Source organism: Centruroides vittatus, unplaced genomic scaffold (assembly GCF_030686945.1).
Source record: "Centruroides vittatus isolate TY-2023 unplaced genomic scaffold, ASM3068694v2 contig_248, whole genome shotgun sequence".
Taxonomy (NCBI): domain Eukaryota; kingdom Metazoa; phylum Arthropoda; class Arachnida; order Scorpiones; family Buthidae; genus Centruroides; species Centruroides vittatus.
Window position 1 is genome coordinate 963 of NW_027121567.1, and position 72,089 is coordinate 73,051.

Genomic DNA, 72,089 nt, shown 5'->3' on the forward strand with positions numbered 1-72,089 from the left:
ATTTGTTTTTCTGATATTTCAAACATTCTCTCCCTAGAAATAAGAACAAAAAAAGTTATAATAAAAATTATTACAATAAAATGATTACATTTTTTTTCATTACAATAATTAAAAAAATAGCTACATATACGAAAATAAGGATTACAATAATACAAAAATGATTACATTTTTTCATTTTTAAAATAGAAATTATATGAATAATATTAAAAAGACAATAGAAAAGTAATCTAAATACCTAAGAAGAAATCGAATAATGTCCGTAGGATAGCATGTCTATTCCGTTACTTAAAATATATTTTTTATCATAAAAAGCTGGATCTATGAACATCTATAAAAGCCAGTTTATAAATTATCCATCCACTACCTAACGTAACGGCGATTGATATATCGCTTAGAATTTTTTCTATCGCGTTATCGATATTTTTCCAAGCCAAAAACGGGGATAAAACTCGTTCAGCATAGCTTGTAAAAAAAAATCTTTAAAATCATATCGATGTCCTGTTTCTACGCATTTATACATTATTACTTTAAGACTAATAACAAATCGAATTCTATAGTCGTTTCCAAAATTCGTAATTACATTAAATAATTCGGATTTTATATCTCTAAAAAATATGACCGGATCAACATACTCGAGATTAGATTTTCGATAACATTGTAAAAAATTTTGAAAAGCGGATTCTATTAGCAAAAACATTTTTTCTTTACCTGATGTAATTTAGGTCGAGCTTTTTTTCCCTCGTTGTTCGAACAATATTCTTTGAAGGGAGAGAATTGTTTTTCTGATAAAAAAACATTCAATTAATTTACATAATTTTTTTTAAAAAACGTTATAAAATTGGAAAAAATTTTTTTACTTACTTTTATTTACATGTACTCCTCCAAAAATTTTTCTACGGCTGCGAAAGCTTTTTGGAAAAAAGGGAATTCCTTGATAGGAATATTAAATCTGTTTTGAATCTCTGCATTAGAGTTTGATTTTGCTAAGCAGATGTAAAATTGCTGGCGAAATTCCTTAATTTCTAAATTATAACCATGAGAAATATATACAGAATATGGTGGAATCGACTTATAAGTTGTTTCGTCTTTTGAAATAATTAAATCGTATTTTTTCTTTTTATCGGCTGGCGCATCATCATTTTTTGTAGCTTTTCGCTTCTTAGAAGTAAAAGGATGATCGATTACAAATAAGGATTGAGAATCTAAAAAAAATGTCTATCTATGAAAATTATTAATAATTTAATTTTCTTATTTTTTAAAAATAACAAAAAAATCTAGATAATTACCTTCCATTTTTTTCTTTTCCTTGTGAGATTAAAAGCGTATGTGTTTAGAGAAAAACTCGCTAACGAATTAACCGAAGAAAGTAAACCTCCCGTCTTTATATCGTTGGGGGGAGTTGATTTGACCTCGTTTTGTAAAAGAGCGAACGAACCGGATGTGAGGCCAACACCGAGAGAGGAGAATACATTATAACCGATTCGTGTTAAGTAAGTAAAAAAAATACAACAGAAATATTCAATTCATTTCATTTTTTTTATTGAAATAAAAAACATTTACATCAATTAAGAAGTAAGTATACAAAATACATGTATAAATGTATTAATTATATTTAAAAAAATTAAAGTCTTTCACATATTTTTGCCAAAACACGAATTAGAGCAAATTGATAATTATCAGTTATAAATTTGGCCGATAATTGTTTCTGATTACTGATGAGACTACACCAATCCAATTTATGTTTAAAATCTTTCATAAATTTTTCGGATAAATCTTGATATTCTGAAATAATCTCCCAATCCACATGGTTTTCAAGTTCTTTAATAGTTTCTTCGCTCAATCGCTGATATTTACAAACAAGCGCCATATTGAGTGAATCTTTAAAACTTGTAATGAATTGTGGACTCAATTTTTGATATTGAGATACGAGATCCCAGTTTAGATAATCAGAATATTCACTCAAAAATGTTTCTGTTAACTGCTGATAACGACAAACATCATCCCAATTAATTCGATGATTATACTTGTTTAAAAAAATAGGAGAGTAATGTCTGTTTTTCCATATTTTATTCCAGTTTAATTTATCTTGGAATTCTTCAATAAATTCAGAAAATGCGTTTAAAACATCCGTCCAGTTGTATCGTCGTGGGCCCGTCTCAATCTGGAAAAACGTCTTTAGTTCGGAAAATGCTACACGAAAATATCTACGAAAAACGATTAAATCGCATTTTATGGTGTTACTCGATGTATCAACCTTGGTTCGTGGAAGAGAAAAATATTCATTTTAAATGCGGTATTCCCGAAAGTATCGACGAAAATGTAGATTTAATAATTATAGACGATTTAATGCATTCTATAACCGAAAAAATTGCGGAATTATTTACCGTTCAATCGCATCATAAAAATATAAGCGTTATATTGATAATGCAGAATTTATTTCCTCGTAATAAAGTAATGAGAGATATTAGTTTAAATACTCATTATTTGATTTTATTTAAGAATAATAGAGATGAAAGCCAAATCAACTGTCTCGCTCGTCAAGCGTTTATAGGCAAAATGCCCTACTTCAAAGACGCATATTTAAGCGCGACATCCAAACCGTACGGTTATTTGTTTATCGATTTCCATCCATCGACCGATAAAGAATTGTGTTTACGAGATTCGTGTTTTCCCGACAATCAAGGCGTGTATTGGGTTTATATTCCACAAAAATGAAGAATATCAGAAAAAATTATCATTTGTTAAATGTGCTGGCAAAGGCAACACCCGCTCAGAGAAAAGCTTTGTTAAAAGAAGCATCGCCCGATCAGATAAAAGTCATATGCGAAATTTGCGATAATACGCTGCAAGGCCGAGTACCGGTAAACATTAATAAATTAAAAAAATATAAAAAATGTATTCGAAAACTCGCAAATAAAAAAATAGGTCTCCAAGCAAAAAAGAAGATTTTGATAAATCAATCGGGAGGATTTTTAGGCGCGATTTTAGATCCAATAATATCATTAGCTAAAAGAATTTTTGGATTATAAAAAAATGGCTCAACGAATGGCGTTAGTACCTCCCGAATTAGTACCTAAATATCAACTGCAAAAACCGGAAATACGATTGCACGATAATATCCAAGATTTATTAGAAGAAAGTACTTTATCGGATGATTTGAAAGTTAAATTATTAAGTCAACTAATTTCGAGATTTAAACAAACTATTCACGCGCCGAAAGAACCGATTCGAGTCTCGATGGTATCAGAACCGATCGAAGAATCGCAACCATCGTTAGAACCGACAAAACCGACGACTATCGAAGATCAGATATCAGTTTCTGTCCCGCTGGGATATCAAAAATATGTTCCGCATATCATTCAATTACTAAAGCAATATCAATACGATTGGAACGAAAAAGGAGAATTTCTGGTAAATAATGAGCCGATAATTAACTCCCATATCGCGGATCTGATGTCGCATTTAATGCGCAATCGAAAATCTTCTATAGTGCCCGTTGGATTTAACGAATTTTATCAAGCGATTATTAAATCTAATATTCCTAGAGAATGGATAGGAAATAAGGCGCTATCGAGTCGATTACGAATAGAAGAATCGCCCATACTTCGTTTTCGAACGCCTTCGATTCCACCGCCACCAATACGATCAATTACTAGCGGAAGGAAAAAAAGAGTTTCGTCTACGAAAATTCCTAAACGGATTGGCTCGTCTAAAAGAAAACATATTTCATGGAAAGATTATTAAGCTCTATTTATTATAATCCATCTCATCCGGCATCGTTTGGCGGCGTAACGAGACTAATAAAAGCGACAAAGTTGCCTAGAAAAACCGTCGAACAATGGCTATCGACTCAAGATACGTATACGTTGCATAAACCCGTACGAAAAAATTATAGTCGCCGTAAAACTAAAGCGCTATATCAAGGAGAACTACTCCAGTCGGATCTTATGGATGTTCGACAATTTTCGAAAGATAATAATGGAATAAAATATTTATTAGCAACTATCGACGTGTTTTCTAAATATGCGTATGTAATTCCGGTAAAAGACAAAAAACCCGAAACGATAAAAAAAGCATTTCAAAAAATATTTAGAAAAGTATTACCCAGGATGATACATACCGATAAAGGGAAAGAGTTTATGAATTCTGTAATTAAGGATTTATTTAAAAAACATCAAATAAATCATTATTATACTCATTCCGAAACGAAAGCGTCGGTCGTAGAACGGTTTAATAAAACTTTAAAAAATAAAATTTATCGTCTTATTACCTATCGAAATTCTAATAAATATATCGATAAATTAAACGATTTGGTGAAGGCATATAATTATAGTAAACATCGAACTATAGGAATGCCTCCGGCCGAGGTGAAACCTAAACACCATTTACAAATTTTTAATCGACTTTACGGTAAAACGAAAACGAAAATAAAATATAAATATAAAATTAATGATAAAGTTAGAATTTCTAAGAAACGTAAAACGTTTTCTAGAGGATATTTGGCAGGATGGAGTAAAGAGGTTTTCTATATAAAAAACCGATTTCCGACGACCCCGGTCACTTATGTGTTAAAAGATTACAACAACCAGACGATTACGGGTCGATTTTATAACGAAGAACTGCAGAAAGTCAAAAATGGATAGGTTTTATGTTACGCTTATCAGTACGGCGAGTATGGACTATTTTCCAAAAAATACTCAATCGTCCTTCACATCGAAAATTAATCCACCGATAAATTTAAGCGGGTCGTGGGAAGCGGCATTGTCCCAGATAATAATACCTCGTTCGTGGTTTAATATAACTAGCGAAAATAATACTTACAACATAATTTCTAAAGAGACGAAGTTGATTAAAGTAAAAACTGATGATTTGACTACACTAATTCCGTTATATCCTATAGGAGAGAACAAATCAAGTAATATATTCGAGACTATTACGAATAATTTAAAAGAATTAGGAAAGGATGGTCTTATTAAATTTTCTTATAACAAAGAAGACAGCTTTGTGACGATTCAGATCGCTCAAGATTGCGAATTACGCATAAATCAAGATGCTCCTACATTTCTTTCGGCTCTAAATCTAGAGTATTTAAAACAATATATTGTAAGAGGAAAAGATGAAAAGATTCAATATAATTCATCTTTTACCGATTTTAAAGAAGAATTTATTACATTAATCGAAAAAAATAGATATATAGATAAAGTAAAAATCGAAAACGTCGAAAATACGATGCGTATACCGATTGGATTATACGGACAAAGAGAATTTCTTAAATCATTTCAGACAATCAGTTTTAAATCGCTTCCCGATAAAAAGTTATTATTGAAAGTTCCACGAGAAACTACCGTAAAATTTAATAGTCAATTAAAAGATATATTAGGATTCGATCGATTAGAATATTCCGAAGGAGAATTTACGGGAACTTATCCCTTAGAATTAAACGCCGGAATAACAGAAATATTTGTATATTCTAATTTAATAGAATCGCATCACGTAGGCGATACTTCGGCTCCACTATTCCGAGTAATTCCAGTTATGGGAGTAAAAGATCAACAAATCGTTAAAATTTATAATACTCCGTTATTTTTCCCTCTTCGATCGAATTATATCGAGACTATAACCGTAGACATATGCACATCAACGGGTGAAAACGTCATATTTACTTCGGGAAAAACGCTTTTGGTATTATGTTTTCGCCGAAAAAGTATATAAAACCGGATTCATTAAAGAATCGGTTATTTGATAAAATGAAGCTTAAACCGGAGGACTGTATTAGTTATTATCGTTCGCAGACGGGAGGATATCCCGATTCTATATTTCCTCACACCCCTTATGTTACTCCTCAATGGGGAAGAGGACCGTATTTTAAAAGTCGCCCGATTCAACGAGGATATGGATTTTTCGGTTCAATTTTTCGCGAAGCAATACCAATTTTAAAACACGCAAGTCGATATATTGGAAAAAAAGCGTTAAATATAGCGAAAGATATCGGGTCGGATATACTCACGGGAAAATCGTTAAAAAACTCGGCTCTATCGAGAATTAATCAGGCGGGTCGAGAAATAAAAGATGACGTCATTAAAAAAATTCAAAGCGGGTCGGGTAAAAAACGAAAACGTCTAAGAAAAAGCGTAAAACGAAAGAATACTAAGAAGAGGAAAGTAGTAGATATTTTCTCCTAAAAAATGGATCCTTTCTCCTGCCCGTGTTTAAAATCGGAACTAGATTTTTTTAAAACTATTCCGACCCAGTTGGCGATTTTAAATACTACCGAGGCTATTCTACATCCCATCGCTTCGATAACCGATCAGAAATCTCCTATAGAATTTCTAATCCCCGGCTCCGGAGAAAACTTAATAGATTTGAGCAGTATTTCGATTAATGCGCAAGTTACTGTTACTAAACAAAATGGAACTTCTACTCTCGATATCGATTTAGTAACACCCGTGAATAATTTTTTGCATTCGATGTTCTCTCAATGTACTACGATATTTAACGATAAAACTATATCTACGCACGTCTATTACCCATACCGGGCGATAATAGAAAATCTATTATTTTCCTCCGAAGAAGCGCAAAAAACCTATTTAACCAGCTCTTTCTTCTACAAAGACACCGCCGGATTTTTAAACGAAACCAACCCGATTAAAGACCCCAAGAATGAAGGATTAGTCACCAGGTTTAAGAAAAGCAGCAGAAGCCAAGTATTAGATTTATACGGACGACTTCATTTCGATTTTATTAATCAACCTAAATTATTGATAAACGGCGTAGACGTTCGAATAAAATTGGAACGTTCGAAAGACGCTTTCGCTCTAATGGCGACGGCCGATAATTATCAGATTCGATTAAAGAATATTACGTTAAAAGTAAATAGAATAGAAGTAAGTCCTAGCATCTTAATTGGAATGGAAAAAACATTAGAAAATTCTGTAATTAAAATGCCTTATCGACGAGTTAATATTAAAGTATTTACATTAAGTAAAGGGATTTTAAGTTCAAATATATCGAATGCGATAATCGGTCAAATCCCGAAAAGAATTATAATCGGATTGGTGCGAAATAACGCTTTTAATGGACAGTTCGATTTAAATCCTTTCAATTTTGAAAATTTCGACTTAAACTATATTTCTGTTATAAAAGATTCGATTTTAATCCCACCGAACCCGTTCTGTCCAGACTTTGACGCAAAATCTTACGCTCGAAGTTACGCAACATTATTCGAAGAAATAGGGGGAATTCCCTACGGAAAATTCGCTAATATATCGTATTCCGACTACGCTCAAGGATACATGTTCCACGTATTCGACCTAACTCCCGACCGCGCAGCCTCCGAAAACCATACCTCTGTGTTGACCTATGGAAATGTTAGTTTCGATTTAAAGTTCAAAAGACCTTTGCCAGAAACAGTTAACGTCATATGCTTCTTAGAATATCGTAATACAATAGAAATCGATCGATCGCGAAACATTTACGTCGACTACTAAACAACTAATGGATACGATTATGCTCTGGAAACTGGCGTTAGGTGATTCCGAAATTAGCAAGACATTCGGCGGCGTTTATCCCTCGGATTTATTACCTCAAACAATCGGAAAGAAGAGAAGCTTTATCGTTAATACGGAGAACAGCAAAAATCCCGGACGACACTGGATAGCTCTTTTTTTCCGAAATTCGACTTGTTATTATTTTGACTCATACGGACTACCGCCAAAAATCCCAAACATTATAAAGTTCATAAGACAAAATTCCAAGGAGTTGCGCTGGAATCGAAAAACGCTCCAAGGTCCGTATAGCTCTACGTGCGGATACTTTTGCTTATTTTTTCTCTACAAAATATCGAGAAACCAAGACTTAAAAATTCTTCAGCCTAATACTAAATATTTTAATGATAACTATGTATTCGCTTTTGTACGCAATAATTTTCGTTTTGGTAAAATACCACCAAATATATTCATTAAATGTAACCAATGTAGCGTTAGTTTACTCAAATAAAATTTTTTTTAAAACTTAAAAAATGCGTTTTTTAATTGAAACTATAAAACATTAGTCGCTTTGTGTGGGAATCGGGTCACCTCGAATTCTTGACTTTGAATTAGGAGGCCTATCTTTGACCTAGAATGTAAAAAAGATAGAGAGGGACAGATAAGACGCGAGTTTTGATGCCGTAGGCTAAGATGGGGGACTAGCGAAAGTGAACGCGCATATTAATAAACCTAGAGTATAAACACTTTCGCTTTTTATCCGATTTTTTTTAACCCTCTTCGAATTCTTGACATTGAATTAGGAGGCCTATCTTTGACCTAGAATGTAAAAAAGATAGAGAGGGACAGATAAGGCGCGACTTTGATGCCGTAGGCTAAGATGAGGACTAGCGAAAGTGAACGCATATATTAATAAACCTAGAGTATAAATACTTTCGCTTTTATCCGATTTTTTAACCCTCTCCAAGATGAGATCTCTGCCGAATGCGACGATTTTAGAAACAAAATATTTTACTAAATATAGTCTAAACTTTGAAGAGCGCACTTACACTGGCAATCATATTGCAAATGAAAGATGGGATTCAGTTCAAATATTACAAAATTTCGACGAAGAAAATCAAATATGTTTCTTCAACAAAGGAGCATGGAGAATTTTGGACAGAAATGGTAATTATCTTTTTTTATATTTTAGTAAAAATTTTTTTTACTTGTATTTTTTTTAAAAAGTATTTTTGCTAATTTTCAGAAACAACAATATTGGACCATAATATTTATTTTGTTAAACCTATAATTAGTATCCCCTTAAATATCTCATCAGAAATAATAATAACCGTGCATAAAAAAGAAACTATTTATTATAAGGGAAAAACATATTCAAAAATAACCAACTTAAACACAACCTTTAAAAAAAACGTAGTTATTTTCCAAGAATCCTATAAAAAAATAATAATAAAAATGGGCTGCCAAAAAATAATTTTATTTGAAGACAACGAATAAAAGGTAAGTTTTTTTTCAAAAAACTTTATATAAATTTTAAATAATAGATGTAAGAATATTCTGCAAGATTTTTTCGAGCCAAACAAAAGATAAATGTCTAGACATTAGGTCAATTTAAATTCTTTTAGTTTTTTAATATTTGAAATAAATTTAAGCTTTCTACGACTAACTTTTTTTATAACTTTTTAATACGCTTTTTTTTATAATTTCAATCTTAAACTTCTTACCTTCGCGGTTGTTGGCAATACATCGGTTAATCCTATCGATCGTCTCTTATATTTAAAAAACAATTGTAAGTCTAAAAGCAACAGTTGCATTTTAGACACAATGACTAGACATCTTTCTTTGTTTGACAATCTTCTTTGTTTCGAAAAAGAAGAACGACTAACGCCCTCTGCTTTTTTTTTTCTTGCAGATTTTCCTTACAATCTACTTTTAATTTTTAATTTAAACTATTTATAATAAAATTTTTTTTAAAAATAAATATACAACATAATATTTATTGTTTTTTTTTAGACGCATTCGGCGGAGATCTCAACAATTTTTTTTATGTAACTTTTTTTTGTATATATTTTGTTTTTTTAATATAGCTTAAACTTTTTTGTATATTATTATCATTTTTTTTATTTTAACTTTTTTTTATTATAACTTTTTTGGTTTTATTTATAATAAAAAGAACAAGAAAGAGAAAATTGTGTCGTTTATTTAATCGTCGTCGCGACACATATTTGTCGACAGATGGCGCCCAACCAAAACAAAAACTTACAAAAATAAAAAAATATATAAAAAATAAAAAAATAAAAATATAAAAATAAATAAAAGAAAGTTCTCTTATATAAAAAATAAAAAAATATATAAAAATAAAAAAATAAAAGTATAAAAATAAATAAAAGAAAGAGGAGGAAAAAAATATATATATCGTAAAAGTATCGATAAAAACCAAATAGCAAACGGCGCGATCCGATTAGCGACGGACGGTTCGCGCTGTTTGTTATTTTTTTAATCGGTTTCGAAATTTCGAAAGAAAAAAATAATTTAAAAAGAAAATGAAGTTTAATATTTTGCCAACAGATGGCACCTTCGAGACTTAACAATTTAATATTTTGCCAACAGACGGCATTGGCTTAACGAAAAGAAAAATATATTAAAGTTATATATATAATAATATTAATTTTCTTAAATAAAGAAAAAAATATTGATTCTCTTAAGAGAGAGAGATCGTAAAGAGAGAAAACATCTTTTCTCTCGTCGTATTGTAAAAAAAAATCTCTTAATAAAAATATCGTTTCAGACTCGGCGTATTCTAAAAACGCTCGCTCAAATTTCGCGGTGAAGTATATCCGAAGGGGCAACAAAAATGGGCGTGGTTTTAATGTCTACGAGAGCTTTTGGAATGCTAATATCGTAGAAACGCTCGAACGATTCAACGGTTTTTGCCATTTTTAGCCCCTGGTGGATGTCTTTCCCTCCGGAGGTTGAGCGATACTACAATAAAAGTTATAAAATCTTAAAAGTTTAACAAATTATCTCAGAGTCTCTCTCCCTAATACTACTATTAATAGAAATACAGTCAAACCTGTTTTTGTGCGGTCTTTTCCTGTGCGATTTTTATATGTGCGATTTTTTTTGTGCGGTATATAAAAATTTCAATCAAATTGGAACATAATTGACTCCTGTGATATTTTTAAAAACTCTATTGGTCGTTTTCTATGACATCAGCAGGTTTTTTCATTTTTTATTTAGTAAAATTTTTTTCTCATACGTTTATTTCGGTCTTATCTTATTTTAATAGCATAAAAACCATAAATATTATGTTATATTTGAACAGATGCAATATGTTAGCTCCCCTCCAGCTTTAGACTGCGGGTGTGAAATTTCACGCCTTGTTAAATGAAATAACACTTCCTGCAGCTATATTTATCAAATAAAATCATTATTTAACGATTATTTTTAACTTTTTAATGTTAGATTCGTATTTAAATGAAAATAATTAATTAATATAAAAATTAAAATTCTTAGAGGATTTTTCCCCATTAGGTATTGCAGAAAAAGGCCCAAGGAGTTAAAAAAGCAATTCCTAGTTATTTCGTACGGTTGCGAGTTATTTTCTACCTGAGACTTTTTTATGCGGTCCCTATTCACCGCATAAAAAAATATTTTTTTAATTGTGTTTCGAAAACTATTTTTTACAGCCACTCGTAAAGTTTCGCGCGATTTTTTTTATGCATTTTCTTTTATGCGGTCCCTATCCCCCGCATAAAAACAGGTTTGACTGTATATTCAATTAGAAGTTATTATCAATCATGCATAATTCCATTTCTCTATATAGTTTAGAATTAAATCGTTTTCAAATTATGCACTTCACGTATCCTTTATTCTACTACTCTTCTTAATTATTATATGCTACTGGGCATTAACATCATCGTGAATCCGAAACAGCCACATTGGTAGCTTGCAGTTTGGAAGGAGTTGGTTTAATATACTGTTTATATAACATACGAAAACCGATTCTATAAATTTTGTCGATTTATTAATTATCTGCATCGGTTTGGCAAACAGGACTGTAACCAATGTACAAATACAATGTACATTTTGTAAAAATGTAATTCAAGACTTCATTTTTCTTGATGTGATTTTCAAATGCATTTAAAAAAATCTCTTTGCAGATTTTTTTTATACAACTGAAGCCACACAACTGTCCTTAGGATTATTTTTCGAAACTGCGAGGTGATAAGAAGGCGAGATGACTAAATTGCTGTGAATATAATTGAAACACGATAAACAAACAAACAGCAAACAAGATGTGTCATATAATTAATATTTTGATGGAAACTGATGAGTGTAGGAAATTACGTTAAAGTGTACCGAATAATAGAAAGACCATGTTATTAGGAACCGACTTAGCAAGAGTGTCATGTACTTTTTAACTCGTTACAAAAACTAACAACTAGAATAGTGGTGAATTACGTGTTATTTGCAACACGTCATCTCGACAAAATTCTTATGCTTACATGGACGCGAATATTTGTTATACAACAAGATTATGCATATCCAAAGTCAGGCCGCGATGTGATTGGTAGAAAAAATCCGATATCATTGAAATATTTACAATGATACACGAGTTTTTTTTTTACAAATTCTTATACTTAGTAAGTCTGGGTGAGAGGAAAATCAGTTGGGAGACGATAATACTAGTAATTATTAACAAAAATTTATATGAACATGAGTATTATCCTTATTTGGTTTAGGAAATACAGCGTCCGAAAGTTACTCATATACGTACAATGATACTGAAAAATACATATGTTAATATCAAATACTCAAAAGTATGGTAAGCTACAACCAGAGAAACGACACGAATGCAAAATAGTAGATAATAATACCCAACGTTTTTGTTCTGAATGACCCATAATATCGTACCCAAACTGATTATCCATTCCTTTTGACTCAACCTGCCTAAATATCATATATATTTTGTTTTAATTAACACAAATTTTACAAAATTTTAAATGATTACAATTAGAAACAATTGCAGGCTTCAGACATACAAATTTCCATAAATTCAATATTATTTTTAAATCAATGCATATACAACTGACAATACAAAGCTAAGTCAATTATATAATATTCAATATATTTATATGTATACAGGAATTAAATTTTCATAAATAAATACATCTTACATACATATATAATTTAGTCAAATATGTAAATAATATTGGAGAATATTGTGTTTATATGAATTATTAAATACACATTCATACATTACGAATTTATGCAATAAATTTACAATCCATTTTTCGTAAGTGTATAATTTAATACTTTAATTTAACTTTCTCAATAATTTTAATTACTGCAGGTATGAAACTAGTTGAGAGTCATTCCTTATTAACGCTTTTCCGCCTGTCACCCTCTGCCAACCCTCACTACTACTACTAAAGTAAGAGATGGGCTGCACTCGATGGTAATTGTAAGTAAAAAGGAAAGGGAGATAGATGATAGGGGGAAGGTAAGGGTGGGGGTAGAGTTGGAAAGAAGTTGAGGTAAAGAAGAAGGGAAAGTGAGAGAGATTGCCAATCTTCTCTGCTCACTCGAGTTTAAAAGTGAATTTAATGCCAAGTAAACAATGTCACAAAGAATTGAGTATGAAAACAGAAAAACAGGCGCTTGATACTCATGCACCAGACTATATTATAGGATATGAAGTAAGAAAGCATTGAACACTTGTTCACTGCTTCTTTTGCATTGTGAAATCTATCGGTTTGTTTATGAAAAATCGCAGTAAACAAATTTATCTATTATACATCTAAGTATTCATCTATCTACCTATATTATACATTTATCTATATTAAGACATCTACGTGGTTGACCCACACTAAAATTAATGGCTAAATCCTCAGGGTTGAAGACAAAAAATGTTAATTTTCTGGCAACATTCCTAAAATCCTAAACTCTATATGCAATGAGTTGCTTACTTTATCTAACGATTCTTCATTTTTGAAACTCTTCTCTACTCTTCTGATAAGGTGCTTCAGCTAAACGTTCTTGAACATAAAAAGAACAGCATATTTATTACATACAATTTCTATGACAAAATAATCACAAAACATTAAGTTATGTGTAAATCAATTATTTTCTAAACAGGTAAACGTAAATTTCTACTTTTTTCACTTATATTAATATATAAGTATTGTATTTTCTTCACGTGTCCAACACCTGAATAGATGCCAGTTTCTCATAAAAAGTTCTTTCGATTAACAAATCTTTTTGGCAGATCGCCCATGTTAGTCTTATTCTATCAATCGTACAATTCTTAAGAATGCATGATTAAATCTCGTCTAACTTAACTCCGAATATCTCGTTGCAGTCCACTTTAGTACCATTCATGATATCGTGAATTCCCTTTAAACTGTTAAATGTCTTATACAAACCACGGATCATCTGCAAATAGAAAAAAGAATCAATCTCTATTATGTATAAACTACTACCATGCTAAATTTCGATTCTTAATCATTACCCCTGAGATAATCAGAAGGAAGATATACGATTTTACACATCACTAGAAATGCGGCTTTACAGCCTATTATAAATCATTCTAAACGAATGTTTCTTTAATCATTTGTGTGTTATTTATCTTTAACTTGAGAAGAGTATGTGTTTTTCTTTTCAACTGGTATTTGGAAAAGACAAGTTATCTTTATCTTTAACTTGTCTTTTCCAACTTCGAGTTCAAAAGAAAACACACTCTCTTTTCCTCACAATATGGCGGTTTGTTCTACAGTGAAGTTACATCAGGCTTCAAGTACACCGCTAGTAGCAACAAAGCACTGCCGCTCCGTATGTAATTAATATATATATATATAATAAAATTTATATCTTAATAAAGCAGACTCTGTTAATTTGAACTAAACTGTGGCTCATTTCGTTTAATCGAATTAATTATTGTTGTTCTGTAGGACTCCAGAAATGGACTCGTTTTCATATTAAATGTTTAAAGCCGTCACTCTGAGTTCGAGTTAACGAAAATGTACTGTATTTAAAACAATGGAGGGGTTTTTGATCTTAATTATGTAGAAATATATTAGATAAAAAAATACCTTGATTGGAATATCTTTAGTTACAATTAACATATCTCCGCAATTGAATCCGATGGCATTTTCACGAAAGAATTTCATGAAACAAATCAGCTAAATTGAAAAAATTTTTTTGAATATTCTGCTATAAATAAACATACAAAAAAAATACAAGAAGCATCAAACATACCTTAATTTTATGCGTTATCCGTGAAGAGTTCATATTCAATTTTCGGATTTCTTGAAAGTTATCGAAAATCTGAAATATTTAAAGTAATGTTAGATTCAAAATAATGACAATCTCATTAAGTAAATAAATTAAATGACTTACGGAACTAATACCCTTTGAAATCACAAACATACCATAGAGCGCGATGAGAATGAAGCTGATTGTTCCTACATCAAATACCCATTGCGCTTTCAGATTCAGAGTTTTAAAAACGTTGTTATAAACGAAGGATCCAAGTAAGAGGCCAGAAAAACCATAACAGAGAGCAAACATATCTTTCCAAGTATCGTTAACTTCATCAACAAAACGACAAATTTCAGCATGTTCAGACATGATGTAATTGATCTGATATTCGTTACTATTAATATTTGTTAAATATAATCGCTCGGAAAGATTTTCGAATACATTCTTCGCAGAAACAGTCATGATAAATATCATCATTGATACAGACATCAACAGAGCTAACTCGTACATGAAGCTAATATTTAAAATTACGGCGCATACAATACCCCTGAGTGTTGTAGAAGCAGCTTCGATACCTTTGGCAACGAAAATTGATAAAAACATTGTAGACACGGCCATTAGTACCAGAAAGTATAGAGCAGAGAAAGCAAGCATATAATTTTGTAATTTTTGCAATTTTTTTTCTTCCTTATCTAATATTTTGATAGGTATTTTTTGGAATTTTCTTGTTTTGAGTACAAAATACGCAACATTTGCGCAAAAAGAAAAAATAAAAAGCATGATTTGAACAAAGAGGGCATTGTTACTCTTACCTATTCTGTTTTTGAGAACGCATCGAAAGAAATTTACATTGTAATTAGGGAGTCGAGTTAGGTTATTATCAATTATAATACAGAAATGGACGATAAATAATAATTGAATGAATACTGAATAAACGAACAAAACTCTTCGCTTACGTTTGCTTACCGAAATGCATTTACAAGGATGAACTGCGATTTCGCCTAACATGTCTGCTAAGGCAAATGTTGGCCTAAAAAAGCAATAGAAGCATTTAGATTGCATTTCCTTTCTGACTTACAATACCATTTTTTTCTTTTTAGCCCAGTAATGGCCGGTTGGATAATGGTCGCGGGTTAGTGCCTGACCAACGGGCTAACCACGTTTAGCTTGCCGAATGCTATTTACGTTTTTAACATTCGATTACGAGGTAGATTTTCATGGTGTGTCTACCAGTAAGACACTATTTACTGCCCCTCATGTATGAAGCACAACGAATGTTTATCTATCGAATCAGATTAGAATATATACATTTATAACAACGTACAGTACATACAACATAACAATTAATATTTACTTTATCGATATGATATATCTTTAAAATTGTAATTCTTAGTTACCATAACATATATATTACTCAGACAATAGAATTTTGGTAAACAGCAGTTCTCATTATTTATTTATAGTTTAAAATTAAATCGTATTTAAATTACATACTACACGTATCCTGTATCAACCTACTTTTGTTAACTACAAATATATGTACTGTACCTGTGGGTACTAACAGCGTCAATTTTAATCGTATCCATTGCTTCGACGGCAAAAGTGCCGTTTTTTTGCCGTTCTGTCGACGGTTTCCGTTATCCGTTGCCGCATGTGAGTACCAGGCTTTAGATTGATGACCGACACGACGCTATTGTTAAAGAAAAAATATCACGTACAGGGGTAAGCCACTACTAATTTGAGGTGGAAAGCATATGTTTTAAATTAAATGATTTACAAATATAATTAAAAATTGTAGCCTGGTATTGTCATAATTATATATTTTTGTGAATACAAACTCGAAACTAAGTATTAGTGTTCACTAATTTTACCAACTCGGGAAATAGTGTGAACTTGGAAATTAAAAATGTCAAATGTAGGAATTGAGAAGCAGTTTAGAAAACTTCTCTAAATTTCATCTGGTCTGTGGATGCGAAAAAGCAATAGTCCTAAGAGAAAGTTTCGATTTAAATATTTTAAATGAGTGCTCCTCGGAAAAAGAAATGTATATGTTTTTTCATGTGGCTAAGTTAAAATCTATTTATAACTTGTATAATTTCGTTAAAAAATTTGTAACTATATAACTGTTTATTTAATGAATGTTGATCATAACTCCCCTTTAACAGGCCAAGGCCTATTACAAATAAAGATGAATTGAATTGAAAAAAATATTGAAAAAAATTGATTGAGAGGCAACATCCTGTCTGGCAAATAAGTCTGCTTCCATTGCATCGCCAGCAATTTTCTCATCTTTCAGAGAATAACTTTATTGCAGAGAAGCAGTTCAGTGAGAAGCAAACAGCAGTCCTAAAAAATGCTGAAATGAGTTAACAAGACTAAAGTGCTTTCAACGCAGTTTAAATTCAAGAAACAATTTCCATACCTGTATTAAGAGGACATCTAGTAAAATAGTAGAAAAACTAACCAAGAACTTGAAACGCAATAGGGAACTTGCCGAGTGAGGTAAACAAATTCATGAAATATAACGTCTTTGTTTATTTTGCTCCTCAGCAAACAAAAAAATCAGTGGAATATATCAGAATATGCCGATTATTACAGTTGAATTTATAAAACGCACACCATCACCCATTCTAAGTAATCAGCAGGAGGAAATCGAGGACTTTCAAAATTCATAGACATGGCCACCAGCCTATGAAAGACATGCAGTACGCTGCAAACTTTGCAACTTTATCTGATAATTTGCCTCCACCGTAGTCTACCAAATAATTCGGGAGTACAGATTATGTACAGTACATCTTTTCTCCAAAACAATGTAGAGACAAGAGGAAGGTTGCACTTTATTTTTCATCTTATAAATCAGGTTGTATTCGTATTTAAAGTAATTAAAAACTAAAACTATGATATTTTAATCTTACAATGATTATGAGTGGTCAAACTGCGGCTGGCAAGCTACACGTGACTTTTCAACAACCTTACTGTGGCTCCCGTATACTTATAACATGTATATATATATATATATAAAACTGCTTGTCCTGACTGACTGACTGACTCTGATTGATTCATTATCGCCAGAGCAAACCGCTGAACCTAAAGTGTTGAAATTTAATACACAGTTTGGTTACCTCATGGAAACGCAAACTAAAAGAAATTTTTCGAATTCCCCCCGGTGGGGGGTAGAGAGAGAGAGCATTAAGTCTTAATGTTCGAATTTGCTCGACTAATAGATAACTTATCAAACCTAATGTATTTTTGAAAATTCCATCTTTAAACACCAAACATTCAAATAAAATGTTATTTAGCTCGAGTTACTTTTGAAGGTTGCTTTTTGAACAGGAGAAAAGCAACGGTAAACACTCGTAATACTGATGTCAATATATTACAAGTCTGTTGTTCATCTTGCTTGGAATCAACTCAAAAAGGGAAATTATCTTTCCCTTTTGAGTCTAGACGGTGCTCTAAAAATTCGGTGCATTAAAGATACAAATTACATAGCTACAGCACTGAAAATTTTATACATCGCAGATTGTAGAGCGAAATAGTTATTATATCGAAGTCAGTATCAAATGTCTTTCAAACTATCTATTATAAGTGTTCGAAAATAAACAAAAAAAAGTATTTTTAAGCAGGAGACATCGCATTGTAGTGTTGTGACTATCAATTTTTATATTTTTTTGTACATGTAACAAAATGGATTCATAGAGTTTATTTTTTTTTAAATTACAGTAGAAACCAACCACAGATTAAATGCGGAACTACACGTGGAAATCGTTTTTTAAAGCTATTAAGATTCACAATTTCAAACATTTTTCAAAATTCTAGTAAATTTAGTTGTATGGCTATAGAAATTTCGACTGCAAATGTCGCTGTTATACGAAAATAATTTTTATTATGCTTTATCACAAATAATAAAATTTTTGTTTTTTGTTAATATTGCTTTGCGCTTAATTCACCTAGTTGACCTAATGAAGACTCGAAGTGCACATAACTTTTACTTTATATTTTATATAAACTTTTTCTATTTACTTTTCTATAATTAATCTTTCATGAACTTTGTAAAAATATTTTTAAAGTTTAGCACATGAAATGAATTACATTACAAGATATCTCTGGAGTGGAAAGAACATAATTTTGTGTTTAAAACATTGCAAAATTTTATTGTGACTTTTGTGAAGAGTTTACTAAATTTTTTTTTGTTTACTGATTTTCAGCTCAAAGATCTGAGGAGTTATCCAGATAACTCCAACGCCTGTACACAAATCAGTATTTTTATCACAAAATGCAATGGTTTACTCCGCAGAACTTTCAGAACCAGTTGTGGAGTCGTAAGTACTATTATTTATATTTCATATTTAATCAGCTCACACTGTAGTCTCTTTCTGTTGTTACTTATATGTGTGAACGAATAAATGTTTTCAACAAAATGTGTGTAAATGTGTGTACAAATATGTGTAAATTTTGCAAATATTTTTATTTCGTATTTATATAGTTGGATAATTTCATTAATTTATGCCCATTATGTATTTCAAATCGTATTTAAACACAATTTTATTGCTTAATTTGATAATAAATATAACGAAATATCATAACACACGTTATTCAAATATTCCACCTTTCGAAAGGTGTTAGATGGCACATTTTTATTGTTAAAGTAAAAATATAATGCACTGTACAGGGTCAAGACAATACTACTGTAATTTGAGGTGCGGAGCATATATTATGATTAAAAATTGCACATTAATATTTAGTTATTTATTTTTAATTACATGCTTGCAGTTCATTTTTTTTGTTTAGAGTTGGTAATTATTAATAGATTTACATAACAATTTTATTGTTATTAATTAAAATACTTTTCTGTTTCCCGCTATAATTCGTTCCACTTTGGTGTGAATTTTATAATATTTTTACAGTTTAATAACATTATTTTTTAATTTTTTGAACTTTGCTTTATTTGCTTTTATTTCATCTGGCGATAATTTCTAGTATTTCAGTTTTTTTCAAATTTTACGTTGAAAAACTCTCATTCTATGGGCTGTCAAAGTTATAAAAGTTTAGTGAAATATTTATTGCATTCGATTTTCACAGTTACTTTTTCTTATTGTGCTAATTCCATTTGAGTCCAGCGAACATTTCTTTGATGTTCTCCTTGTTTTTAGCAGTTATAATTAATTGTTCCATGTTAATACCAGTCCATGCCTTGATGTTCTCTAGCCAAGTCAATCTCGCTATTAGCGAGATTGACATTCTATTAACATGGACTGGATAAGAAATAATAAAGACTGAGAGATATAAAATTCGACAAATTATCGATATCTATTAACGTGTTTCTAATATAATGCATATATATATATACGTACTGTACTTCTGTAGTGCCGCAAATTGACATTTGAGTAATTGCATAATAAATTTCATGACTCACAATATGTAGTTAGTCATAAAATTTATGAATAACTAGATATTGTTATTAAACAAAATACACGATTATATTAATTTATGTAAAGTGCATGGAGTTAATTTTCTTAACTTCCGCAAGTTTTATTGTATTGTGCTTACGAAGTTTATTTTCGTCACCAAAATATAATATATTTCTTCAGTGACTGTGAAACGTTTACCTATATTCCGCTAACAGGGTAACGGAAGAAAAATAATCAGATACGTGAGTATAAATTCAAAACCCTCGTTCAACTTTTATCCGAAAGTGGAAAACTCGGGCGAAGGCTATGCTATGTGTTGGACTAAGACCTCAAAAAGAATACGTTCTCGAAGTTAACTTTTCTACCACTAAAGCTGGAATTTCTTTACGTATCTCTAAATAATTTCTAAAAAGTAAAGGCAAATACGTACAAAACACTATATTTTTATATTAATACATATTTAAATATTCGATTTATAAATAAAATACAAAACTGAAATATGTAGGAAAATCATGTATACGAATTAAATATTTTCTAAATATATTTCCAGTGTTGCATCCTTAATGATTTTCATTTATTTATGGTAAAGATTTCTTTTTAAAACAACTTACATCAGTTTAATGCTTCTAATTTGTTTGGATTTTTAATATATATATATTATATATTATACACAAAAAGCATAAATCATTGATCTCAATTATTAAAGTAAACTCCTCATGAAAAAAATACGTTCATTTAGTTAATAACTGTTTAAACAGGAATAATTTACGAGGACTTTTAATATCATACTCGTAATGTTGATTATTATATTAAAATAAATTTACAGTTACAAAAATACATTATCATGAAATTACTTATCACAATTACGATTTTTTTATATTTGTAATACAGCAAATTTCAGGACGAGCAGCCTCTTCTCTAGCCCCTCTTTGTGGTGCCTCTGCAATGATCCATTGTTCCTTCACAGTTTATTACAATTATAGGCCCTCTCTTTTTATTCTCGAATGCCCTATTATATGATTGTATAAAAATTTATCTTCAAGTGCCATCGTTTTGTTGACCACACAGTTGAGAAATTGCCTTATTTCCAGGTAGTTTATAAAGGTTTTAGTCGTTATTACCATTTAAAATTTTTTTAAAATAAAACTTATGTCTACCCTGAAAATTAAGTTCTGTGCCATTCTATAAGATAAAAAGTTTGCAAAATAAAATCTCGTAACAGATGGCACCACACACAATTTTAACTTTTCCGGAAATGTTACGCAACTCATTGCTGGATTTGTTGTTCTTTGTCTTGAAAGCTTTATTTTTAGACTGATTTCTCTATTTATGGTTCAAATGAGGAATAACTACGTTTTTTTTTTTTTTTTAAACCTTAAATTCGTTTTTATTCAAAACTAGCTAATATGTCCGGCGATGCCCGGGCAAAATTTAAGAATGTATAAATGAAAATTGTACTATTTTAGCCTATTATTGTCATGTTTATCGCAATTCTCGGGTTTTACGGAATGGTGGAATCTAATTGGTCAGGAAGACAGGCTACGTGCTACCCTTTCCAGTAATGATATTTTCTTGGTAAGGCAACTTTTAATTTCTACATTACACGATATATATATATTTATTCTAATATATAAAAGCAAGAAAATAAATATTAAAGAATTTAATAAACTACTTACGGTGTATGTGTCGTTTACACTATGAATTTAACCATTACACCAGAAACTTCGTTATGCTGAGTACAGTAAGTTTATGTATGACATGTAATTCAGAGGGTCTTTCTAAACTTCCGTTAATACATTCGAATGCTGAACAAGTTGCCAAAATAAACAAAAGGCTGAAGTTAGAATTGAAAGTATAAAAAGCCTACATATCGATTAGACAACTATCGCAGTCTTCAATGTTAAAGCGACTTGTTTTGAACCGTTTAATGCCAGCACGCTATGCGAAAAAGTGTTTTTAAGTTTAGTGCTAAGGAGCCACTCCTTATCTTCCTACTTCCATGTAGATATCAGAAAATACCGTAAATGTATTCCGATGCTAATTGTGACGTCAGAACACTGAATATATTAGGAAGTACCCCAACTACGGAGGGCGTTGAATAGAAAAATATACAGCTGTTCCGGAACCGTTATGGCTGCTGAAAACAGCCATTGCTTCGTTATTATTATTATTTTTTTCTCAAACGACTTCATTATCGATTGAGAAAAAATTTGTTAAGTAGCATTACTCTTTTTCACTTCTATGAAAATATTCGTAGAGAAACGATCGTGACCTCAATAATTCATCTTTCGTCAAATCGAGAACCAGAATCTAATCAATTGTACCAGGTGGATGACCAAGCATCTTTGGAGCGATCCAGATGAGAATTTCTGAGGGATGTTTTATCCGAATTTTTGGTGATGTCACTTTTAAATGAAACCACTCAGCATTCTTGACACAAAAGTTAATCAGCAATCGAGTTGTATGTCTTTCTCCTTGGCAATTTATGACACAAGCTTTTTACTTCGTGTTATTTATTTTAAAACAGTTATGTTACGTGTTATTTCTTGAATACGCAAAATATCATTTAAAGTACTTGTACAGTTTAAAGTTTTAATTCCTGAAATATTACACAGTAATTGACTAGACTATGGTTCATTTCTGAAATCGCGCTGCTATCAACGTCTGCACACCATAGAGGTAAAAAACGTTTTACTTAGTTTATATGTATACATTTATGTATAAATTAAAACATGTGGTATATTAAACACATTTCTTTATTACATTTGAATCAGTTACATTATGTAATTTATTTAAATACGTTTTACATTGTATTTCATTTTCAACAGTTTCAAAAACCTTGATTACCCTTCAGATTATCTTGGAGCCAGACAGCGAACAATATGGTATGTGACCTGCAATACTGTACATAAAATTGAAACTATTTCTATGATATGACTAATATTTTCATGGAAACGAAAGGATATAGAAGATCACACTGACGTATACTGGAAAATTTACAAGCCGAATTACCAAGAATGTACTCTATAAATTAAACCCCACAAAAAAAAAACAACTGAAATAGTGAGACAGTAAATTACGTGTTAGCTGCAACGGCGTCCACTCGATAAAATTAATTGTATTTCGTGGATAAATTTTTTTTTACATATTACTGTATACATAAGCACCTTTAGGCAGTGATGTGATTTCGTCAAAACAAATTCGATATCGTTGAAATGTTTACAGTTTTTTAAATACGATTTTATAGAAAAAGGTATCATAAATTACATGGATTTTATAATTTAATTAAGAAAAGTTTAATAGAATTTTAAATATTTAAAATTAAAAACAATTGCACGCTTAATAATATAGAAATATCCATAAAGTAAAATTTATTTTCACAACTATGCAAATAAAAGTGAGAAAACAAGACTATGTCACTCATGTAATATTCAATACATTTATATAAATACAGGAAAATGACACTCATGAATAAGTATGTCTTAGGTACAATTATTCTACATTTGTCAAAACTTTTCAAATATTATTCGCAAAGTTTATAATTTTTACGAAATATATAACTAATCGCATATTAATGAACGTTTTCTATGAATTATTAATATACATTTTCATATTTTGTAAACATACTTTCTACCTTTACAATCTATCTAGCTGAAGAACAACATTCGAATCATTTTACCAATTAATAAGATTATTTAAAATTATAGATGATCGCTTTTTAATATATTAGGATGCAAGGATGTATCCACACAGATAAGTTTTTCCACCTTATTCTTTTCCGCTGTCACTCTCTGGAGGCTTTTATTTTTTCCCCTATGCTACGTAAACGGTCATAAGGCAAGAACATAAAATTTCGAGCTTCTACACGTTTACCATGTTTTATTGAGCATTGTCATATGTTGTCATATGTATCCATTGTTAGTAGGTGGTTTGCCTAAGAAATCAACATTGCAAGTAATATCATATATTATAATAAACTACTTATCTATACAAAGTGTACAACTAGTTATCTGTAATATATCTATCTAAAGAAAGTCTAATACATTCATTTGTGTGTCCCATACTTAAACTTCAATTTACTCGCTAAAATTTTGAAAGAAATATACTTTTCCCGTAGAAAGTCCTGCAGAATGACAAATACTCTTGGCAGATCGTCCCTGTGTTGTGCTGCCTTACCCTATCGACTATTCAAGCCTAAGTCGCGTTTAAAATAAACGCCAAGTGTCTCGTTGCAGTTGACATTAGTGCCATTCATAATACTGTGAATTCCCTATAAATCATTAAATGTATTATAGAGACCACGGACAATCTGCAAAATAGAAATGACGAAGCAAAGATCTGTATTGAACATAAAATTCAATTTGAAAGTTAAGACAATTTACAAAAATTAAAACATTTTTCAGTGTTTTCTTATCCTTTCACACAACGATACAAGTAACAGTTAAATGGTTTTAAAAAAACTTCATTAAATTTACAAATAGTAGATACCGAAAGTAAAACTCACAGAAAGTTTAAAATTAATATCAAACGTCAGACTTTTATTAGAGGATTCGACGTATCTTACATTAACACGAGATCGGGCAACAACATATTTCTAGGCCTAAATATATAAAAACTTACTATTGGGTGGGTTATCCAGTGGCCACTAGATAACCCAATAAGATAACAACATTCTATTGTATCGTTTGTTTAAACATATCAACTTTGTTCTCGTACATACAGTACATACAGCGCAACAATTGATATTTAGTTTTTTACATTTTACAATAAATTAATTTGTATAATTCTTATTTACTGTAAAATGTACATTACAGTATAGAATAGGATATTGATAAACACAGTTCTTATTAGTTATGTGTTGCAGCATTTCTGAAAACATGGGTCGTGTTAAAATTTTAATAAAATTTTCAATATTTCTGACTCCACTCGAAATACGACACAAGACCTCCTTTATCTTCCCACCCCGTCTGCCTTTAACCACCAAAATTTAATAACGTCGATGCTTTTATTACCCAAACCTTCTGCAAAATTTCAGAAATGTTTCGACGAATCTTACAGGAGTTATTAAGCTTCGAAGAGAGTGAACAAAATCGTGTCTACACACGCATACTTACAGAAATATCCCCCGAATTTTATTGCATTTCTCGACGTATCAAAAAGTCCAAAAATGTAAAAATCTTTTAGACGAATTGCCAGGCTTTTTCTCTGTCATATATAATTGCCGGAAAGTAAACCCAAAATTGAAATAAGTTATTATTTACAAATTTGAAATTGGCCTTTACTCTTTATATTAATAGAAATACAGTCAAACCTGTTTTTGTGCGGTCTTTTCCTGTGCGATTTTTATATGTGCGATTTTTTTTTGTGCGGTATATAAAAATTTCAATCAAATTGGAACATAATTGACTCCTGTAATATTTTTAAAAACTCTATTGGTTGTTTTCTATGACATCAGCAGGTTTTTTCATTTTTTATTTAGTAAAATTTTTTTCTCATACGTTTATTTCGGTCTTCTCTTATTTTAATAGCATAAAAACCATAAATATTATGTTATATTTGAACAGATGCAATATGTTAGCTCCCCTCCAGCTTTAGACTGCAGGTGTGAAATTTCACGCCTTGTTAAATGAAATAACACTTCCTGCAGCTATATTTATCAAATAAAATCATTATTTAACGATTATTTTTAACTTTTTAATGTTAGATTCGTATTTAAATAGAAATAATTAATTAATATAAAAATTAAAATTCTTAGAGGATTTTTTCCCCATTAGGTGTTGCAGAAAAAGGCCCAAGGAGTTAAAAAAGCAATTCCTAGTTATTTCGTACGGTTTCGAGTTATTTTCTACGTGAGACTTTTTTATGCGGTCCCTATTCACCGCATAAAAAAATATTTTTTTAATTGTGTTGCGAAAACTATTTTTTATAGCCACTCGTGAAGTTTCGCGCGATTTTTTTTATGCATTTTCTTTTATGCGGTCCCTATCCCCCGCATAAAAACAGGTTTGACTGTATATTCAATTAGAAGTTATTATCAATCATGCATAATTCCATTTCTCTATATAGTTTAGAATTAAATCGTTTTCAAATTATGCACTTCACGTATCCTTTATTCTACTACTCTTCTTAATTATTATATGCTACTGGGCATTAACATCATCGTGAATCCGAAACAGCCACATTGGTAGCTTGCAGTTTGGAAGGAGTTGGTTTAATATACTGTTTATATAACATACGAAAACCGATTCTATAAATTTTGTCGATTTATTAATTATCTGCATCGGTTTGGCAAACAGGACTGTAACCAATGTACAAATACAATGTACATTTTGTAAAAATGTAATTCAAGACTTCATTTTTCTTGATGTGATTTTCAAATGCATTTAAAAAAATCTCTTTGCAGATTTTTTTTATACAACTGAAGCCACACAACTGTCCTTAGGATTATTTTTCGAAACTGCGAGGTGATAAGAAGGCGAGATGACTAAATTGCTGTGAATATAATTGAAACACGAATAAACAAACAAACAGCAAACAAGATGTGTCATATAATTAATATTTTGATGGAAACTGATGAGTGTAGGAAATTACGTTAAAGTGTACCGAATAATGGAAAGACCATGTTATTAGGAACCGACTTAGCAAGAGTGTCATGTACTTTTTAACTCGTTACAAAAACTAACAACTAGAATAGTGGTGAATCACGTGTTATTTGCAACACGTCATCTCGACAAAATTCTTATGCTTACATGGACGCGAATATTTGTTATACAACAAGATTATGCATATCCAAAGTCAGGCCGCGATGTGATTGGTAGAAAAAATCCGATATCATTGAAATATTTACAATGATACACGAGTTTTTTTTTTACAAATTCTTATACTTAGTAAGTCTGGATGAGAGGAAAATCAGTTGGGAGACGATAATACTAGTAATTATTAACAAAAATTTATATGAACATGAGTATTATCCTTATTTGGTTTAGGAAATACAGCGTCCGAAAGTTACTCATATACGTACAATGATACTGAAAAATACATATGTTAATATCAAATACTCAAAAGTATGGTAAGCTACAACCAGAGAAACGACACGAATGCAAAATAGTAGATAATAATACCCAACGTTTTTGTTCTGAATGACCCATAATATCGTACCCAAACTGATTATCCATTCCTTTTGACTCGACCTGCATAAATATCATATATATTTTGTTTTAATTAACACAAATTTTACAAAATTTTAAATGATTACACTTAGAAACAATTGCAGGCTTCAGACATACAAATTTCCATAAATTCAATATTATTTTTAAATCAATGCATATACAACTGACAATACAAAGCTAAGTCAATTATATAATATTCAATATATTTATATGTATACAGGAATTAAATTTTCATAAATAAATACATCTTACATACATATATAATTTAGTCAAATATGTAAATAATATTGGAGAATATTGTGTTTATATGAATTATTAAATACACATTCATACATTACGAATTTATGCAATAAATTTACAATCCATTTTTCGTAAGTGTATAATTTAATACTTTAATTTAACTTTCTCAATAATTTTAATTACTGCAGGTATGAAACTAGTTGAGAGTCATTCCTTATTAACGCTTTTCCGCCTGTCACCCTCTGCCAACCCTCACTACTACTACTAAAGTAAGAGATGGGCTGCACTCGATGGTAATTGTAAGTAAAAAGGAAAGGGAGATAGATGATAGGGGGAAGGTAGAGGTGGGGGTGGAGTTAGGGAGAAGTTGAAATAGAAAAAGAGGGAAAATGAAAGAGATTGCCAATCCCCTCTGCTCACTCGAGTTTAAAAGTGAATTTAATGCCAAGTAAACAATGTCACAAAGAATTGAGTATGAAAACAGAAAAACAGGCGCTTGATACTCATGCACCAGACTATATTATAGGATATGAAGTAAGAAAGCATTGAACACTTGTTCACTGCTTCTTTTGCATTGTGAAATCTATCGGTTTGTTTATGAAAAATCGCAGTAAACAAATTTATCTATTATACATCTAAGTATTCATCTATCTACCTATATTATACATTTATCTATATTAAGACATCTACGTGGTTGACCCACACTAAAATTAATGGCTAAATCCTCAGGGTTGAAGACAAAAAATGTTAATTTTCTGGCAACATTCCTAAAATCCTAAACTCTATATGCAATGAGTTGCTTACTTTATCTAACGATTCTTCATTTTTGAAACTCTTCTCTACTCTTCTGATAAGGTGCTTCAGCTAAACGTTCTTGAACATAAAAAGAACAGCATATTTATTACATACAATTTCTATGACAAAATAATCACAAAACATTAAGTTATGTGTAAATCAATTATTTTCTAAACAGGTAAACGTAAATTTCTACTTTTTTCACTTATATTAATATATAAGTATTGTATTTTCTTCACGTGTCCAACACCTGAATAGATGCCAGTTTCTCATAAAAAGTTCTTTCGATTAACAAATCTTTTTGGCAGATCACCCATGTTAGTCTTATTCTATCAATCGTACAATTCTTAAGAATGCATGATTAAATCTTGTCTAACTTAACTCCGAATATCTCGTTGCAGTCCACTTTAGTACCATTCATGATATCGTGAATTCCCTTTAAACTATTAAATGTCTTATACAAACCACGGATCATCTGCAAATAGAAAAAAGAATCAACCTCTATTATGTATAAACTACTACCATGCTAAATTTCGATTCTTAATCATTACCCCTGAGATAATCAGAAGGAAGATATACGATTTTACACATCACTAGAAATGCGGCTTTACAGCCTATTATAAATCATTCTAAACGAATGTTTCTTTAATCATTTGTGTGTTATTTATCTTTAACTTGAGAAGAGTATGTGTTTTTCTTTTCAACTGGTATTTGGAAAAGACAAGTTATCTTTATCTTTAACTTGTCTTTTCCAAATTCGAGTTCAAAAGAAAACACACTCTCTTCCACTCACAATATGGCGGTTTGTTCTACAGTGAAGTTACATCAAGCTTCAAGTACACCACTAGTAGCAACAAAGCACTGCCGCTCCGTATGTAATTAATATATATATATATAATAAAATTTATTTCTTAATAAAGCAGACTCTGTTAATTTGAACTAAACTGTGGCTCATTTCGTTTAATCGAATTAATTATTGTTGTTCTGTAGGACTCCAGAAATGGACTCGTTTTCATATTAAATGTTTAAAGCCGTCACTCTGAGTTCGAGTTAACGAAAATGTACTGTATTTAAAACAATGGAGAGGTTTTTGATCTTAATTATGTAGAAATATATTAGATAAAAAAATACCTTGATTGGAATATCTTTAGTTACAATTAACATATCTCCGCAATTGAATCCGATGGCATTTTCACGAAAGAATTTCATGAAACAAATCAGCTAAATTGAAAAAAATTTTTTGAATATTCTGCTATAAATAAACATACAAAAAAAATACAAGAAGCATCAAACATACCTTAATTTTATGCGTTATCCGTGAAGAGTTCATATTTAATTTTCGGATTTCTTGAAAGTTATCGAAAATCTGAAATATTTAAAGTAATGTTAGATTCAAAATAATGACAATCTCATTAATTAAATAAATTAAATGACTTACGGAACTAATACCCTTTGAAATCACAAACATACCATAGAGCGCGAATAGAATGAAGATGATTGTTTCTACATCAAATACCCATTGCGCTTTCAGATTAAGAGTTTTAAAAACGTTGTTATAAACGAAGGATCCAAGTAAGAGGCCAGAAAAACCATAACAGAGAGCAAACATATCTTTCCAAGTATCGTTAACTTCATCAACAAAACGACAAATTTTAGCATGTTCAGACATGATGTAATTGATCTGATATTCGTTACTATTAATATTTGTTAAATATAATCGCTCGGAAAGATTATCGAATACATTCTTCGCAGAAACAGTCATGATAAATATCATCATTGATACAGACATCAACAGAGCTAACTCGTACATGAAGCTAATATTTAAAATTACGGCGCATACAATACCCCTGAGTGTTGTAGAAGCAGCTTCGATACCTTTGGCAACGAAAATTGATGAAAACATTGTAGACCCGACCATTAGTACCAGAAAGTATAAGAGCAGAGAAAGCAAGCATATAATTTTGTAATTTTTGCAATCTTTTTTCTTCCTTACCTAATATTTTGATAGGTATTTTTTGGAATTTTCTTGTTTTGAGTACAAAATACGCAACATTTGCGCAAAAAGAAAAAATAAAATGCATGATGTGAACAAAGAATGCATTGTTACTCTTACCTATTCTGTTTTTGAGAACGCATCGAAAGAAATTTACATTGTAATTAGGGAGTCGAGACAGGTTACTATCAATTACAATACAGAAATGGACAAAAAATAATAATTGAATAAATACTGAATAAACGAACAAAACTCTTTGCTTACGTTTGCTTACCGAAATGCATTTACAAGGATGAACTGCGATCCCACCTAACATGTCTGCTAAGGCAAATGTTGGCTTAAAAAAGCAATAGAAGCATTTAGATTCCATTTTTTTTTGACTTATCATACCATTTTTTTTAATAGTCCATTAATGGCCGGTTGGATAATGGTCGCGGGTTAGTGCCTGAGCAACGGGCTAACCACGTTTAGCTTGCCGAATGCTATTTACGTTTCTAACATTTGATTACGAGGTAGATTTGCATGGTGTGTCTTACCAGGAAGACACTATTTACTACCCCTCATTTATGAAGCACAACGAATGTTTATCTATCGAATCAGATTAGAATATATGCATTTAAAACAACGTACAGTACATACAACATATCAATTAATATTTACTTTATCGATATGATATATCTTTAATTGTGTAATTCTATAGTTACCATAAAATATACATTACTCAGACAATAGAATCTTGGTAAACAGCAGTTCTCATTATTTATTTATAGTTTAAAATTAAATCGTATTTAAATTACATACTACACGTATCCTGTATCAAACTACTTTTGTTAACAACAAATATATGTAGTGTACCTGTGGGTACTAACAGCGTCAATTTTAACCGTATCCATTGCGGTAATAAAGGAGATTGTTTAATATACCGTTTATAACTTGGACGGTCTTAATAAACTGGATAATAACGAAATTAATAAACTCTGATACTACAAACATACTATAAAGCGCGATGAGAAGAGAGTTGATTGTTTCTACATCAAATATTTATTGCGCTTTCAGATTCAACGTTTTAAAAACGCTGTTATAAACGAAGGATTCAAGTAAGTGGCCACTAAAACCACAACAGACAGCAAACATGTCGTTCCAAGTATCATTAATTTCATCAAAAAGTTGACAAATTTCGGCATGTTCTGACATGATATAATCGATCTGATATTCGCTACTATTAATATTTTCCAAACAGTCGTTCGGAAAGACTATCAAGTACTTTATTCATAGAAACAGTAGTAATAACTGCGATCATTGCTTCCGAAATAAACAGAGCTAATTCGTACATGAAGCTAGTATTTAAAATAACGGCACATACAATACCTCTGAGAGTTGTTAAATTAGCTTCGATACCTTTGGCAACAAAAGTTGAAAACATTGTTGATACGATCATCAGTACCAGAAAGTACAGACCAGAAAAAGCCAGCATAGAATTTTGAAAGCGTCGTAATATTTCCTCTCCATTATTTAATATATTCATATGTATTTTGTGGAATTTACTTTTTTAGAGTACAAAATACCCGACATTTGCGCAAGAAGACACGATAAAATACATGATGTGAACAAAGAGGGCATTGTTATTCTTACCTATTCTGTTTTTAGACATTGCATCGAAAGAAATTTACATTGTAATTAGGGAATCGAGAGAGGTTACTTCCAATCACGATACAAAAATGGGCGAATAATGTTAACTGAATAAATATTGAATAAACGAACAAAATCCTTCGCTTACGTTTGCTTACTGGAATGCATTTACAAGGCTGAACCAAGATCTTTCCTAACATGTCTGCTACGGCAAATTTTGGTTTAAAAAAGCAATAGAAGCATTTAACGTCCATTTTTGAAGGAAATAAAATGGACTTATCATACAATCATTAAAAATTGCCGGGACGATTTTATATTTAAAAAAGAAAAATATATTTCTTACTAGACTATACAATAAATGAGTCCATTTCGATCGGTCCCTTCACACGCTTTCGTAGAGGTATTAACAAGTCTACGGCGGAACCGTCCTTTTATTTGAGGCTACTGTCCGCCAACAAATGTAAAAAAGTTAAAAGTCCTCTAGCGGTGGCTTACATATCACTCATATATTGTATAGCCATTTATTGTATAGTCTAGTAAGAAATATTTTTTTCTTTTCTAAATATGAAATCGTCCCGGCAATTTTTAATGTAATAATTTATTTTTAAAAATTATGTAAGCCACCGCTAGAGGACTTTTAACTTTTTTACATTTGTTGGCGGACAGTAGCCTCAAATAAAAAGACGGTTCCGCTGTAGACTTGTTAATACCTCTACGAAAGCGTGTGAAGGGACCGATCGAAATGGACTCATTTATTGTATAGTCTAGTAAGAAATATATTTTTTCTTTTCTAATTATCATACGATCTTTCGATATTTATTCAATCGGTAACGGAATGTATAATATTCGCTGGTTCGTATGAGTCTATCGTTCTGGCCACGTGTGGTTTTCACGGTTTTCTTTACATTTTTAACATCTAAACACAAATTAGCTTCTTATAGAAAGTTCTGCTGGAAGACACTATTTACCAATCATTTTTTACGACGCATAACCAATATTTATTTATCGAATTAAATTAGCATATACTGTATATATTTAGAATGTACTGTACAGTACATACAACTTAGCAATTGATATTGGTTTTATTGATTTATTGATTGAAAATAATGTTTTTCGTTATTAAATATTAATGTTAGGCCTAAACAGAAAGTTTAGGCCTATAGCTAAAAGTTTAGGCCTATAGCTCTTAGTTACCATAAAATATGCAGTACACAGTATTATACAATCTGGAAAAACAACTGTTCTTTTTAGTTACTAAAAATTAGAAATAAATCGTATTTAAATCAACTTCAACGTTTATTCTTTTTTCACACACTATATATATATGTCTGCCTTGTAGATAGTAACAATGCGTTTCTAATCGTACGCATCGTGTGTTTCACAAGGCGAAAACAGGCGATAGTGTGACTCCACATACTGGGCATAATCTGACCGCTGTGTTCCTCATAAAAAATTCGCGGGAAGCTGTTGTTTGCCTCAGCTCTCTGGTCTTCTATATTCATATTTATTATGAAAAGTTCATTTTTATTTAGGTGTTCTACCCGTAAAGTAAATATGATAAACTATGTGCAGTAAGTCGATCGATGAGGCTTGAACCAAACTAGTAATGTTCAGTAATGTATTACTTGGCCACTTCTCGGTCATAGCAAATATATATAAATTCATGCAGTCATAGAAAAGGTTCATACTAGCAGCCGAGTGGAAGTCTACCGTTCATGACATTAGAGAGTTTGCGGCAGACGCTTTCATCGCGAAAACGTGTTGGTCGGACGATCAACGCCGCTTTCCTGTAAGCCTAGAAGTTTGACAATGGCGTTTGGAACGTCGAGCATGATTCCACTGACGTTTCAAACGCTATTGTCAAACTTCTAGGCTTACAGCAAGGCGGCGTCCTACGTCCGACGTACACGTTTTCCGATAAAAACGTCTGCCGCAACTTCCCTTTTAGTTTTTTATACAAGGCACATTTAACGGAAAAGGGAAAAATTTCCATTAAATTTGGGAGTTTGCGTAACAACGTATTATTTTTGAAACACGATACTTCGAAGACAAGCAATAGTGTATTGGTTTGGCAACAGCAGCGCCGGATTAAGCCTCTAGCGGACCCTAGACAAAATTTAAATTGGGGCCCCATTTAAATAAGTTGCTTCTAAAGAAACCTTATATAATGTGACATTAGAGTAGCTAGCACGGGTGACACCCGGTGCGTATATCGTGGTTTCACCCCAAGTCACATTGTAGTGTCACCCTTTTTAACTCTTATAAAACACTATTGAATTGTAATATCTTCGCACTCGAGCAACTTGAACCCTATATCGAATATGCGATGTCGCGACGTATAAGTTTAGATTTAGAAAATAAATCATAACCATACATCAGTACTACCACGAGAGGCGGCCCTAGGAATATTTCTAGATGGTGCGAGAGATCTCGTAGCGTACATTACTTCTGACGCACGGGTGGCTGTTGACCTTTTTTTTCGTTTTTTTTTTTTTTAGGTAATGGCTAGTCGAGCGGAGCTTAGTAGGAATTGTCAAATACAGCCTTTTCTGTCCTATCAAATTTTTTACATAATTTTTAACTCGTTTTGAAACGGAGAAATCTTTTGCACTGAAGCTGGGCCCTTCCGAATTACGGGCCCCAGACATTTGTCTACTTTGCCTATTCGATAATCCGGCCCTGGGCAACAGTGTTCATGCGCGAGAATGTAAGGCATTTGATATAAAACGGTGGCATCTATCCAACACGTATATAGTAAGGAAACGATATTCATACAGAACTACATTTGCATGAGTAAAGTTCTCGTGTTTCAAAAACAGCAACAGTTTTATGGAAGTTTTTGTTTTGCATCTTCTGCAGTCCCGTAGTCATATTCTCGCGTATTAACAGTGCTGCCAATCGCAGTTAATATTTCCTCTGGTTTTGCTGTTCCAAAATTGTTATGCTAATGCTCGTATTACTTACATTTAATGGCAATTTTCTGGTTAACTATTGAACGTGCCTTGTATTTAATGCTAATAATTTCTTTAAATATTAAACTGTAATAAATTGTTTAGATTTCATTAAAAGAAATCTTGATAAATCATTTTTTAAACAAGTTTCTAAATTTATCTGCGACTTATGAAATTGTAAATAAGTTTTAATTTGTATTTCTTCTTGATCATTAAGATATCCTTTGAAGGCACTTCCTATCGTCATACCTGATTTATTACATTAGCACTTAACTTATTTCTATGATAAATCTGATGGCATTCGAAGTATGTGATTTTATGGTTCATTTCGGTGTTTTTGCCTTTTACGGGACTGCCGAAATATAGCAGGGAAAACCATCCAGAATGTGAGTTAAAACGGGCTGAAAATGTAAATAAGCTTTGTTATACCTGGAATACAAAGGCCGGTATTATGAATAGGGTTAGTATAAATTATTTTCCAGGATTACAAGAGTTAGTATAATGAATGGGATTAATATAAATTTTTTACCAGGAACACAAGAATAAGTATTATGAACAGGGTTAGTAGAAATTCTTTACCAGGAATACAATTATAATATTATGAATTATAAAACCGTGTCGCTCACTTACCTCTTATTAAATAAGTTACATGATTTTATAATTTATTATATATTAACAGCAATAAAAAGTTATTTGTTATTGATTAATGTGACTTGTGACTTATACAAAGACTATCACCGCTATATTTAATATATCATTGCAAAAAATACAGTATTACGTCTTTAAAATCAACTTAGAAAAGGTAACACTTTTGAGTGTTATAACAAATTTTATACATTCTGCTACATGATCAGTCAATTTTTGCCTTTACTTACCATTAATAATTTATTCTCTTTGAAGCTCAGAAGTAAAAACTGACCTACAAAGTAACGAAATATATGATGACGTTTATTTCGTTTGGTGGGAGATCTCCAAAATAACACCTTCATGTAGAATTTTATGTGAAGATAATCCCTATTTAAGATATGGACATCTGAAGTATTTTCGAAATTCGTGTGCCTACATGGACTCGAATGTTATTTTTCCGGCTCTGTTATATATAACAGGAAAAGTATGGCCTCTCAGAATTTTTTAGACTCAGATCTTAAAACATCAAGCGATACAAAAAAATTCTCGGTTTTTTCTCTATATATAGATGTTGCTGCTTGTTTACACAGTTTTGTTCATCCTTTTTGAAGCTTAATAACTCCTGTGGTTCTTGTCGATAATTTCTGAAGGAAAGTTTGCGTATTAAAGGAATTGATCCTATTAAATTTTCATGATTAATGGTAGAAGGGTGGAGAGATAAAGGGAGATCATTTGTCGCATCTCGAAAACGGTCGGGTTTAATAACGATTTCTAAATTTTTTATACCAGTATGAATTAGCAAAGTTAGACCGGCTGTGATTAGTAAAAAGAAATTCAATATCATTGAGGCGTACAAAGTTTTGAACACGACAGTGGCTGGATGAGATGCTGTGGGTTGCATGGCCAGTTGTATAAAAGTGTAGGTGAGCCTAGCCGTAGTGTCGTGGTTCTAGCTTTTTTCCGAGAGGATGGTAATCTGTTATTTGGCGTGCATGTCAATGTAAGAAGTAGGAATGTAACTGAATTCACACTCTAGACTAGCTGGTCAGTGGCTTCGTTTACAATGACCGCCGGCATGACTCGGGACCTATTGAAACTCTATTTTGATGTTGTTATTTAAATGCTTGAGAATGTAATGTATGAGATGCACGAGTTTAACGCGGCTATCAGATCAGGCTATTCTAACCTAATATCCGAGCGTATGCAGTAGGGTACAATGTATCTTTCGTCTTGTCTACGCCTAATGTGGATTAAGCTCATATAAATAACTATTGTTTTTGCTTGATCAATTGAACAGTACGAACTTAATTTGAAGCGCGCTTGAGTATGCTTTTGGCTTAAACCAGTGTAAACAACGAAAGAGGCACCCACCACTTCACCTATTTTAGAGGGTTCAGTGTAAATTCTAAACATTGAGCAATCTTTCGGATTCTCAAAGTAAACGTTCGGGACAAGCAGATTAGAGGTGTTGTAATCGTAAGTAGAGAGGGATTTCTTTTGTCTACTACGAATTTTCTTATGTCGGCAAACAGAGCTGGAATACGAGCAATGTTGTTTTTCTTTATAATTTTGGCTACTTCCGAGTCGCTATAATCTTGTCAGGGCAAGTTGATGAAATTCTTTTTCCAACTGATTTTCTTAATTTTTAAATGTATTGAGGACAAATCTGACATTACCAATAAAGCGCTCGTGGGTGCCGTCCTATGTGCCTTGCAAATTGCAGACTGGCAATTTTATGGACAGATAGCAGCTTTAGTCTATCCAACACAGGCTAAGACTAGGAGAGAGATTTTCACTAGATGGGATTATTTCGATTTACTTCCGGTGTCCACCTAAATATCAGTCAGCTTCATAAAAGGCATATGTTTGAAGCCCGAACAGTTAAAACGATTGAGTCATATTACATGCAAGCAGCTTTTTACGAAATTATCGATGAGGCATTGTTGTGAGCACTTCAAATCTATACTCAGTGTGATCCTTCAGCACCTGTACGCCTTCGTTGTTAGCCTGCCAAACTCACAATAGATATGAATAGAAAAGGCTTTATCATTGCCCACAAGGCGGATATATTTATAATAATCATAAGAAGATGAATAAACGTTGCATTTAATTTAAACACGATTTAATTGTACAATGTATAAACAAGTAACGAGAACTTGTATTTCAACGTTATATTATACCGTGTACTGCATATTTTATGGTAAATGTTACGTAACGAAAAAATACTATTTAAAATTAACTGTTAAGTTCGATATTCAATTCAACAAAACTGTAACATGTGTGTAACACGTGTGTTTATGTTACATAGTGTTGATGTACAGTCCACAGCTGTGTCACACGTGTCAGGTGTGTTGTGTAACTATAGACTTGAGAATGCGGGGAGAGAGCTTCTTGCCTAGAGAGGGAAAAATTGTGGTTTTCCTTGGGTGTGGGGGCAATGCTGACCGAAGTGTGTAGCTGTGCTGACGAGAGTGTGTGGCTGTGTGGCTGGCAAAGAACCAGTGTTGTGACTTTATTAATTAATTGTCGGGTACCTGAGTGTTACTCGCTTGTGGAGTGCCAGAGTGTTACTCACTAGTGATGAAAATAAATTACAAATAGTGTTGTTGTTGTGTTACAAATAATTTAGTACTGTGTTAAGAACGTGTGAACAGCAACATGTTAAAACATTTGACATTAACTAATATCGATAAATATTAGACTTAATTAATAAAACTAAATGTTAATTGCTCTGCTCTATGTACTGTACAGTATATTTTAAATATATATACTGTACATAAAGCAGAGCAATTAACATTTAGTTTTATTAATTAAATCTAATGTTTAACGATATTAATTAATTTTAAACAGTATTTTTTCGTTACGTAGCAGTTTATATATATATATATATAAATTATAATGTAATTAGGCCTATATAAAATTATAGTGTAATTAGGTTCGATAAATTAATATTCGTTGTGCTTCGTAAACAGATGGTCATAAATAATGCCTTTCAATAAAGTTAACATGAGAAACTATATTGTATTCAGATGCAAGAAATGTGAAAATATCCATAAAACAACACTTGGCCTGCTAGTTGGTCAGACGAAAACACGACCATTGTCCAAACGGTTATTAGTGGGCAAAAGATCATAATATCGTATAACAAGTCCATTCTATTTCCTTCAGAAAATGGACTCTAGATGTTTCTATTGCTTTTTTAGATAAACCTTTGCCGTAGCAGATAATCATGCAAACAGAGTTTTGTTCGTTTATTTAGTATTCATTCAGATAATATTTGTCGCTCACTTTTGTATTGTAATCGATAGTAAACTCTCTCGTATCCCTAATTAAAATGTAAATTTCTTTCGATGCAATCTAAAGAACAAAATACGTAAGAGTAACAATGCCCTCTTTATCTAGATCACGTATTTTACCGCGTAATCTGCAAATATTTTGTGCTGAAAACAAGGTAAGTTTGAAAAATTCCTATGAAAATACTTCGTAATGAAGAAGAAATAATTTTGAATGCATTTTAATCTATGCCTGCAATTTCTGGCCTGTACTTTCGGGTACTTATGGCACTCTCTACGATGCTTTCAAATTTTGATGCTAATCGCACCGAAGCTGCTTCTACAATACTCAAATGGTACTGTAGCGCCGTTATTCTAAATACTAGCTTCAGTTACGAGTTAGCTCTGTTTATGTCGGTAGCAACAATCGCAGTATTCACTATGGTTTCTATGAATAGAGTATTCGGTAGTCTTTCCCAACGACTATATTATAAAGTAAAATTAGTTGTATATAATATTTTTATTATTGTATACATTTAACTTTAGTCATTTTAAATATTAAAATGTCTTTAAGAAACTTGAAATAAAAAATAAAAATTAATCGTGCAATTTTAACGTTTTCGGCCTATTCTACAGGGCCTATAGAATAAACGAAAACGTTAGTTTTTCAACAAAACTATCTCGGCAACACAAAAGGTGTAGTGTGATAAATGCGTATAAATATGTTAATGAGCTCAACAGCCGCCAGTTTTGTGAGTTTAGATAGCGCATTGTAAAGGTAAAACGTTTTCTTTACAAATAATTTTAGTAGTTTTACAAAAAAGTTTTAGTTCTCATAAAATATTTTTAATTTTTATAATAGGATTATGAAGCATTTTAGTTTTCAATACAAAAAACATTTGTCGTCGGGAATTGGATGCTTGTATATCGTAAGTTTTATAAATATATTGTAAAAATTTAATTTTAATTTTTTAATTTTTAATTATCTATCTGTTATTTTATAATTAAACTTTATCACAATTGTAATTCTGCTGATGAGGAACATTATAGTCCAAAACACAGATGTGAATCGATGTATGTGTACAGGTAGCTAATAAAGAAAGTCTGTTTTTCTTAAGAACATTTTTCTTCAATTCTTACGTAAAAGCTTAAAACCAGTATAATTGTCCTATTAATAATTAATGTCCACGTTGACAAAATATATAATAAGAAAATAAAGGACAGTAAGGCAATAATGATAATTATGACTTTTTGTTATTTATTCGGAAGCGTAACCCTGCAATTTTGGAAATAGACATAAGAGTTTCGTTTTCTGAATTTAATAACATTAGGGAAGGATTTATATTTAGAAGTCGAATTTCATCATCAATTCTATACACGCTTTGTTTAGTACCACGACCCACGTTTAGTCTGAAACCTGACAGCAGTACTCCTAGTGAGAGAAAATGGCTGTAGGCAGAAAGTTCGGCTTTCACCCAACCACTTTATCAAGTAACCATAAGAGAGTTCAGTATATCTCTTCACTCTTATAAAAATTAACACGAGATGGCGACAATGTCCAATTCTGAACCAAATTATATTATACCTTATTAGTTAAGTAGCCAAATTTATAGCCAATAAAATTCTGTGATATCGTTTGCTTAAAAATGTCAGCTTGTATTTATATGTAATTAAATGTATGTATAATAATAAAATCCATATCTTAATAAAGCAGACTCTCGTTTTCGAACTCGATTGTGCCGTTTCTTGTTTATTACAATCAAGATCGTGTGTTACTAGATTAACATATTCCTATTTTTGAAACTTGCAGATAGAATTTGAAATTAATAAATTAATTTTTAAAAAATAAATTTGTAAATAAATTAATAGATTAAAAGTAAATTAACCAAATATGAAAACAGTTTAAACCTGTTGGCAGAAAACGTTTTAGGGCGCTATATGATGTTTGCTCTGATGAGTTCTCTTCAATAATAGAAATGTTTTGTTTTGTATTTCCAATTCATAAAATACTATAATGCCTGGAAAGTGTGTTAACTTATGGCTAGACCAATAAGCTAAAACATATTACATAGAGTGGCTGTGACCATGATTACAGCGCTGTTGGTGGCGTAGATGGGTACTATACATTTTACACGAGGTTGGAATATTCTAGCTCGTTGCCTTTACACAACACAAATGCCATGCTTTTTGACTAAAAGGAAAATGACGAATGTGTATTGAATTTTTCTGAAACATGGCGTCCCTTCAGCCAATCTATATAGTATATTTTCGCTCGTTGGGTTAAACATAATTTTTGTTGTGGTTATTTCAGCATTCTAAAATAGACAGTTTTGAGAAAAACTACTTAAGTAAGTATCTCTTATTACGAATTAACGACAGAGTATTATATTTAAAACAATATATATTTTTATATTAATTATGTAAAAATAGTATCCCGGGACGCCTCATACTGGGCTAGATTTATTTTATATTCTCTTTTTAATAACAGACAAATCCCGTTTCTAACATTTTCTTTTTCGAGCTTCTATTCTTTTTGTTACAATCGATATTGTTTGATTCTTTTATAATTTGAAAATCGTTTCAAATCAAAATCACTTCACAATACTTGTTTCTTATTTTCTTAACAAGGCTTTTCTCATAATCTTTAAAGAATCAAATATTTGATTATTTTGTTTATAATACTAATTAATCTATATATACATACAAATGTTTTATTCATATATATATATATATATATATATATATAAATGAGGATATTTGTATGTTTGTGCTCTATGCACACTTAAGCCATACAACGAATTACTACACAACTAGGTAGTTACGTTAACATACTTCTAACTTAAATAGTATCGTGCAGGCCACTCAAAAATAGGGATAGAAAGTACATACAACTTAATTTTACTTTTTATACATATACAGTTTTATATTACATTTCTACACATACTAATCCTAGTTCTAACTAAATAAATGTTTAATATTATCATTAATATTAACTTAATAATTGTAATCTTTTTTTTTTCGACATAAATAAAGTTTTCATTTTAAAGATTTTCTTCATTCAATCTTTAGAGTGCATTTTTAGTATTAAAGTAATTTTCTCATATTAATGTAGTAATTTTTGTTTATTCTTATTTTGTAATTTTTTCAATTCCTCTTCATTTTCTGATGTATTACTGCAAAAATATAATTTGATATTATTTATGAACATATAAAAAATATATAACATATTTCAATAACTGTTACTTATAATCGATTATATTTTCTAAAATAATAATTAATAATTTCTTACTTCACAATGGTATCGTTCAAACGAATATTTTTGGTCTCTGGTAAAGGCAAAATGCACAAACCAGAAGTAACAGTCAATACTCCTACTAAAACAAACGGAATTCTCCAATTTGCCTTTTCACTCTGTAACAAATACAATCACATTATAATGTAAACTAGTATGAATAACTTCACTTTCATTTTTAATACTGTATTAGTAAAGTCATACAAGATCTTTCATGAAAGGTGCAGCAATTGATCCGAGTGTCGAGACGGTAAAACACGATCCAACACCCACGTTACGAATTACAGTCGGATATACTTCTAAAGTATATCCATACAATACAGTCATTGTCATCGATGCACAGGAACAGCATAACACTACGAAGACAATCCTAAGCCATAGAAGATCTGTTTAAAAACCATAATGTTGAGAATCGATATAAAATGAAAGAGTCAAGACGTTTCAAAACAAAACTATTCTCTCATATTGTTAATATCAAAAGTAAGTTTAATGATTAGTATGATTAATTTCAGGTTTACCGTTTGGAACGGCTATTATGAGTAACGATGTAATGCCCACTGAAAAGAATCCGAACATCAAAATACGTCTTCTTCCAAAGCGAGGTAAAACAATGTTCAATACGGCAGAAACGCAAGCTTGTAGTAAAGAAAATAAAAGAAAAAGAAGAAAGATGTTTCCTCCTGTGATATCCGCATTCATAAATAATGAGTAGGCGTCGAATATTATGACAAACCTGAAAGAAATGAAAGACTTTCATGTGTATAATAAATTAAGAAAAGTTTTAACAAAAGAAGTCCACGTATTGGTTTGTGTTCACTCCACTTTTATAAAGAAAAACGCTTTATTAATTAATACAATAAAATATTTAATATTATAGTATTACATTGTAATTGTTATGCATCTGTCAAAATTCAATGTATAACAATTCATTAATATTTTAAACTAAAAAATAATCAGAATCATCTTTTATCAATGACAAATTACTTAATATGTCAATAAGTAAAAAATGGTTACCATAAGATGTACATGATGAAAGTAATTTTGCGTAACGTTATATTTCTGAACAAATGAAAAAGGTTAAATTTCCTCCTCTTGTCATTCTGTAACAGAAAAATCACATACAGCATCATATTTAGTATAAAATATTTTGGTATACATTAACTATTGTACACGTTTATTTTAAACTATGAGAAGTCCGACCAATGGCGGATCCAGAAGAGTCAAAGTTTTCCACGTGTTAATAAAAATATCCCTATATGTATATACAGGGTGGGCCAGCGAAAACGAAACGGCAGAGTGTTCGTGTTCGTCCAAGCAAATCGCTCGGGCAGATCGATTTTATTCTCGAGGGGACATCTTATGCAATAAAGTTTTTGCGAATCTGAATATTAACTAAACAAACATTTTTTTCGAAATAAATGTTTGTTTAGTTAATAGAAAATAAATTAGTTTTTAAAATTTTTTGTTGTCTGTTGTATTCAGAATCGCAAAAACTTTATTGCAAAAGATGTCCCCTCGAGAATAAAATCGACCTGTCCGAGCAATTTGCTTGGACGAACACGAACATTGCCGTTTCGTTTTCGTTGGCCTACCCTGTATATAAATGAAGCATTTAATATTGTGTACAGGACGATTGTGTTATGAATGATTCAATAAACCATATTGAAACTATCCCCTTTTCAAATTACTAGAGATAATCACATAAAACAAAACCTTTAACTACCAATATCAAATATTAACGAAAACGAACGTTTTCGGCCTTCTCCAAGACCTACATTAGATTTTTTAAACGAATTCCGAATTGAATCGTTGGAACGATAATATTCGAAAAAATAATGTTAAATTTCGAATAACATGTAACGTAAGTGAACGAGTAAAACTCGTAAATGTATGACGAGTTCACACATACCTTCTGAAGACGTACAGAATGAATTAATAAAAATTAACTTTGCCCAGATTTTTCATAAAGATACCTCCATTCATGCAATATTGTATAGCAGTCTTTAAAATTAACATACTTCACGGTCAGGCTGGCTTTATGTATTTCTAAAGCCTTCAGGCTACAAATATGATCCGTTCGATAGGCCTGACTAATTGACTTAGTATTCCCCGGGTCACTATTCACTACCGAGTCAGTAGCGTACGTGGACAAGGCGGTGGTATGTCTGTTTTTTTTAATATCGTATTCATGCGTAGGTACCCTTTTTCATAATCACCGTTTAGTTGAACCAATATGCACTAACATCCGTTGAAATCAATCATCCCTTACCGGTATACTGTAAACTTCTGGGATCTTGCTTTGATCTATCATATTTTTCGCGTTGTGTACAACTAGGTAATCGAACTAAGCGCCTAATAACCCACGTACAAGGTGTTTTTATAGCCATGTTCTGCAGCTATATATTCGATAGGTTGCAGTTCTAGCAAAGCGTCGTCCCTGTCAGTGTGATGAGTGTAGGCCCATCAGGTTAAAGAAGAAAATGCGATCTTAATCAAAAAAAGGGTCAGAACAATTTGCTGCGATAAACAGCGGTAATATTTCTTACTGGTAGTTGAAGGTTTGTTTTATGCCAATAAACCATTTTTCTATCATAATTGCTAAAAACAACGCTTCGAAAATGAAACGTATCAATTTTAATTTTATTTATTTATTCTGTGTTCATGAGAATCGATTAAGCCCCTTAGCTCAGACACAACAATATTAAAACGAAACTATTGCATCCATTAGTTTTCATGAAAGACGTATTAAAATAATTATTTTTTTTATCAAAAAAATAATAATTAATTCATTAATAACTAATTATATATGCCGTTTTAACAATTCAAACACACCGTTGAAACTTATTTATCAGACCTTAAAGTTTACTTTAATTCGATATTTTTCACAAATATTTTTAAATCGTTATTCTATTATTTCAAAGCATCGTCATTCCGTGTAAAGCTCGACTTATCGTGTAAAGCTCGATTAAAATCATTTTACCGTTACAATTTTCCAATAAAGTTCTCCAATAATTTCGGTTAAATCGTCGTGATGTCTTTTATTCTTCTGCATTATGTTACGAATAACCTCTTCAGCTTTACGTAGTCTACCGTGAGTTAGCAGCCATCTTGGAGAATCCGGTATAAAACTGATCGAAAACATATTTTTAATAAAACATAAAAACAATTAACACATTAAATAACCATTACCTGATAAATATGAGTGTGAGAATGGACGGCAAAGAGCAGCATAACTGAATATAAGTGGAATGTTTGAAAAACCAAGATACTCCGGTAATCATAAGCATCCCAATGCAATAGGCGAAACAGTTAATTACCATGACTTTATCTCTGTGTGTTGGTCCAATCACTTCCGTAACTATGCATAAAAGTCGTTTGTTATTGTTTAAAAAAACAATAACGACAATATATAGAATAAATATTTGATGTAAACTTTCAATTTAAATATATAATGTTTACTGGAAAATTTGCAAATGGTTCATCAATAGTATTGCGTATTTACTTTACGGAAATTTTTATTAAATACACGTAATTTATTTGAATAAAGTGAAGATAATACAGTATACAGTAGAGAGTCGTTAATCCGTATCAATTGGGGACTGGTTGTTCGGATAAGTGCTTTTTCGGATAACCGATTATATACGAGAAAATATATTAACCTCTCCGATGTTCAAATTGTTAACAATTATTTCTTTATTTTGTACGAACAAAATAAATATATTTAAGAGCATAAAAACATAATAATTATACTTTAGAAGTAAATCTCATATCAAAAACGTTCGATTCCGCACGACACAGTCCGACTGAAAAGCGTTCGGATAACCGACGATTCGGATAACCACTGTTCGAATTAAGGACACTCTACTGTATTAAGCATGAAGCACAAAGTCAAATTCACATTCTATTGTTACCATTTTCTTAAATGTATGAATTCAATTCATGACTTACCGTATACAATGTACGTTACGTGAGAAGCAGAAATTCCTGCAGAAAAGAAGAAACGAGATAAAGTAAAGATCCAGTAATATGGAGAAAACGAGCAAAGAATCCCAAAAGTAATGTGAAGCACGAGACCGGATATTATCACTGGTCTTCTTCCATATCTACGTAAATATTGATACAATTAATACATTGCTATAAAATGAAAACATTTTCATGAAAATCAAAATCAAAAGTTATGTAATTGTCTACTAGGATTGAGTTTATTAATAAGACGTATTGCACTGGTGTGTTGGTTTTTTCAACTGAGGAATAAACCAAAACACTAGTGCAATACGTCCTAAAATAAGCTCAATCCTAGAATACAATTATATAACGAATTGTAGAAAATGAAGACATAGAGGCGTATGAATTATACGAAATGAGAAGTTTTCACACCTATCGGATATCTGGCCAGATACGATACCGGCAACGAATAATCCCACGAAGTAAGAAGATCCAGCGACTGAACTCAACCAAGAACTTTCACAAACTAAATTCCACTGAAAATTTTAAACTAAATTGAACTTCAGATATACATTTAAGTAAAATCGTTTTATTATTACCTTTTCAATGACACTACTTCTGTATTGTGAATGATCGTATTCCCACGAACGACAAGGAATACTGGTAAAGTTCTTTTCATATTCTTCATCGTTAATATCGTATACTTCACATCGACTATGTGTTGTTCTGCCGTTTCCGATGTCCATAGGTGCGCTGATATTTTTCCATTCTTCTACGGACATGTTGATGTATTTTGGTGTTCTCGCACACCAATAATCTACTTTGTAAGCCAAGAATGGCCAATTTAAATTGCTCATTGCGAAGAGAGCAACATTCCATACAAATATCCCGAATAAAATTTTTTGCCATCTTCCAAATGCACCGATAAGATCTGTAAAATCTTGAAATTGTTTCGATGTTTCCTACCAAAACATATAATTTTAGTATTTATCAGATGAGTCACTATGTAGTGTATAGCAAAATAATGAAAGTATGCAATCTGCTATAATAATTTTTAAGCTGTAATTTGAAAAAATTATAGAACTATACCGTCTACCTTTTCCTAAGCTCGAGAAGTATGTTACATAGATGAAAGACGAGACCAGATATGAAAATCTTACGGAAAGCCTATAATTATATACAGAAAATTCTGCCTAATTGGGAAAAATCCGGACCTGACTACTTTGAAGCAATTATGCGGCTATCATAATTAAGCGAATTTTAATGAAACAAAAAAAATCTAAAGTAAAAACTGAAAAGAAAAGATAAAAATCATTTATTGAAAAATATGATTAACGTTTAATGTTAATACATATATGCAAATGAATTCAAGTTCAAAACTTTCTCATCAGGTCTCAACAGCGCCCGTGTTGAAGTCTGATGTGATTTACCGCATACATGCTTTTCGTTGTGTCGTTGCTAACCTGGTTAGCCACCAGCAATCACGTTCTTGCATCAGGCGTGGACCTCCGCAGTGCGTTCGTGATGTATGTTTCTGTCCTTATTTAAATATTTCTTTTATGACTTTTAAACTGTTGTAGAAGAAAATTCAAGCGCATTCGATACCTCGCTGATAGCGCGACCTATTATTCCTGCTCCAACAATTTATTTATAATGACAATAAATCTTTTATACGGCCTAATTAAACTCAGACATAACCTACAAAAATCGTACCTATGGTGTCAAATAAAAATATTCTATCAGAAACATTTCCTCCATGGGTAGTAAGAAATAACATAGCGTGTGCTGCTGTCTCTAATTTTTGGCACTTCGGTTTATACAACAATCATCAAATTATATGTAGATTGAGGCAAACTTTATATTCAAAATGTGTCATAAGTATTTCAAACACTAAATTAAATTTTCAAACAGACAGGCAAATAATGCCAGAACTTCCGCATTGCTTGAGTGAGATCTTAAAGTTTTTTGATTATAAGAATATACATCTCATGCGGTAAATGAAGCTCTGGCATTCTACCTCAAATTAGTATCATATTATCTTGCCTCTGTGCATTATACTTTTTTTGTTATTAACAGAGTCGTGCTTGTCATTTATCTAACTTCTTTTCGGGGAAGTTATTTGAATTTCTATAACGTGACATACAGTTTGTTATATAGTAAACCGGGCCTCCTGTCCATACGCTTCCAATATCTGATTTCCAATTTAATTCATTCATTCATTTAATTCATATAGAAATTTACATCATTTCGTTTAAATTGTCTTTATAGAGTCGTAACTCTATAATCAAATCCAAATTCTACCCAATATTACATATGTCGTTTGCAACAATAAAAAAAAAAATTATCCCAATATTAATAAATATAATTCTTACTTCCATTTCAGGCGATCCGTTTCTCTCTTCTATTGTATCCATGGTGTTTATTATTAGTGTCGTATAATATGAACGTAAAATATAATCCTACATAAAAATAACCAATAATATAATTTACTTATTCCGAAATCGTGTCTTTTTTTAATTATTCTTGACTTTACACTGGGTGCATAAGTGTGTAAGATATTTTTGAATAAAGAGTGATGTTAAAGATGTCTAGTGTCTACCTATGCACCCAGTTGTGAAGTAAAGAATAATAACATAACTTATCTATTTTGTCACTACCTATCAGAAAACGAAACAGTTTCTTATTATCTATTGCCGTCATGGGTAAATGCTGCTCCGAGAGCCGCATTCGGCTTTTTTTGAGTCACGTGTGGCTCTTGCTGAAAGTGTTATTTCTGTTTTTTATTATTGTTTTTACAATTTTATTTTTATAATTTTGTGAAAATATGTTTGTTAAAAAGTTCAAAATTTGTTTTATATTATATTTATATTATATAATAAAATCGCGCGCCTTGCCATACTCTCCGCTACAACAGTACAGAACTGCGGCTCCCATGCATTTTTCAAAACCTACATTTTGGCTTCCACTGAACACTTGCTTGCCCACCCCTGATAAATAGTATACAACAGTTTGCAATAGGAAAGAAAAAGAAGAGTGTGAGTGATTAATTGAAATATCGGGTTGTAATAATAATTTTTTTCCAGTTCTTAAGAACGTCAGGAACAGTTGATTTTTTTATTGTTGAAGTATAACCAAAGTAAATCATTTCTAAACGGTTTTATACACACGATTATCGTGTAAGATTGTTAGTATTTCTAAATAAGTTTTTTACATTTGCAAAGTGTCATCGACGCCTCTTAAACTTTTATCTACCCTTCTGAAGTTAATACCTATTCTCTTGGGAAACCCTGCCATGAACAAAGCATTAATGTGTAATGATATTTTATAAAAGTTATAAATATTAGAACTATTCTTACTTAAGACAAGTATGAATCGTATTTAAATTTATGGCTCGTAAAAACTATTAAACTGTTAACAATATAAAGTGTAAATTTCGAAATTATTTCAAAACGTAAACTATTCAATGAAACACAAGCTGTTTAATGGAGTACACTTTCAAATAAATGAAAGACGATTGTAAATATTAATAAAAAGATTACAATTTTGTTATATACAAATGCATTTAGTTCGTAACTGCATTCTTAAAACACATAATAACAGATTTCTGTATGATCTGTATGAATTTAATGGAACTATGGACATTGAACCAATTGCTTGATTATACACTTTACGGGTTAATTAAAATATATTTTATTAACTCCCTATGTAGTATAATAAATATTGGTCTCTATTCTTACAAAATGCGTTTTGTTTTGTGAAAAAGTTTCCGAAAAATTTTATTTGTTGTATTCTATGTATGTATTGAAATTAATTTTTTATACATAAAAACGCATAATATATATAAAAATACAATAAAAATGTTTATTATATTCATTTATGTATGTAAGTGAGAACAATAAGTAAACATTTTCTCCATTTTTTACTTATAGAAGTATAAAAAAATTAAATATCAAATTCATATACTTTTACAATAAAGTAAAAAGTATATTTTTCTTACAGACAATACATATAAAAAAGAAATGTGGTCGATATTTTGGGGTTAGATGTACGACATGTTCTAAGGATATCTATTAGTACTGTAAATTGGGCAGTCTTACTATAATTATTAATCGAGTTATCGAAGTTTTAATTTTTCATTTTCAGCTACCATGAAAATTTTTTAATTGTAGCCGTTATAACGGTCCTAACGAATTTTAACGTTCGCTGTAACGGTTTCTTTTTATTTCTAACGGTTTACTAAGGTTATTATTTTTGTATTTTAGTTAAATTAATATTTTACTGTAGTTTCTGCTCGATTATTTTAACTTCGCTATTATTTTTATCTTGCTATTATAACTATTGGTAGGATTTAAGTTATTTATTTAGTTTGTTCTACTATTAATGGTTTTCTGTGTTTTCTTGGTTTTGGTTGGATATTCCTTTTTCCTTTCGTAACATATTTAATCTAGTTAGTAAGATTTTTGGATCTTTTTATTCCGCGCGTGTACGCTTTCCTATTAGTCAGAAGAATCCGTTGTTTGTTACTTGGGTGCTTGAGGTTTATCCTCATTTTGAGGGTAAAATTAATGAAAGGTCAGAAGGTTAATCTGAAATGGACAAGATGCGGTGTCGTTGACTATATATCAGTTAGTCAATGTTTTAAATGTCTTCGGTTCTGTCATTATGCTATTAATTGTAGTGCCGAAACGCGTTCGTGTAGTCGAACTGGAGGTAACCATCTTTTTAAGCATTGTAACAAGAAGTCAGAAAGCCCTGTGGGCTGTATCTGTGCTGGAGAAAAGATTTTAGGCAACTCCCATAACACTCTTAACAGAGCATGCCCTGTTTATCTTCGTGTCAAAGCATAACTCATGGCCAGGATCGATTATGGCTCTTAGTCAGAACCCTGGTAGTAGTCCTTGGGATGATAAAATTAGATTCATCCAGGTCAATTTGAAGCATGCTATTACTGCAACCTCGCAGCTTTGCCAGGAATTACGGCATTATGATGTGGCTCTTATTCAAGAATTTTTTAAATTTAAATCTCTAAAAAACTTTTAATTAAAATCCAAGTAAAACATTACTCTTTGAGTTCGATTTCCAGTGAGTTAATTAGACAATAAATAACGAAAACATGCTATACTTTCATGAACTTCTTAATTTCATTTTTTAAATGCATTTCGCAACGCTTTATCAGTGGGTGGTGTTCTTCTTGTAAGAAACACTTTATAGAGTAAAGAAACATTTTATATGTATTGTCTGCAAGAGAGATATATTTTTTCTTTATTGTACTGTACTTCATCACCTTGGCCTATTTTTAAAAGTCATTTTTATATTATGGTGAAAAATAAATTAATTTGTTTTAAAACGTAATTATTAACATTTACATATTCAAGGATATTCTACAATAATATACGAAATATTACTACGTAGAGTGATTAAAATCTTTATAAAAATTTTGCAGAAATATAAAGTTTATTCTATCGTTCTAGTGACTACATCTATACTTACATAAAAATTGTAATTTTACACTTACATAAAACACATAAATTCATTTCAATTATAAAATATTATTTCAGCATTAACTCATCACGATTATAAAAATATTTTCCATTATTACAAATTTTTTATTTAAAATTCTTAAATATTCACAATAACAGTATTATACTATGCAGTATTATATACCTTTTTCTATTATGTAAAGTAAGATATAATTTTCAGAAAAAAAAATAAATATTAAAGTCTACTCGAAATGCAATAATTGCTGCATTACTTGCAAGATTTATATAACATTCACGACCTCATTTCACACAGATTTAAAAAACCATATGACAAGAATTAATCTTAAAAATACCTTAAAAAGAATTTTCTTTATAAATTAAAATACCTTAAAAAAATTTTCTTTATAAATTGAAATACGTTAAAAAGAATTTTTTTATAAATTAAAATACCTTAGAAAAAATTTTCTTTATAAATTAAAATACCTTAAAAAGAATTTTTTTTATAAATTAAAATACCTTAGAAAAAAATTTTTTTTATAAATTAAAATACTTTAAAAAATTTTCTTTATAAATTATAATACCTTAAAAAAATTTCTTTATAAATTAAAATACCTTAAAAAATTTCTTTCAAATTAAAATACCTTAAAAAATTTCTTTTACAAATTAAAATACTTTCAGAAAAAATTGCTTTATAAATTAAAATACCTTCAAAGAAATTTTATTTATAAATTAGAATCTTTTAAAAAAATTTTCTTTATAAATGAAAATACCTTAAAAAAATTTTTTTATAAATTATAATACCTTAAAAAAGAAATTTCTATATACATTAGAATCTTTTAAAAAGAATTTTCTTTATAAATTAAAATACCTTAAAAAGAATTTTTTATAAATTAAAATACCTTAAAAATTTCTTTATAAATTAAAATACCTTAAAAGAATTACTTTATAAATTAAAATACTTTAAAAAAATTTTCTTTTTAAATTTAAATACCTTTAAAAAATTCTTTTTATAAATTAAAATACCTTAAAAAATTTTTTTATAAATTAAAATTCCTTAATAAGAATTTTCTTTATAAATTAGAATTTTTTAAAAAGAATTTTTTTATAAATTAAAATACCTTAAAAAAGAATTTTTTATAAATTAAAATACCTAAAAAAGAATTTTTTATAAATTAAAATATTTTAAAAAGCATTTTCTTTATAAATTTAAATACCTTAAATAGAATTTACTTTATAAATTAAAATACCTTAAAAATTTCTTTATAAATTAAAATACCTTAAAGAGAATTTTTTTATAAATTAAAATACCTTAAAAAGAATATTCTTTATACATTGAAATAACTTAAAGAAAATTTTCTTAATATTTGAAAACAATTTTTTAGTTTAGTGATATCTTTGTTATTATTAAAATAAAACTGACCTGATTATGACCGAAAATGTTGAAATTCTCCTAAAATTAAAAATAAATAAATGAGCTTAAATTGACAGAAGTATTTATAATACATTAAAGTAATAATACAATAGTTTTTCTATATACCTTGTTTGATATTTACAGACCAAGTTGCTAAAATTTTGCTTTTCTTACAAAACGTATAGTTGTAATTATAATAATTATTATTATTAAATAAAAGGTTCTATGACGTATTTCTGACGTATTACTAACAATCTACATCTACTTATATATTTAGTATATATATTTAAAATATAGTGTACAGTACATAAAGCAGAGCAATTAACATTTAGTTTTATTAATTAAGTCTAATATTTATCGATATTAATTAATTTTAAATAATATTTTTTCGTTACGTAACACTTACATGTATGCAAATATGCAGTACACTATATTATATAACGTTGATATACAAGTTCTCGTTACTTATTTATACATTATACAATTAAATCGTGTTTAAATTAAATGCGATGTTTATCCCTCTTCTTATGGATATTATAAATATATCTGCCTGTGGGCAATAATAAAGCCTTTTCTATTCATATCTATTGTGAGTTTGGCAGGCTAACAACGAAGGCGTACGAGTGCTGAAGGATCACACTGAGTATAGATTTGACGTGCTCACAACAATGCCTCATCGATAATTTCGTAAAAAGCTGCTTGCATGTAAGATGACTCAATCGTTTTAGCTGTTCGGGCTTCAAACATTTGTTTTTTATGAAGCTGACTGAAAGTTAGGTGGACACCGGAAGTAAAACGAAATAATCCCATCTAGCGAAAATCTCTCTTCTAGTCTTAGCCTGTGTTGGATAGACTAAAGCTGCTATTTGTCGATAAAATTGCCAGTCTGCAATTTGTAAGGCACATAGGACGGCACCCACGAGCGCTTTATTGGTAATGTCAGATTTGTCCTCAATAAATTCAGAAATTAAGAAAATCAGTTGAAAAAGAACTTCGGCAACTTGCCGTGGCAAGATTATAGCGACTCGGAAGTAGCCAAAATTATAAAGAAAAACAACATTGCTCGTATTCCAGCTCTGTTTGCCGACATAAGAAAATTCGTAGTAGACAAAAAAAATCCCTTTCTACTTACGATTACAACACCTCTAATTTGCTTGTCTCGAACGTTTACTTTGAGAATCCGAAGGATTGCTGGATGTTTAGAATTTACACTGAACCCTCTAAAATAGGTGAAGAGGTGGGTGCCACTTTCGTTGTTTACACTGGTTTAGGCCAAAAGCTTACTCAAGTGCGCTTCAAATTAAGTTCGTACTGTTCAATTGATCAAGCAGAAACAATAGTTATTTATATGAGCTTAATCCACATTAAGCGTAGACAAGACGAAAGATACATTGTACCCTACTGCATACGCTCGGATATTAGGTTAGAATAGCCTGATCTGATAGCCGCGTTAAACTCGTGCATCTCATACATTACATTCTCAAGCATTTAAATAACAACATCAAAATAGAGTTTCAATAGGTCTCGAGTCATGCCGGCGGTCATTGTAAACGAAGCCACTGACCAGCTAGTCTAGAGTGTGAATTCAGTTACATTCCTACTTCTTACATTGACATGCACGCCAAATAACAGATTACCATCCTCTCGGAAAAAAGCTAGAACCACGACACTACGGCTAGGCTCACCTACACTTTTATACAACTGGCCATGCAACCCACAGCATCTCATCCAGCCACTGTCGTGTTCAAAACTTTGTACGCCTCAATGATATTGAATTTCTTTTTACTAATCACAGCCGGTCTAACTGTGCTAATTCATACTGGTATAAAAAATTTAGAAATCGTTATTAAACTCGACCGTTTTCGAGATGCGACAAATGATCTCCCTTTATCTCTCCACCCTTCTACCATTAATCATGAAAATTTAATAGGATCAATTCCTTTAATACGCAAACTTTCTTTCAGAAATTATCGACAAGAACCATAGGAGTTATTAAGCTTCAAAAAGGATGAACAAAACTGTGTAAACAAGCAGCAACATCTATATATAGAGAAAAAACCGAGAATTTTTTTGTATCGCTTGATGTTTTAAGATCTGAGTCTAAAAAATTCTGAGAGGCCATACTTTTCCTGTTATATATAACAGAGCCGGAAAAATAACATTCGAGTCCATGTAGGCACACGAATTTCGAAAATACTTCAGATGTCCATATCTTAAATAGGGATTATCTTCACATAAAATTCTACATGAAGGTGTTATTTTGGAGATCTCCCACCAAACGAAATAAACGTCATCATATATTTCGTCACTTTGTAGGTCAGTTTTGACTTCTGAGCTTCAAAGAGAATAAATTATTAATGGTAAGTAAAGGCAAAAATTGACTGATCATGTAGCAGATTGCATAAAATTTGTTATAACACTCAAAAGTGTTACCTTTTCTAAGTTGATTTTAAAGACGTAATACTGTATTTTTTGCAATGATATATTAAATATAGCGGTGATAGTCTTTGTATAAGTCACAAGTCACATTAATCAATAACAAATAACTTTTTATTGCTGTTAATATATAATAAATTATAAAATCATGTAACTTATTTAATAAGAGGTAAGTGAGCGACACGGTTTTATAATTCATAATATTAGTATTTAAATTTTTAATTTAATGCAAAATTAATGATTTCGTTAATTAAATAAAATCTCATATCTGAAAAATTTAGGCAACTATATGCTAGATTTGTTTTATATTTTTTTTGTTAATAACAGACAAAGAAGTCCACGTAATGGTTTGTGTTCACTCAATTTTTATAAAGAAAAACGCTTTATTAATTTATTCAAAAAATGATTAAATAGTACATTGTAATTTACATAAATTGAATTTTGACAGATGGATAACAATTCATTACATTTTGAAATTAAAAATATAATAAGAATTATCCCTTATCAATGAAAAATTACTTAATATGTCAATAAATACAAAATGGTTACCATAAGATGTACATGATGAAAGTAATTTTGCGTAACGTTTTATTTCTGATTAAATGAAAAAAGTTAAATTTTCTCCTCTTGTCATTCTGTAACAGAAAAATCACATACAACATCAAATTTAGTAAAAATTATCTTCGTATACATTAATTATTGTACACATTTATTTTATATTATGAGACGTACGACAAATGGCAGATCCAGAAGAGTCAAACAAGTGTTTTACGTGTAAATAAAAACGTCCTTATATATATAGATTATTTAATATTATATACCGGACGACTGTATTATGGATGATTTAATAAATTATATTTAAACTATGTCGTTTTCGAATTACTAGAGATAATCACACATAACAAGACATTTAACTACCAGTAACAAAAATTCACCAGCCTTCACCAAGAGCTGCATCAGATTTTTCAACGAATTTCAAATTGAAACGATGGAACGATAATAATCGAAAAAACCATTTTAAATTACGAATAACATGTAACATAAATGAACAACTAAAACTCCTAAATGTATGACCCTGTCACATGTACCTTCTTAAGACGTACAGAGTGAATTAATATAAACTAACTATGCCCAAATTTTTCATAAAGATATTTCCACGCATGCGATATTGTATTACAGTCTTTAAAATTAATACACTTGACTGTCAGGCTTTCTTTATATATTACTAAAGTCTCCAGGCTACGAATATGGTTCGTTTGATAGGCCTGCGTAATTAACTTGGTGTTCCCCAGGTCCGCATGCACTTCCGAGTCAGTGGCGTACGTGGACAAGGCGGTGGTATGCCAGTTGTTTTTAATATCGTATTCATGCTCACGTACCCTTTTTCGTAATCACCGTTTAGTTGAACTCATATACCAGGCATGGGCAAATGCGGCTCTTTTTGAGTTACATGTGGCTCTTGCTGAAAGTGTTTATTTCTGTTTTTTATTATTATTTTTACAATTTTATTTTTATAATTTTGTGAAAATATGTTTATTAAAAAATTCAATATTTGTTTTATATTATATTAATATTATATAATAAAATCACGCGCCTTTCCATACTATCCGCCACCACAGTACAGACCTGCGGCTCCCATGCATTTTGCAAAACCTACATTTCGGCTTCCACAGAACTCTTGCTTGCTCACCCCTGCCATATACACTAACTTCCTTCGTATACTGTATACTGTATACTAATCTCTTACGGTATACTGTTAACTCCTGGGACCCTGCTTTGTTCTATCTTATCCTTCGCGTTGCGAATCAACTTATATATTGTATCATATCTCCTGTACGCGATTTCGGTACCACTATGTTTAACAATATCTTTGTATAAGGATTTAGAATGCCGATTGAACTGTACAGTGGTGCGCTTGGAGCCGTGGTTGCTCTGCTGGCTTCTGTTAAAAGTAATCTGGGTGTTGAGAACTGTGTGTACAACTAGGTGGTTGGAGTAGGCGCGTAATAACCCACGTAAAAGGTCTTTTTTATAGCCATATTCTGCAGCTATATCTTCGATCGGTTGCAATTCTAGCAAAGCGTCGTCCCTATTGGTGTGATGAGTGTGGACCCGTCTGGTGAGAGTAGGGAATTTTGCAATCTTATAAGAAAAACGGTCGTAACAGTTTTCTGGAATGAATAGCAATAATACTTTTTATTGGTAGTTAAAGGTTTTGTTTTATGCCAATAAACTATTTTTCCATCATAATTACTAAAAACAACGCTTCGAAACTGAAACACATCAATTCAAATTTTATTTATTTATTTTGTATTTACGAGAATCGATTAAGCTCCATAGCACAGACACAACAATATTAAAACGAAACTATTTCATTCCTTAGTTTTCACAAAGAACGTATTAAAATAATTATCATTTTTATAAAAAGTTATAAATAACTCATTAATACCTAATCATAAATGCAGTTTTCACAATTTAAATACACCGTTGATGACTTATTGATCAGACCTTAAACTTTACTTTGTAAATATTTGTCAAAAATATCGATATTAAATAGTTATTCTATTATTTCAAACCATCGTCAATCCGTGTAAAGCTAAACTTATTTATTTTTTTTCTTTATTACTAGATGTATTAATAGGCACAAGGCGTCCTTACATCATTTTTATTTCTGAATCTTTTATCGGCTGATACGCGTTTCCTGCAAAGGCCCCTTATTCGTCAACTATACAATAAAACATATAAATTTCTTACAAGTGTTTTATCATAATAAGTTATGACCTACCATGACATCCGGGATTTTTTTTTTGAGTTGTGTTGATACTTATACATTTTTTTTTTTTTACTTACGTATTTACAGTTAAATATGTTAAAATATCGTTTCAGTTCTTAAAATATGTTGATTATTTAAATTATCATTACAGTGGAGGTTCCGTGGTTCGACATCTAGCCACTTCCAGCATATACTCCATACATCCGTGTTAACAGAATTTTACACCTAGTCTTGAAGAAAAAAACGAATAGAAGAAGACACGGTTTCGGAATACATAACTTATTTATTATTAAAATCATTTTACCGTTATAATTTTCCAATAAAGTTCTTCAATAATTTCGGATAAATCGTCGTTATGCCTTTTATTCTTATCCATTATGTTACGTATAAGCTCTTCGACTTTACGTAGTCTACCGTGAGTTAGCAGCCATCTTGGAGACTCCAGTATAAAACTAATTCAAAACATATTTTTAATAAAATATAAAAACAATTAACACATTAAATAACCATTACCTGATAAATATGAGTGTGAGAATGGACGGCAAAGAGCAGCATAACTGAATATAAGTGGAATGTTTGAGAAACCAAGATACTCCGGTAATCATAAGCATCCCAATGCAATAGGCGAAACAGTTAATTACCATGACTTTATCTCTGTGTGCTGGTCCAACCACTTCCGTAACTACGGTATATATATTAAATATTTGATGTAAACTTTCAATTTAAATATATAATATTCACTGGAACATTTCCAAATAATTAATCCATAGTATTGCGTGTTTACTTTGCGGGAATTTTTATTAAATATACGAAATTTATTTGAATGAAGTTAATATAGTTATATTAAGCAAGAAGCACAAAGTCAAATTCACATTCTATTGTTACCTTTCTATTAATTTAATTCATGACTTACCGTATACAATGTAAGTTAGTGTAGAAGCAGAAATTCCTGCAGAAAAGAAGAAACGAGATACAGTAAACATCCAGTAATATGGAGAAAACGAGCAAAGAATCCCGAATGTAATGTGAAGCACGAGACCAGATATTATCACTGGTCTTCTTCCATATCTACGTAAATATTGATACAATTAATACATTGCTAAAAATGAAAACATTTTCATGAAAATCAAAATGAAAAGCTATATACAGTGAAACCTCTTTCTATGCGGTGAATAGGGACCGCAGTAACAAAACAGACTCTGATAACCGTAAGAACTGGAGGTCCGAATGACCGACAAAATCGTAGTCTTAGTTTCTAAGAAAATTACTTTCCTCTTCGCTTTGTTTGTTCCCTTATTCATTTTCAGAAATTATTTCTAAACATAAAATAAAAATCTGGCTGAAAATGAAGACATAGAAACGTATGAATTAACGAAATGAGAAGTTTTCACACCTATCGGATATCTGGCCAGATACGATACCGGCAACGAATAATCCCACGAAGTAAGAAGATCCAGCGACTGAACTCAACCAAGAACTTTCACAAACTAAATTCCACTAAAAATTTTAAACAAAATTAAACTTCAGATATACATTTAAGTAAAATCGTTTTACTCTCACCTTTTCAATGACACTACTTCTGTATTGTGAATGATCGTATTCCCACGAACGACAAGGAATACTGGTAAAGTTCTTTTCATATTCCTTATCGTTAATATCGTATACTTCACATCGACTATGTGTTGTTCTGCCGTTTCTAATTTCCAGAAGTGCGCTGATATTTTTCCATTCTTCTACGGACATGTTGATGTATTTTGGTGTTCTGGCACACCAATAATTCACTTTGTACGCCAAGAATGGCCAATATAAATTGCTCATTGCATAGAGAGCAACATTGCATACAGATATCCCGAATAAAATTTTTTGCCATCTTCCAAATGCACCGATAAGATCTGTAAAGTCTTGAAATTCTTTTGCCGTTTCCTATCAAAAACGTTCAGCAACGAATTACATAACTTTACCGGCTATTATGAAATCTTATTTAGAAAATACCTGTCCTAATCTTAATTACAATACCACTTAATATATTGCTTGTGGCACCATCTTGTTGAGATTTTCGTTATAAAACGTTTTTATATTTTTTAATTACTATAAATTGGCAAAAAAGCTTAAATTTGAAGGTAGGAATAAAAAAGTTTTTTAAAAAAGTATAAACGCGTTATACGAGAATAAAATCGACATTATGCCTGAGATATACTGGAGATATACAAAACTGTACAGAAATTGCTTTCTTTCTTGATATAAACTCCAAATGGTGAAAAATAGTCAATGTTAAACAACAATGAAAAGGAAAAAGTTTAAAAAACAAACTTTCTCAACCAATAACAGATATCTGATATTTTAAAGTTATAATTTTAAAAGACATGTTTAAATGGCTCTAAGTATGGAATAATTACAATCATCAGGTTGTTCCAATGTCCAAAACTCAACATGAAAATGCTATAATGCTTTTTGAGTTTCTACTGTTAATTACAGTAGAAACTCAAAAAGCATTAGAACATACAATTAAAGCAATGTATGAACTTAGAGTTTATATGAAATAATCTTGGAGCAAACTGTGTTGGGTAAATTTAAAACCGATATGCTGGAAGCTCACTTTAGACAGTATAGACGGATGTCAGGAAGTAACTATCATATTTCTGTTTCTGAAATTATTGAATCAGAAATAAAACTGAAATTAATAAGCCTGCTAAATATGAAGTCATCCAAAATTGGGAATTTTCAAAATGGGAAATTTTCAAATTAGAGCATTTCTTGAATCTTGTGCTAATAGTGCAGAGTTGGATAAATTTGATTCTGATGTTGAAGAAGCATTTGAAAGCATAATAAAATAATCTGATGACATTATTATTACAGAATAGAACATGTCAGTTCTGATTTACACTGCAGGATATGTTATATATTCATTTATTAAGAAAACTTCTTGTGAACAATGTAAATTGCTGTAAATTATTACTAGCATGTTATTCTCCACTGAAGTATAAATGCTCAGATAATGATTTGGCGTAAGGAGGTCTTAAATTGCGACAAGAATTTGTTGTTATAATATGCATTAATACCTTTCACATATTTCAGACAATTCTGAATGAGTATAAATGCAAATGTTTAACACTAAAAAGTGAAAAGAAAGCTTTAGTGTACTTAGTAATGACCTAAATTAGTTTTGAAAATTAATGAATTTTGGTTTTTTAAATAATATTTGCAGTTGTAAGAAAGATAGAAAGAATTCAATTGATGAAATGTTGTGTCGAAAATAATGTCCAACATATTAATGAATAATTATTGCAAAATTATAAATGTAGATTAAAAGAGAAGAATCCAGTTAGAAAGTTAATGGCATTTAAAAAGTAACATTAATACTGATTATAAAGAGCTTTGTAAATAATAAACATGTTAAATATTCATTAATTAAAATTGTTTTGTTTATATAATTTAAATTTTTTAATACAACTTATAATTTTTTAATGTTGAGCACAAATTCATAATTTTTTATAACACTTATTTAAATAATTATGATTGATAAATTTATATTATGAATTGAACAATACATACACAATTATGGTAAAATATAATGTATTATTTAATTTGACATTACCCACGGATAATTTACTAAATATGAAGTCATCCAAAATTGGGAATTTTTAACTTAGTGCAAATTTGATTCTGATGTTGAAGAAGCATTTGAAGGTATAATAGAAAAATCTGATGACATTATAATTACATAACACATGTCAATTCTGATTTACACTTTTCTGCAGGAAATTTTTTTTGCAGAATAGATATACAGTATTTTTAGATATATATATTATATTGAAAAAATAAATAATAAAACATTAAAAAAGCATTTCAATTAATGGAACATGATATATTTCACTTAAAACTGTGTTCCACGAAAATAATAATCTTATATATAAAATTCTCGTTTTAAAGTTCAAATCTTGCCAGCGCATCTATCGTTTGAAATAATGTTTATATTTAGTAAAGCAGCTAGTTTAATATAATTATGACCCGCCATCTATCGCAAGTACTTTGAATTATTTAAATGTATTTCGGAAAATCGTAAATAAAATATATTTTTAATAAGAAATTTGCTTACATTCTTGAAAAATAAGAATAAAAGACAATTATCATAATTATGGAGCCAATTCCATGTTTAAATAATTTAAGTATTTTATTATTTCGGAAATATCAACACAGTAATAAATTATATGTTATAAATGCAGTTTATTATATAGAAAATACTTTTAATCTATCTATTAAGAAAAATCATTTGAAACATTTATGAAAAAATATAAAAAGTAAGTGAAATTATTATATATAATAATGAAAACGAAACACGAAACCACTCCAAAGTCACATGACTTTGGAGTGGTGTCATGTTTCCACAACTTCCCATACGTCACAATTAGTTTGACTGGACACGTTTAAGTTAAATCCCACATTTTTAAAAGGACAAAGAAAAATTTCCCAAACCGTTATAACTTTAAAACTTTCTGTAATAAAATAAAAATTTAAATTTAATAATACATTACAATGAAAACATATTAAAATAAAAATATATAAATGAATTTAATACAGATAAAATTTTTAAAAAATTATAATATAGCTAAAAACCTGTAATTTATTTATTATTAATATCTTTTCGATTAATTAAATAAAGTAATTATATATTATAATGGAATAGATTCATTATAATATTATTAAAGAATTTACGTGAATGTAAAAACGTACGAAGACTGGCAGCATTGAGTTTGACAAAGAAAGAAACCATTGAAATCATATTAAAATTTAAATAAAAATAATTTACGATAACTGTAATATACTAATACTTGTATATAAAAAGGAATAAATAGTATACTATTAGATGGTACATTAATTATACTTAAAATTAAAATTAAATTAATTACATTCAAAAAACTGCTATAAAAAGCCAATATATCATCTTTCCCACACACACACACAAAAAAAAAACAAATTAAATATATCACCTTAGACAGAAAAGCTAAAAGTTAAATAATATAATATTTAGAAAGACTGATAGTCATATCTCTAGTATGAAAATTTAATATTCAACAAATTTCACGTCATCCGTAATATGATAATAAATTAACGTAATCAGCTTTTACAGGTTAGGGGATTGTTTCATATAATGTGTTATAATTCGCAAAGATATATAAGTATACGAACATAATATAAATGAAAATGTATAAAACAGAATTCTCCATTTAAATAGCTTATAGCCAAACAGAAAATATGAGTTTAAATGATTCTACTGCGATTTGATCAGACATGATTTTACAAGTCATTAATGTAAACAAGAAAAACGAATTTTTTTTGAAAAGTAAAAAATACAAGCAAATGAAAAATATACCAAACAAAACTACTAATACTTGCATATTAGCAATAATTTTTTCATACTTCTATTATAAAAATTTGATTTTATACGAATTTTTAAAATAATATAAGCACATTGACCAAAATGACCTGACCTGACTTTTATTGCCAGGTTGTAAAACAGCTACCTGACTGCTACCTGAGGGCCAAAGGGTTAAAATAAAAGAGAGAGAGAGACAATACCGTTGTTGTTGTTTATTTAAACAAAACATACATTATCCTGACGTGTCTAAATAATAATTTCGTCGACAGATGGTACCTATTAGAAAATAATTTTTTAAAATATAAAAGTTATATAAGTATTAGTTCTCTCATATAAAATTTAAATAAATATTAGTTTTCAAAAAAAAAAAAAAAACATAAATAATCAAGGCATAAATTTTCTAAGTCCTTATCCCAGAAACTTACTAAAATCACGCAGAAAAGTATATCCGAAGGGGCATCAAAAAAGGTGTGGTTTTGGGGTGTGTGAGAGATTCTGGAATACAAACTATCCTAGAAACGGTTGACCGAAATTGGAATTCTGCTAGAATCCATCGCATTTTTGCCCCTGCTCGATGTCTTTCCCTCACAATGGTGACAAACTCCAGAATAAAAGTTATAAACTGTTAAACAAAATTATTCCAGAATCTGTCAATCCTATACTACTAACGTTTCATAAAGATTGGTATGCAATAATAAGTGTATACGTTACACAAATACAAGATCGGCTATTAAGTATTGTAATTTATTAGACCATCAAACTGTACTGTAATTTTTCATAAAGGTTACACTCATATTTTCATTGTTAGTCACTTTCAAATTTTCTTTAGTGAAAAAGCGACAAAAAACTGTTCACGAAAGTAGATCGAGCGTATCTTATAAATTAGATTCGCTTGATACAAAAGTGGCAAGTCGTAGATTTAATTCTACCAATAGACAGTGTGTGTGTGTAAAATATCAGACTAATCTCTGATGGCCTCAGGACTTGCATGCAAATATCACACGCATCTTCAATGGGAAAACTGAAACAGCGAGGGCCATTAGGTAGTAATGAGGCTATTTTGTATGCTTGTTTAGCTGAAGTATGTAACGTTTTCAACCTAGTGGTATTAAACAATAAATATAATTCTTACCTCAACTTCAGGCGAGCCATTTCTGTTTTCTGTCATTGCAGCCATGGTGTTCCTCATTAAAGTTGTATGATATAAAAATGAAACAAGATCCTACATAAAATATAACAGTAATATAAACTTTTTTGTTTCGAACACAATGAAGTGTTATAAATTAAGACACTTGGCAGTTTTCTCATCTTTTATTTAGTTGAGATGTGCGAAATTATGCAAGTTTCGGGTTTCCAAGCCTCTCCTCAACCAACTAAAATATTAAAAGGGTATACACAATACATATATAATATACAAGTCTTTCTTAAAACATAACAAAATTTTCGATTTAAAACATATCTATATGTAAACCAAGCTTTACACCAGGCCTGGCCAACCCAAATTGTCCCGCGGGCCACTTTGATCACGCATAACATTACGGTGGAGCACAATTTAGGCAAACATGCTTTTAAAAAAGTAAAACAAATACAAAATAAATAAGATTTTATTGTTATACCAAGAGTTCGTACTCGTACTTGCGCATTATAACGAGGATACATGCAAATTTTCATTTATTTAATTGTTTTGGTATACACATAATGGGAAACAAAAGTTTCAATAGATATATATTATCACTTAGCGAGCCACACAATTTAACGTGACGGGCCACAGGTTGGCCAGGCCTGCTTTACACATTACAATTACAATCATTCCTCTTTAGCTTCCTCAATACATTGCCATGATCCTGTACTCCAGAAACGCTGTAAATGCACTCGACGACAGTTATTCATAAAAACTCTCACCGTTGCTATAAATTCAATGTAATTATGTAGAGAGTTAACAATTAAACGAATCACAATATAATATAATTATCACCATAAGATATTTTGCTGTAATTTTTTGTTAATATATTTATGCCATAACAAACATGTCTAACGAAGTGTTATACTAAATACTATTGTCCACTATGGACTGGAAGTATAATTATTGGAGCAGAATCTAATTAACAATTATTTACTTTTCATCCTTCATATTATACATAAATTAGTTTTGTAAAATTGTTACCTCCTTGCATCTTATAATTTATTATTCATTTATCGTTTATCTAGTGTAATACAAATTTGCATATCAATACAACACCTATGATAATTTTACAGTTTTTGTATATAACTATTATTGTAAATTATTACATAAATTATGATATTAATAACAAGGATTTTTCGAGTAGATAGACATGTTTAGTGATCTTAAAGAATTAATATAAAATTTTTAGTCAGCTTTCGCTTATCGAAATGCTAGGATTTTTATTTATACAATTATGGGTTTTGATAATTTCTACACTTTCTTTAAATTTTCTTTCGTATGTATATTTTTTTCTATGTAGAATATCTATATTAGTTTTATCTATGTTACGATTATTTAAAAGGCTATGTTCATGAAATACAGAATTTAGTCTCTGATATTTCAAATCAGCTAAATGTTCTTTCAATCGTACTTTGACTTTACGTTTGGTTTCTCCTATATAAAAATTAGTATTATCACCTGAACACGGAATTTTATAAACTACGTTTTTACTTTCGTCTTTCTGTTCTATGTTTGTCTTCTTAAGTTGTTTCGCAATCAGTATGGATTGTAGCTTTACATATTTCGGTACTAATTTTACGTTAATTTTTTTGACATGTTTGTTATAGCATAAATATATTAACAAAAAATTACAGCAAAATATCTTATGGTGATAATTATATTATATTGTGATTCGTTCAAATGTTAACTCTCCAGATAATTACATTGAATTTATACCAACGGTAAGAGTTTTAATGAATAACTGTCGTCAAGTGCATTTACAGTGTTTCTGGAGTACAGGGTCATGGCAATGTATTGAGGAAGCTAAAGAGGAATAATTGTAATTGTAATGTGAAAAGCTTGCTTCACATATAGGCATGTTTTAAATCGAAAATTTTGTTACTTTTTAAAAAAGGGTTGTATATTATATAAGTATTGTGTATACCTTAATTCTTTAAAAACCAAAGTAAAATCCAAGTAAAATAAACTGCTTTTTAAATCCGATTTCGAGTGAGTTATTTAGACAAAAAAGGAACGAAAAGATGCTATACTTTAATCAACTTCTTTATTTTATCTCCCAAATGTATTTCGCAACGCCTCATCAGTGGGTAGTTGAGTCTTGGTAACTTCCGTTCCTTTTATGCTGGATGATGTTTTCCCAGCATGCATCTATCTGCATACCGTCATTCAGATTAATTAAATTTGCATATTCTTTTATACAAAAATGTTCTATTATTCTAGGTTTTAAACAATCTTCTTCTTTATAAAGTATTTTCACATTATTTCTATCTATTTTACAAAAATTATTTTTATAATGTAGGTACCACGGTGATTCTTCTCTTTTTAATCTTATTGCTGCCTCATGCTCTTTTAAACGTATTTCCAGCTTCCTTCCGGTTTATTCAACGTAAGACTTCGTTTGTGGACAAGTACAAGACAATTTATAAATTACACCTGCAACATCAAGTTTGTTTAACATATTTGTATCATCTTTGTTTATGACATTAACTATATTCGACAATTTGTTCTTTTGTTTTGCCACGATACATATAGAATACTGTTTAACAATTAATTTGTATCTTTCATAAAGTTTGTGTACATACGGAAATTCAACATATATAATATTATCAATATGATTCTTTACATTATATCTGTAATTTACAAATTGATTGTATCACTTACATAATAAATTCTTTGGATAATCATTCAATAAATATTTTTTAAAAAGTTGTTTTATTTCTTTATCCGTGTCTTCCTGTAAGGATGTCCTATTTACTATTTTTCTGAGATCCATAATAAAGACATTTTTCTTGGTTTCTACAGGACAATATGATTTATAATTAACAGTCTTTTTTGTATTACATAATTTTTCATACTTACGGAACAGCAATCGGTTTTCCTTTCTCATTATAGTAATATCCAAATAATTTAATTCCTGGTTTTGTTCTTCCTCACTGGTGAACTTTAAGTTATTACTCAAACTGTTTGCATGGCTTTCAATATCTTGGGATGAAATTATTTGTGAGTCATATATAATTAATATATCATCAACATAACGTGCGTAGTATACCTGGATATATACCTGGATACATAGTGCGTAATATACCTGTAACCGTAATAATAACTAGTAATATATCTGTAACCGTAATAATAACATAGTGCGTAATAACTAGTACCGTAATATACCTGGATACTCTATACCTGGAGCCTGTGATATATTTTCATCAATCGGTATCATGCAGATATCAGCCAATTTTGGTACGACGACCGATCCCATAGGGATTCCATTTTTTTGACGATAAAAGTCTGTGTAAATTTTAAAAGTTCACCAGTGAGGAAGAACAAAACCAGGAATTAAATTATTTGGATATTACTATAATGAGAAAGGAAAACCGATTGCTGTTCCGTAAGTATGAAAAATTATGTAATACAAAAAAGACTGTTAATTATAAATCATATTGTCCTGTAGAAACCAAGAAAAATGTCTTTATTATGGATCTCAGAAAAATAGTAAATAGGACATCCTTACAGGAAGACACGGATAAAGAAATAAAACAACTTTTTAAAAAATATTTATTGAATGATTATCCAAAGAATTTATTATGTAAGTGGTACAATCAATTTGTAAATTACAGATATAATGTAAAGAATCATATTGATAATATTATATATGTTGAATTTCCGTATGTACACAAACTTTATGAAAGATACAAATTAATTGTTAAACAGTATTCTATATGTATCGTGGCAAAACAAAAGAACAAATTGTCGAATATAGTTAATGTCATAAACAAAGATGATACAAATATGTTAAACAAACTTGATGTTGCAGGTGTAATTTATAAATTGTCTTGTACTTGTCCACAAACGAAGTCTTACGTTGAATAAACCGGAAGGAAGCTGGAAATACGTTTAAAAGAGCATGAGGCAGCAATAAGATTAAAAAGAGAAGAATCACCGTGGTACCTACATTATAAAAATAATTTTTGTAAAATAGATAGAAATAATGTGAAAATACTTTATAAAGAAGAAGATTGTTTAAAACCTAGAATAATAGAACATTTTTGTATAAAAGAATATGCAAATTTAATTAATCTGAATGACGGTATGCAGATAGATGCATGCTGGGAAAACATCATCCAGCATAAAAGGAACGGAAGTTACCAAGACTCAACTACCCACTGATGAGGCGTTGCGAAATACATTTGGGAGATAAAATAAAGAAGTTGATTAAAGTATAGCATCTTTTCGTTCCTTTTTTGTCTAAATAACTCACTCGAAATCGGATTTAAAAAGCAGTTTATTTTACTTGGATTTTACTTTGGTTTTTAAAGAATTAAGAAATTTAACTGATCCCGTTGCTTTTTTGAATTGTGTATACCCTTTTAATATTTTAGTTGGCTGAGGAGGGGCTTGGAAGCCCGAAACGTATATAATTTTGCACGTGTCAACTAAATAAAAGATGAAAAAACCGCCAAGTGTCTTAATTTATAACACTTCATTGTGTTAAAAACAACTAAGTTAAAAGCACGGTTTCAGATTATAAAGAAGTAATATAATCGTTTTCTTTTGTCACTACCAATCAGAAAACGAAATGATCTGTTATTATCTATAATATACAACAGTTTATAAAAAAAGGAAAAAGAATAAAACAAGTGCGTGAATGTGTGAGTACGGGTGAGTAAAATGTAGACTTCCACATATCAATAGTCGATCACATGATTATTTTCCCAGGCGCCAGGCATAAAAGGTGGAGACACCGAAGTTCCGGGCGGTCGTCCCATACGATGTCAGAAGAAAGACGAATAAATTAATTAGTGCTCGGAATAACCGACGACTAGGTGCCAAGTTCAGCTCCACGAATGGGCTGTCCCGGCCTATGCAATTCAACGGAAAGAAGACCCGCCATACAATCGCCAATTCCTGTCCGATCGAACGGACGTCATCTAATTTGAACAACGAATATCGAGGTAGCTATAAATTCTTGTAAACCTTCTCTCAGCGTTAGTAGCGACAGAGTTAGGTCATTAGGTCAGCATGCAAGCTGATACACTTTTGTCAATCCACTCCGTAGGAGTGCATATGTACAGTGTATTACCTCATTTAACCGCATCTAATCTTGGGTTTAGTTATATGTATCGTAGGTTTAGTTGTATAATAAACTTTCTTTTGTTAATTGTTCAATTTGTCCATCTGTCTTATTCACCACCAAAAAGAATACCTATCGACTTACTCACGACATCCCCACTCACTTTTTGCCTCCTCCAGCCATCCAAACAACTCTAAGGTCGGGTTTTAACAACCTGTGCCGATTAAGTGGTTAATAGGGTACCCCCTATAGCCCCCGGCTTATCTCAAATAAAATAATCGAATTTATTCCTTATGCAAAAAACTGATGACAATAAAAATGTATAAATGTCGAATGCATCATTTTCCAGCTTTTTACACAAAAAACCTTTACACAAAATTACAAATAAAAGTAGTAAAAGGATAAATATTAAAATAGCTGTATCAGGTTGAATAATAGAAACTAGCGTTAAAATACATATTAATATGATTTGAGTGTAGAAGTAAATTTCAAAAATATTGTACAATAATAACGAAAATATTGCTACGTATAATGACTTAAATTTTTAGAAAAATTTAGCTTAGATGCAAAATTTCGAAAAGTTCCTTTTATCGCTGTATTGACTCAGTCTATTGCATATAATTTATTTTAAGGTAAACGAACAATTATTTTATTGTGACATCATCACAATGCTTGAACAATTTTTAATCATATTTTAAATTTATTTAATTTATGCTCTCAACTTCGAATCAGTAACACTTGCCCCTATATATCATACTTTTTATTATCAACAGAATTCTGCCAGTCATCTATCTAACTCCTTTCAGGAAAAAATTTTGAATTGAAATAACGTGACTTTCGGTTTGCATTGGTCGGATATAGTTATACAGGGCCTTCTTCCTCTATGATTTTCATATCTGGTGTCGTCTTTCATCTATCTAACCGCATTCCTGAAATTAAGGAGGGACAGACAAAAAGCTGGATGGTCGATAATAATATTAAGATAAAACAAAATATATTTTTTAAGGGATTTACAGCACAACTCCGTTTGCATTTTCCATTGTAATAATTTTGAATGTGTTTATTATTATTTTAATTATTAATTGTTTCAAAACTTTACTTTTACAACATTTAGAGAACAATTTTATTAATCAAGAATTGATAATTATAAAATAAAGAAATTTTTTTAAATTAACAGAATGCACTTTACAACTAATCATTCTCTTATTATAAAGTCTATATCTAAAATTATTGAGTATTTACCATTTAAACGTATTCACAAGATTAACGATAATACCATAATACTTTTAATATTCTGTAGTTTTTTGTAATATTTAAAGAATTTTTTAATTTTTGGATAGAAGAAAATAAATATTAAATTCTACTTGAAATGTAATGATTGCTGCATTAATTGCGAAATTTCTATAACATTTACAAACTCATTTCACTCGTTTCTGAATTAAGATATAGCTTTAAAATATGATAAAATATTTTAAGCATTAATTAATTTTCTAACTTTCTTTATACTTTAAAATAGAGTGGAAGAAACAATTTCTTCATAACTTAAGGAAGAAGAAAATATCGATATTATTGTAATAAAACTGACCTTATTATGACTGAAATCGTTGAAATTCTTCTTTTGATATTATAAATATATAAACATAATAGAAGTTAATAACAGTATTTATATTAGGCCTATATTAACACCAGAATATCATCTTATTCGCAGCTTGTCTTATATATGTCTAATGTACAGAAATTAGCTGGTGAAACGTCATTTTATTTCAATAGTTATAATAGAATTCATATTTTATTCACGAATTTGTCAAGGACAAATTCATAAATAAAAATATTCTATGAAGTATAATTAGTGATGTATTTATTATTAACGAAGTACATCTACTTATTATTGGGTTACAGCAGAGCGTATTCCTGAAGACACGTATCTCTTATCAGAAATACACTATCCTGCATCCGCTATTAGAATATTGTTATGCTCTATATGGTTAAAATATCATAGAGAGACAACCGTTCACTGGTAACTAACTAACAATATAGCTACCATTAGAAAATTCAATCATAGTTACCACTGATCTAAAGCAAATATGACTACTATGTAAGGTTAAGAAAGTATTGCTTACCTATATGTACGCAATAAGAAATTAAGTTATAATTAAGCTTGTTTTTTTATTTAAATATGTTTCGATGTTTCTCTTTCATTACTTGTTGTTTCAGGATTTGTAGTTGAGACAACAACTGTCTAAAACTGGTTCTTACCAACATAACTTTAGCTTTCAGTTTTTTGTTTACG

General features: G+C 30.4%; 3 protein-coding genes and 4 long non-coding RNA genes across 7 annotated transcripts; 2 read left to right on the forward strand and 5 right to left on the reverse strand.

The window, feature by feature from the left end:
* Nucleotides 1–729: 729 nt before the first annotated feature.
* LOC136971360 (uncharacterized) lies at nucleotides 730–1,306 on the reverse strand. The gene is made up of 3 exons (XR_010880152.1): nucleotides 1,287–1,306; nucleotides 862–1,202; nucleotides 730–782 (listed from the first exon to the last, which is right to left on the reverse strand). It is a non-coding gene; the product is annotated as an uncharacterized lncRNA (long non-coding RNA).
* A 4,879-nt stretch (nucleotides 1,307–6,185) lies between these two features.
* LOC136971356 (uncharacterized protein F54H12.2-like) lies at nucleotides 6,186–7,487 on the forward strand. Its single transcript, XM_067265801.1, has one exon. It carries the CDS (start codon nucleotides 6,186–6,188, stop codon nucleotides 7,485–7,487), a length of 1,302 nt encoding a protein of 433 aa, XP_067121902.1.
* Nucleotides 7,488–11,858: 4,371 nt separating this feature from the next.
* On the forward strand, nucleotides 11,859–14,589 carry LOC136971363 (uncharacterized). The gene is made up of 2 exons (XR_010880155.1): nucleotides 11,859–11,892; nucleotides 14,438–14,589. It is a non-coding gene; the product is annotated as an uncharacterized lncRNA (long non-coding RNA).
* A 27,356-nt stretch (nucleotides 14,590–41,945) lies between these two features.
* Nucleotides 41,946–42,383, reverse strand: LOC136971361 (uncharacterized). The gene is made up of 3 exons (XR_010880153.1): nucleotides 42,331–42,383; nucleotides 42,124–42,245; nucleotides 41,946–42,007 (listed from the first exon to the last, which is right to left on the reverse strand). It is a non-coding gene; the product is annotated as an uncharacterized lncRNA (long non-coding RNA).
* A 432-nt stretch (nucleotides 42,384–42,815) lies between these two features.
* On the reverse strand, nucleotides 42,816–45,193 carry LOC136971362 (uncharacterized). The gene is made up of 3 exons (XR_010880154.1): nucleotides 45,107–45,193; nucleotides 43,141–43,226; nucleotides 42,816–42,859 (listed from the first exon to the last, which is right to left on the reverse strand). It is a non-coding gene; the product is annotated as an uncharacterized lncRNA (long non-coding RNA).
* Nucleotides 45,194–45,311: 118 nt separating this feature from the next.
* LOC136971357 (organic cation transporter protein-like) lies at nucleotides 45,312–52,991 on the reverse strand. Its single transcript, XM_067265802.1, has 6 exons — nucleotides 52,972–52,991; nucleotides 48,444–48,530; nucleotides 46,671–47,033; nucleotides 46,504–46,607; nucleotides 46,075–46,229; nucleotides 45,312–45,484 (listed from the first exon to the last, which is right to left on the reverse strand). Exons 2-6 carry the CDS (start codon nucleotides 48,483–48,485, stop codon nucleotides 45,312–45,314), a joined length of 837 nt encoding a protein of 278 aa, XP_067121903.1. The 5' UTR covers nucleotides 48,486–48,530; nucleotides 52,972–52,991.
* Nucleotides 52,992–55,943: 2,952 nt separating this feature from the next.
* On the reverse strand, nucleotides 55,944–59,914 carry LOC136971358 (organic cation transporter protein-like). Its single transcript, XM_067265804.1, has 6 exons — nucleotides 59,732–59,914; nucleotides 59,565–59,668; nucleotides 59,085–59,239; nucleotides 58,685–58,853; nucleotides 58,476–58,623; nucleotides 55,944–56,033 (listed from the first exon to the last, which is right to left on the reverse strand). The coding sequence occupies exons 1-6, from the start codon at nucleotides 59,912–59,914 to the stop codon at nucleotides 55,944–55,946; spliced, it is 849 nt and encodes a 282-aa protein (XP_067121905.1).
* Nucleotides 59,915–72,089: the final 12,175 nt, after the last annotated feature.

What these genes read in the sequence shown, in the direction of transcription:
- LOC136971356 (XM_067265801.1), top strand. Translation starts at nt 6,186, where the DNA reads ATGGATCCTTTCTCCTGCCCGTGTTTAAAATCGGAACTAGATTTTTTT.
- LOC136971357 (XM_067265802.1), bottom strand. Translation starts at nt 48,485, where the DNA reads ATGGATACAATAGAAGAGAGAAACGGATCGCCTGAAATGGAA. An exon ending in GAAGTAGTGTCATTGAAAAG is followed by an intron (nt 46,608 to 46,670) that starts GTAATAATAAAA and finishes TAAAATTTTCAG; the next exon opens with TGGAATTTAGTTTGTGAAAG. An exon ending in TCTGGCCAGATATCCGATAG is followed by an intron (nt 46,230 to 46,503) that starts GTGTGAAAACTT and finishes ATATTTACGTAG; the next exon opens with ATATGGAAGAAGACCAGTGA.
- LOC136971358 (XM_067265804.1), bottom strand. Translation starts at nt 59,914, where the DNA reads ATGTCCGTAGAAGAATGGAAAAATATCAGCGCACTTCTGGAAATTAGA. An exon ending in CTCACACTCATATTTATCAG is followed by an intron (nt 58,624 to 58,684) that starts GTAATGGTTATT and finishes GTTTTGAATTAG; the next exon opens with TTTTATACTGGAGTCTCCAA. An exon ending in TTTATTGGAAAATTATAACG is followed by an intron (nt 56,034 to 58,475) that starts GTAAAATGATTT and finishes TTTCTGTTACAG; the next exon opens with AATGACAAGAGGAGAAAATT.